The 63,030-nt window shown below is 33.6% G+C and overlaps 5 protein-coding genes across 6 annotated transcripts in view; 1 reads left to right on the forward strand and 4 right to left on the reverse strand.

The window, feature by feature from the left end:
* LOC138137697 (cilia- and flagella-associated protein 100) overlaps positions 1 to 1,276 on the reverse strand; it is a 2,146-nt gene extending 870 nt beyond the window's left edge. Inside the window, exon 1 of the mRNA XM_069057212.1 lies at positions 1 to 1,276. This exon is cut by the window's left edge and continues 75 nt beyond it. Within this exon, the coding sequence (XP_068913313.1) occupies positions 1 to 1,178 (1,178 nt within the window). The 5' untranslated portion in view covers positions 1,179 to 1,276.
* A 16,113-nt stretch (positions 1,277 to 17,389) lies between these two features.
* Arl4 (ADP ribosylation factor-like 4) lies at positions 17,390 to 36,764 on the reverse strand. Its single transcript, XM_069052105.1, has 2 exons — positions 36,565 to 36,764; positions 17,390 to 19,452 (listed from the first exon to the last, which is right to left on the reverse strand). Exon 2 carries the CDS (start codon positions 19,313 to 19,315, stop codon positions 18,701 to 18,703), a length of 615 nt encoding a protein of 204 aa, XP_068908206.1. The 5' UTR covers positions 19,316 to 19,452; positions 36,565 to 36,764; the 3' UTR covers positions 17,390 to 18,700.
* An 8,224-nt stretch (positions 36,765 to 44,988) lies between these two features.
* LOC138141156 (methanethiol oxidase) lies at positions 44,989 to 47,346 on the reverse strand. The gene is made up of 6 exons (XM_069061859.1): positions 47,190 to 47,346; positions 46,935 to 47,086; positions 46,682 to 46,879; positions 45,800 to 46,266; positions 45,193 to 45,744; positions 44,989 to 45,131 (listed from the first exon to the last, which is right to left on the reverse strand). Exons 1-6 carry the CDS (start codon positions 47,200 to 47,202, stop codon positions 45,083 to 45,085), a joined length of 1,431 nt encoding a protein of 476 aa, XP_068917960.1. The 5' UTR covers positions 47,203 to 47,346; the 3' UTR covers positions 44,989 to 45,082.
* Positions 47,347 to 54,509: 7,163 nt separating this feature from the next.
* Vha26 (V-type proton ATPase subunit Vha26) lies at positions 54,510 to 56,559 on the reverse strand. Of its 2 annotated transcripts, XM_069061963.1 has the most exons (5): positions 56,396 to 56,559; positions 56,096 to 56,271; positions 55,872 to 56,040; positions 55,776 to 55,796; positions 54,510 to 55,521 (listed from the first exon to the last, which is right to left on the reverse strand). In XM_069061963.1, exons 1-5 carry the CDS (start codon positions 56,426 to 56,428, stop codon positions 55,219 to 55,221), a joined length of 702 nt encoding a protein of 233 aa, XP_068918064.1. In that variant the 5' UTR covers positions 56,429 to 56,559; the 3' UTR covers positions 54,510 to 55,218. The 2 variants fall into 2 exon arrangements, with proteins under 2 accessions (XP_068918064.1, XP_068918144.1); XM_069062043.1 differs by lacking the exon at positions 55,776 to 55,796 and having other exon boundaries at positions 56,396 to 56,557.
* A 624-nt stretch (positions 56,560 to 57,183) lies between these two features.
* Positions 57,184 to 58,283, forward strand: ix (intersex). Its single transcript, XM_069062118.1, has 5 exons — positions 57,184 to 57,358; positions 57,410 to 57,582; positions 57,638 to 57,699; positions 57,764 to 57,848; positions 57,908 to 58,283. The coding sequence occupies exons 2-5, from the start codon at positions 57,421 to 57,423 to the stop codon at positions 58,118 to 58,120; spliced, it is 522 nt and encodes a 173-aa protein (XP_068918219.1). The 5' UTR covers positions 57,184 to 57,358; positions 57,410 to 57,420; the 3' UTR covers positions 58,121 to 58,283.
* Positions 58,284 to 63,030: the final 4,747 nt, after the last annotated feature.

Raw genomic sequence — 63,030 nt, forward strand, 5'->3', positions numbered from 1 at the left:
GCCATACCCTCTTTCACAGTTTCCAGCGGAACTGCTAATTCTTCGGAGTGTAATAGGGAGTTCAAGTTTTGCAGTTCCATAAACCTAAAAACATCGAGGAGTTGGTTGGGGTCGGTGAAAAAAAGAGCTGGTTCTTTTTGACTAGCGCAGTCTTCTCTAAAGTGGTTAATTAAATCTTCCAAGGAAGATGTTTCGTCTGTAACATTCAATCGGTATTTTCCAAATATTGATGACACTTCTTGAAAAGCCGCAAGGTCCCCTTCTTGCATGTAATAGTAGTCGTATTCTTTCCGCCACGACATTGGACTCACCAAATAAAGAAATCTCTGATACAGTTTTAGGTTTCTCCACTTTTCTTCTGTGCTGTATAGAACAGATTTCAATGCTCCATATTCTCTCGACAGTTGCCTGAATTCCTCATATTTCTCTTGAGCCAAAACAGCTTCGCGGTCAGATTCTTTGAGTAAATTCATCGAGGCGGTGTGGTCGTTATACAAAAATTCCTCAAAAGTGTTCACATAAGTCTGGTAGTTCGCTTTGATTTTGTCGATTTCTTTCTGTTCCAAAATTAGACTCTCGTCAATGAGCATAATATCATCTCCTCTGTATCCAGTGAGAATTTTTGTTTTTAAGACTTCACGAACTGTTTGAATATACTGTCTCAGTCTCAGTTTTTCAGGTATTGGTCTTCCCTCGACTATCGAAAAAAACTCAGGGTCCACATCTTGCACCATTTTAGCACTTGTGACTTCTGGCTGTTTAACATATAATCGATTCAACATGTCGGCTTGCTGTCTAGACTTATAATTGTGTCTTTCGTTATATTTGTATGATAATTCCTTTTTCCTCAATTCGGATTTCCATTCCTTGGTCATTACATTATGAGCCAATTCTTCCAAAACTTTTGGATAGACAAATGGAGACGGTTCGTTGAGTAGATCTCGTTGGTTTTCATCGTTGATGCCACATCCTGCGGTAAAATATCTCGGTTTAATTCTTGGCAGCTTCGTAGGTTCCTTCTTGAATTTCTTGCGTATGTTTTGATTTGGTTTCACATTAAAACGAACTTTCTTGGACAAAGTGTCGAAATTTACTTTGAGGGACGTGCTGTTGAGCGTGGAGTTGTTGAGGGACGAGTTATTGAGGAACGAGTTATTGAGGGACTCGGTACTCGACATCTTACATCTGAAACTATTTCTGATTTCTTTCACCGTCCCGTCATAATAAAAAGTTTTATCAATATGTCGTTGCTATCTGCGGTTGCTATAGAGACAAATTATTTAATCAATACTTCCTTAGCATACACGTAACGTCTCATCTTTTACTCATTTTATTTTTTATCGTCTCATTTAGGAAAATTTAATGCTGTTCTGCAAAAAATACGAACATTTGCACAAGACGAAAAACGTAATTATAAAAGCTCGATTTGTTTAAATTTAGTCCTGCTTCAAAATTGTAAAAGATATATTGTGGCCATTTAGAATTTTTATGTGTCGGTTTCTTTTCGTTGTATTACACGAAGGCAGTTTGAAAAAGTCGTAGCATGATCCATAAGCAAATAAAAGTAATACCAACATTTTTCCATACAATTTCTTTATTGATTTGATGCAGCTATTTCGGCTCTTTATAACGTTTTTCAAAAATCTGTACAAACGATTTCACATTTCCTTCTGCATTTGTAGAAAATGTCGTTCCTTTTCGATTAGAGAATTAAAGAAAATCGAAGGGGGCCACATTTGGATACAAGTACAAGTGGTAACATTTTATGTGGAAGTTTTGCAACGAATATTATTGCTCACATATGACGAGGTGCTGTTGTGGCAAAATAATACTTGTTTTTTGGGCGTTTCAGACGTTTTGTTCGTATTTTTTTATCTAGTTGACTTAGCATGTTTTAAAATTTTAAACATTTGTGCCGCTATTGTTCCTCTTTTCTGTATTACCCTTGGTACTACACCTTAAAATTCTGTAACAAATAATGTTTGAGGCGAAAAAAGCAATTATAGAGCTGGGTCACATTGGTGACTGCCCAAGACGAGGAAGAAAACAGTGGAAGAATTTACGGAAATCGAGATACGAGGGGAGATTTTTATATTACATATCTACCCAGCTATGAAGGAAAAGATTAGGGATAAAAGTAATATTTTATTTTTCAACATATAATCCATTAACAGTTACACATTTATTCCAACGTTTTACCAATAAGGCTGCTATGCCTTCAAACAAAAATTTTGATTAGTCCTCAAAAAATTGTTCCACCACTTCTTTCAGGTATTCATCCGAAGAAAAACGACGTCCCCTTAAGTGCTTTTTTAATTTAGGAAAGAGATAATAGTCACTCGGTGCCAAATCTGGGCTGCAGGGTGGATGTTCCAGCTTTACAAAGCCGCATACGTCGATTACCTCACGGCTTCGCGAGCATTGTGAACTCTGCAATTGTCGGGAAGCAGCATAATCTTTTGATCACAAGTGTGAGGCCTTTTTTGCTGTATGGCAGTTTTCAACTTTCTGATTGTTTCCTTATAGACTTCTTCTGTTATTGTAAAGCCTTTTTTCATGTATTGCATATCCCAAAACACCGTCCCCATTAGCTTTCCTGATGGATTCTGCGTTCTTGTTTTTTTGGTAGTGGAGATGCCTTGTGGACCCAATGCATGGATTCTTGTTTTGTCGGTGGATCCCAGTGATACACCTACAACGTTTCATCACTTGTTACGATTTTCGAAGAAAGCTCTTCGTCGTCAACCAAAACTCCCAAGTTTTCTTGACAAATAGGTTACCGACACAGTTTTTATCCGGGATTAAGCAATTTTGGAATCCAACGTGCTAAGACCTTGTTCGCTGCTAAATCTTCATGCAAATTTTTTAATACTGTAGCTTGCGATATCTCTCTTATCTCTTATCCTTCGATCTGTTAAAACCAAAATCTCAAGTTTCTTGAAGTTTTCGTTGGTTTTTCATTTAACAGGTCTTCCACATCTTGGGTCATCCTAAAGTAATTCCCTACCCCATCGAAATTGTTTGGATCAAAATTGTATCGTAAAATATGACGGCGCGTCTTCCCCATACAAATTAATCATCCTCTGATGAATATTCTTGGGTCCATTTCCTTCTCTCGTCAAGAATTTGGTTACACTTCCATGTTCTACCTAAATTTCACCCATTTTTTTGTTAGTTAAGGCTACACAAAAACGACAAAACTCTTTGGATGTGAACCAAATTTGGTCAGTAAGCATCAAAATGTCACAGCAACTTGACAGAAAAAAATTGCGATTGTCATTTGTTGTCATAGCTAGGTAAACAATATAAAAATCTCCCCTGGTATCAGCCGAAAACGGCAATGAGAAAAATTGTGCGTAATAAGCAGATAGTGATCGACGAACTTCATTTACTAACGGAAAACAATTTTTTTACAATAAATTAGTTTTTACCTATAAAAAGATTTTCGCTGTTGAACATGTTCATAACAATAATTAAAACTACTATTTTTTCTTTTATTTCTTTCATGAAAATGACTTAGAAAATGGAAAAGTTAATTGAATTATATGTACAGGGTGAGCGAAACTCGATGTCCCAGCTCTATTAAAAGAAAAGGAAAGACGATAGAAAAAATCTGAAAAGAGGTTCTTAAATGGGATTGAGTAACGTCATCGAATTTTTTTCCCCAGAAACATACTTATATTTTGGTATATTTAAAAAGAGCTAATTTTTCTGAACAAATTTTGTAAAAAAAAAAATTGCTATCTTGTTTAAATCGTGACGATTGCGAATTTTTGATAATACTTTTTTTACAAATTTGCTTATAATTTTTTGACGGAAAAAGAGCAAATTTTTTTTCTCAAAAATTAGCTCTTTTTAAATATGCCAAAATACTACAGGTATGTTTCTGGGCAAAAAAAAAATCGATGAATAGAGCTGAGATATCGAGTTTCGCTCACCCTGTACATACTTATTTAGGAATTTCAAATTACGCATAGTTAATTATCTTACTGCAAATAGTTAAACAGGGAAATGAAAAATTATTTTCCATTTGAGATAAACTTTATTTTTTCCTTAATAGTAATACATAACTCAACACAAAATTTACACTGATTTATTTGCATAATAAAAATATAACTTCCATAATAAAAAAGTGACAAGTCGAAAATTTGAAATGATATTTCAAATCATTAAAAACGGTTAGGTGTATTGCTTTATGAAAATTACATAATAATACAAATTGAAAAATATTTTTACTAAAGCTGAAATGTTCACGGTGTATGCTGTATGTGATACTTTTAACACAATTGTACACATATGTTTTAACGTATAAATAAATGCAACAAAAAAAGTGATGGTTTACATACGTTCCTTCCCTAAAAATTGGATTAACTAATTTTCGACTGGATCAATAACCTCCCTAATGACAATAATAGGCAACAGATCCACTAATAAAGGAAGCAATGACCGCGCACAGAGCCGTAACCAGCTTATTTTAAGACTGGCTTTTTCCTTATTAGTTTTATTCCTCTGCGTTTATTCCAAAAAGTGAATCCCACTTAAACGTCACTTAATTCTTATTAAAATCGTTATACACCAACGTTCTTGCACTTGAACACATTTCACGCTTCAGCTTCTTTGCTGATATAACCCAGACGAATATCAGTTATCGCCATTATTACACTCACCATCATCATTTTTCTTTTATAGAATAATGTAGACGTCTCATGATATCCACATCTACAAAGAAAACGAATTTAGATAGTATCAATGGTGGTTCTACCCCTCTCAATAAATTTTGTTGGTGGCATAGCGCCATGAAACGTCAAATAAATAACATCTCATCAAAAATTCTTGCTTCATCTTGTTTTATTCCAGAAGTTTAGCCGTTTCGTCAGCTGCCACTTGTACAAGTCCGCTGTGTATTTTAATTTCAATGCGCTATTATTCTGACGTAAACGAATAAAAAGTGGTTTTCTTGTATTGACAAACGACCTACGATAGTGTTATGTAATCCATGTGTTCGTGTCAATTCCATGCAAAGGATAATTTATTTCGTTATCACTTCCTCTGTGATTCAAAGAAAGGTGACGTGAAGTAGAAGGCGCTTTTAATGGAAATATTTACAGCAGATACGAGTACGTGAAGAAATTGTTTGTTCATGGTTTATTCAACTCATTTGATGGATGATCTCTCGGACTGTAATGTGATTATTGCACCAGTTGCAAATGCGAACATATAACAACAAATCGTATTCAACCGACATTTATTTGAAGGCTGCTCCCACAATAAAAGAGGGAATATTTATCATAATCTCGGAAGAATACGAAGAGGAATACAAAGAAGTTTTGTGCAAATGTGAAGTTTGATTGGATTATTACATTTTTCGAGCTCTCATAATCGTTGTTTACCAGATTTTGAAATAGGAATATATGTCAGGGACACTATTTATTTTTTTAATGAAAATCCTTCAGTGAAGACAAAATGTTTTATTTGGTTATCACAGTAGACGATGCCAAGAAAATCAAACGTGCGTTCTATTTTTCAAAGCGACACTTTATCGAGGTCCCCCAAAAGGGGTGTTATTTTTAGATTCTAGTTCGAGGGTTGTTTACTTTGGCTGCTTGCTTGAAGTTTCTAGTCAGAATTTATTTGTCTGCCATTTTTTTTGTACACACTGTGGTTAAAATAATATGATAAAAAAAGTCGCTAGTCGACTGTGGAAGCCAACTGGCGTGGTATATTTTGTGTAACCCTCGGAAATCTCTCGGTTATGAGAGAGTCGAGGGTATTTTTTAAACAAAACAAACAATCCTGTGTGCAGCTCCGGGCGTTACTCTACTTTAAGGTCTCTTAATGCTCCCCTTTCTAATAAAAAATTCACATTTGCAAGATGGTGAGATTAACGTTCACCAACTGGTGACAAGTTTGTAGAGGTCGTGTATCTACACGCATTTTTATTGATCATAAATTCAGATTCAGTTTAAGATTGTGGTAATTGCTTTCAATTTTACGGCCGCCTCTGGAGAAACTCGGTCCCTGGTTTGCAGTTTTCAAGGGAAAACTTGAGAGCAGTTATTAGCGACAATGTAAGTACGTTCTCTTGTCATCTCGTTAGAAATTGTAATAAATGGATTAAAAATGTTCACTTTTAACTTTACGCTCAATTAATCATAATTGTGTCGTTAACTTAATATTCGCCTTAATAGGATTTCGTTTCAGAAAACCCAATTTTTTAATTCACATTTTACTGCAAAGTGATTAATTCGCGAAGGAGCGGAACTCCAATTAAAAAAAAAATTAAGTTCCAATTTTTAGTTTCGACTCAACCTTATTGATTTTATTTACATTAGGTACATATTATGATTCGAAGGATACTCATTTTCCAGTTCATTATTTATTTAGTATTGGGTATTCATTTAACTTTTAAATGTATCCTCAAAGTTGGCGTTGACAGCACCACTAGTCCTCGTAAACGCAAAAAGTGAGGTTAGATTTAAACAGCTGTGTGATTTGTAATCCGTGATACGTTCAAAATCGACTCTTCAACGCCTACTTTGGGGATACATTTAAATAAACATCCCATATAATCGATTCATGATGAATGTGGATAAGGGGTGCCTGTGATTTATTTTTATCATGTTGTATCAACTGTCTCAATTTTATATTGTTTCCTGTCAGAAATATGACATAATTGTTCTGCCATTCAAATTTGTTAATAACGACCAAAACCGTGGCAAAGTTCTTCTTAAATTAGATTTCAAAGACGCCTTTACATCAATCGAACGGGATTGTATTCTAAAAGAAGTCCACGCCACTTCTTTACCCTTATCTTTATCAATGCTATAGAAATCCTTCAACTTTATTTTTCCGTAATCATTTAATTTCTTCTTCTGTTGGAGCCCAGCAAGGAGATCCCTGCGGTTCCATGATTTTTAGTCTTGCCATTAAACCAATTATTTTATCTTTGGATTCTCAACTGAATATTTGGTATTTAGATGATGGAACCTTAGCTGATTACCCAGAAGTAGTTTTATCCGACTTTAAGAAAGTTATCAATTTATCTCGGGAAATTGGCCTTGAATTAAACTTTAACTATTGCGAGATCTTTTGCTGTTCTAGAGACACAGATTTAAAAGTCATAAAGGAATTTCAAAATTTAGCACCAGGTGTTAAAATTTGTGACCGAGGAGGTTTATCTCTTTTAGGCTCTCCAATCTTTGATCAAGGTTTCAAAAACACTGTCGAAAAAACTATAATTACAGTTGAAAATCTTTTAAACAAAGCTGAACTCCTTACCAGACACGTGGCCTATCTTTAATCAAGAACTGTCTTTTCATACCAAAATTTAATTTTTTATTAATAACAACTCCATTTTGGAAATTTTCTAATTATGTTAATTCAATTGATTCTTCTTTAAAGTCTTCTTTAGAGAGAATACTTAATTTACGTTTAACTGATTTACAATGGTGTCAGTCCACTTTACCGATTAGATTTGGTGGGCTGGGAATTCGTCGCATTTCCGATACATATTTGCCTACCTGCTTTCCTATCTTCAATTCATGGTGTTAAAAAGCTTGTTTCTTTATTACTAAATTCAAAGGATAATGAGCTTATTATTCATCATTATGATGAAGCTTTAGCAGTCTGGAATGTAGAAAATGAGAACGAAAGACCAACAATTCGACAATTTCAGAAGAATTAGGATAATATCAATATCAAACGAATAATTGCCAATGACTTAATCTTTAATTCCCTAGAGACTTGGGTCGTTTTAAGGCTTTGCATGCAGAGAATGAGGATCTTGGTTACATGCAATACCTTTTCCTAATATTGGTACTCTTTTAGATAACACTTCCTTCCAAGTTTGTATTGGTTTAAGATTGGTTAAGATGCAATGCGAAAGTTGACGAAATTGGTGTCCACGGTCTAAGTTGTTCAAAAAGCAGTGGTAGATTTTCCAGACACACTGAAATTAATTCTATTATCAACCGGTCTTTGACTTCTATTCATGTTAATTCAGCTCACTCAAGTTTGTAGTGTTTTTAGAGCCATTTCGTTTCTTGTATAATTTTTTTTCATTTGGGTCATGAATAGCAAAGTTATAGGCGTGGGCCGTTTTTTTAAGACAGTTCAAACATCGTCCCATGAATAATAGAAAGTTCTAAAGTAATGTTTGCAAGAAAATTCATAATTTTGGAAAAGGTGGGTTGCTAGATTAAAAAAAATATATGGAAATTTTAAGAAAATGTAATTTCATTTTCTTGCTTTTCTGAACAATAAAAAACAACAAAAAATTGGCGTTAAATGTTTGTTTACTTTTCATGTTATCAATTTATTCGCATCAATTATCTAACAATCAATTTGAAACTCCCATGAGATATTCAAATAAGAACAATAATAGTTTAAATTAACTTTTATATAGAAAGTTTGCATATATGTATTATGTAACATTTTACTAGTACAGTTGCGGAAACGGAATTTCGGGCAGCATTTTTCATTCACTTCAAAATCTCTATAAACCACCTTTTTGTCAACTGTCATCATGATTGACATTCAAAAATTAAACTTTTCTATGTCAGTCAGGCAGTTTTTGAATTTTGAGTGTAATTAAATCATCGCTTTAACTAATCTGTTGCTTACTGGCTATTATGCCATAAATTACAATTTTTGAATGCAAATAAGTCAAAAACATGACAAGAGTAAGAAAATGAGGTTATTAACGTAATAGTATATTATGTATCAAGGTTTATAAACGCCATTTTAGTCACGAGTTTTATTAGGCACCAGCGCAGCATAGCGGGACAACGAACAGATATCAGTTCCTTCCAATTGGCTTATTCAAAACGTGCGCATATTTTTGAAAGCCTGATGTACATCAATAAAAATTAGTTGACGGCATCTGATTAGTTTTAAACACGCTTCGGTAGTTTGACCACGTGTTCACGTTTGGCGAATTTGTGCACGTCAATGAATGCAACATTTTTCTCAGTGTATCAACTATATCACATTCTTATAAGAATTTAATAACAAATGACAACTACGCAACTAACGCCACATCCCCTTTTTTTATTACTATAGTCTTTGCCAAAACCAAATAATCACCAACACTACCCAGAAAATCAACCGGCAACGTTGTATACTTAGATTTGAATGATTTGCTTGGTCTAACATCCTAGTAATATCAAAATTGCCATTATACACTTGAGCTAGATTGACACGATACTAAATTTTACAGAAAATTCTGTACAAATAACAAAGACAGACTATGATCCTGATCGTTCATTGGTCCTGATCGAGGATCTCTCTCATTTTCTAACAAATTTTCTACAAAATTTAGCATCGTGTCAAACTAGCTTTAGTGTAATTTTGTTTTCACCAACATAATGCGTTTGGCACGGTCTATATATCTGTTCGTTGTCCCGAGTTTGTACACGAGTTGCATACTATACTTTTTCTACGACGAAATACAACACGTATTTTCTTTGTTAAACGTGAATTTAAACACAAAATTCGAAATTGATAAACGTCAATTGACAAGTGACGACTAACTTGATTTTGAGTGTCACATGATTTTTGCGATTAAAAAAACTAGAGCTCGTGACTAAAGCGCACAAAGTCATAGTCAAGGTGTATTTAAGAAATCATTTAGCGTTTACGTTATGAAAATGACAATAGTGCCCGAAATTACATTTCCGCAACTGTACCTAAGTAATAATTTTGATGTTACAGCTCATCAATTATAGACCTGAACTGTCAAATTTAAGGTCGATCAAAATTTAGTGATCTAAATTTTGCTGAGAGTGTAAGTACTCACAATCTCGCAACAAAATTTTCATTTATGTCAACGTGAAATAGAGGTTATGAGGCTTTTAAGAATAATTTGTTTGCTCATAGAAGTTATAAATAATTAGGTATAATAGGTGAGCTTTATTTATTGAAAACTAAGGGGGTCATTCACGAAACTCGGTAAGGTTCGATAAGGCGTTGCAAATTCAAAACCATGACAACCGACATTGTTGAAGCATTGTATTTGCCATTTCGTTAACGAATTGCAAATTTGCAAAATTTCGTGAATCACCCCCTTAGTAATTAGATTTAATAGTAAGATAATCAACAGCAAATGGGTGTATTAATTTACTTTTGTATTGTAATTTCAATTTGGTTGTAGGTCGTAAAATTTTATTGGATATTATGAGCGATTAACGGGCACAATGGTTGGGTTTGAAAAGGCTGGAAAGCGGCGCGTGCCGTTTGCCGTACAATGCAAATATACCAAATGTACAATACAACCCTGCTTAAAATATTACCTGCTAGTGGTAAACTAGGATTTATAAGCCCCGCAAGATCTTTAACTTAAAGTACCATAAAATTTTACGACATACAACCAAATTGAAACTAGTATACAGTATGTTGCAATGTTAGCAGGGAGTTTAAAAAGATGACATGATAAGACAAGTGGCTTTGTGTTTGTGTCAGGAGGGACATCACTTTCAACAATTCCTTTAATTGTTAACATTTTACTTTAGATTTGTAGATATGTTTATCTTCTCTTTAAATCACGTTTCTAAACTCAAAATTTATACGACAGAAATGTTGCAAATTCAACTTACGCCACTTGCGGCGTACTTTTACGAATACAAAATGTATCAAAGCTACCTTTTTTTGATTTGATTTGATTTTTTTTTAACATACATATGTTATAACAAGTTATGGTTTAACATGAATAAATTAAATTAAAAGCATTGTAATAATTGTAAACATTTATAGTTGATTAAATTGTTAATGTATGAACACAAACAAGTCCATGAATGTTACAATAAAAAATAGAAGCAAATCAAAATTTAATGAGATGCATCTACCGATTGCACTGTTGACTTTTATCATTTTCAGGATGTATTTTTTTTATAAGAGAGTTGACAGAAAACCATCAACCTAATATTAGTAAATTATGAAATGGCACAGCATAATGTCTAAATTAGTACTTCTAACTTCTAGTTATTACTTATTATACCTACGAAAACACTGTAATTACCAGTAACAATTCAACATTTATTTAAAAAAATATTGCAACAGGCTGTTATTACCGTCGTGATGTAATCTTAAATGTCCACATAAAATAAAATGGCTTGTATAAAATTTCAGTATTACATACAAGAATAACTTTTATGTTTTTATTATCTGTAAAATGTGACCAAAGTTTAAATTACTTTAGAGATTTTAAGCAGATGAAAATCGTTATCAAACAAATCTATAAAATTAAATTTCACTGTTAACCATGAAATAAGTATATTTTGAAACGGATACTTGGTCTATCTAAAGATTTGCAAATACACGGTGTCTCAGCTAAGACTTTCTAGCCTAATATCTCAGTTATTTGCCAACGGATTATTATGAAATTTAAAATACAGATACATATTTTAGACGGTGAATGTTCAATTAGTAATAATAAAATTACCTCAAGTTAAAAAATGTAATTTTAACACATGTTTCCTTTATTGAAAATTAAACATAATTATTAGATTGTTAAACATTAAAAAATAAGTGTCTACATAAACAATTAACTAAATCAATCGTCTGATTCAACGAAAAGATTAGATTTTGTTGTTAAAAATGTAATCTAAATTTTGAAGGTATTTAAGCAATTGATAAAAAGTTGCCAAGCAAAATTTTGTACACCCCTTAAAATCTGTCAGAAGTTGGCGCGCTTTATTAGAAAAGTCAAATTGTGTAAATTTATTGAAAATACCCTAAAAGTAGACTACACTGGTAGAACTTGCAATATTGTTGAAAAAGGAAACAATTTTTGCCTATGGAGAGTGTCGTAAGAATTTCAATGACACAAGTTCGTTTTCTTGTGGAACAGTATCCAAATATAGGCTTTACAAAATTTAAGGTTCAGAAAGTCGTCAATTTTTTGAAGACACAGGAAGCGTACGTGGACTAAATTACCTTGCTAAAATATTTCGATCGTGTTTTAGTCCTTTATGGAAGAATTAAAGCATCCAGGATAATAAATTACGTCCAAATGTTGTCTTTAACTTTGTAAGTGTTTTTAAGGTTAGACAGATAAACGTCAAATAGGTATGTCACCCGCGTTTGTGCGAACAGGGGTGACCAAAATTCGGCGATAGTGCGCGTTTGTTTCATAGGCGTCTACGTTTTTGCATCTGCAGCCACGTTTAACACAGTTTGTTTCTTTTTTCTTGCAAACCAGACGTCTTTCAAGGACGAGTTCCTTCTTACAGCATTTTTTTATTGACGATAAATTTTTTGATGTAAATCTTTTGTGATGATTCAACATTTTAAAAAGGCATGTAAAAATTACGTTTTCAAGACTTGGGTTATTGCATTAATGGGATTTTACTCTTCACCGTCTAAAATATCTGCATTTTAAATTTAACAAAAATCCGTTGATAAATAACCGAAATATCAGGCTCGAAAATCTTAGCTGGGACACTCTGTGTTAAAAAATTGTCATGTGTCTATAAGATGCAATTCATTACTGGAAAAAATTATAATCTTGTAATTGTGCTAAACGAAAGGTAACGTGTGGTTAAACAGGTTTTCTCTCTCTTTTCCAAACGTAGATCGTCTTTTTTACAAATCCTTCAGATGCATAACCTCATTTTGATTACAACTTAATTTGTCGTGATAAATGACAAATTGAAGGTGTCAGTTCACATTATATTATTTCCCTAATCTTTCGACGATTTTCAAGATGGTCTATTGATGGTCGTCCATTTCCAGTCTTCCGTCCTGTACTTCCTGTGTCACTAAATTTCTCACAGCTGATGAAGCTACGCCACACGTTAACGAAAACAAAAGCAGGCACCAAGTCACTTGACCACACATTTTTTAAAATACACTTTATTTGAGAAACAATTGATTTCAAATTTACTGAATGATTTCACTCAAAATAAATTATTTGGAAGTTCGCAGAAAGCTTCTTATTAACTCTTGGCTAAACAATTAAGATTTCTGTAAAATACTTCTGTTGTCACTAATGGGTGTTCCACAAGTTCTTTACCGAAGTTGTAAACGGCGTTGCATTTTCGACTCCTTCAAGTTAAACTAACACGTGTTCAATTGAAAAGTTCATCAAATTGGCTTTGATCTTTGTCGCTGTCTTTGTCTAACCAACTTAATATTTACGATGTTGTTGTCTTTTAAAAAATAAAGTCAAAGCCAACTTGATGAACATTTCAATTGAACACTTGGTATAATGTAACCACGATATTTCATACGCTAGCAGCAATTTAGGAGATTCTAGACTGCAACCACAGTTTGTCAGGTTGTTATCGTACGTAAAAACATTATGTGTTGTGGTTTGAATCTCCAATGTAAACTAATACACTCTAAATTTTATAACATTGATTCTGGTGAAATTGTAAACTGAAGAATGCTTTTATTACGTTCTTTATAGCTAACAGCCAAATATTAAAGTTATTTTGGTGGGCGATAATAAGGTATTATCCCAAAACCGCTTGATTTATGTGGGCAAAGAATGGAATTTCTCATAAAAAATAATCTTGTTATTGAATCTCATATCGTTGATCAAATCCTCATATACAAAAGTATGATTATTTACGTTCATATCTGGATAAGCTCTCTGATTGTCAAAGCAATGAAAAAAATTTTTATGTTCTAAGAATAAATACACCACACTGATTAAAATCTGAAAATATCCACTTCATTAAATTCGACTGTGGAATAATTCAGGGGGCGTGTTAAAAAGTCCCCGTTTCGACTGCCGTTCCCATCGACCCAATAGAATTAGCAAAGCAAAATTTGAGTCAACATGGCCATTCGCTAATTAATGTATCACCATCGGTGGCGTGACATGTCCATGGCCAAGGGTTGGTACGAACCTCGAACCTGGATCAGAGTGCGCTTTGTGCGGGGTATTGATCCGAAGCCAACTGGGTTAGTGTATTTCTACGGGATAGAAACAGAGAGGTTCTCACACACCAACCCCGACCGCGGCAAAGACCTTCGCAATTAACTCGTACGATTCCAAAAATACTACAGTGGGGCTTCCGAGTCGCGTCGGAGGGTGTTCGGGGGTAAACGTGCATATTTAATCAAGCACCCGACTTGATTGTTCATTAATTCAGCACCCTCGATCTAGAAAGTAAATCTGTTTCGTGGTGTCGTCCACCTACGCAACCGCCATTCCAGGTATTAATTTACCGCTGCCATATATAGCCGCCTGATAGGTGGAACAGTAAAAATTAAAATGTGTAATCTCACGGCTTCGCGGCGGTTATTTGCCTTGATCACTCTCCCATCCTACGAATTTCTTTTAACAGGTAAGACAACGAAAGCTGGTCTCTTGCCAGTGATTTTTTAGAACCCACCGCGACATACGAGAGATATTTGAAGATCAACAACTCGGGAACGAAAGCACCACTACAGCCTCTTGTGTCAGTGGCAACTCGTGAAGAAGAATCCCGTTATTTTCTATTCTTCTCATAAGAACTTTTACTTATTTTGAAAAAAAGACAGATTCGACAAAACACCAAATTTAGATCGTTATCAATCTTTTGCAGAATATTCAATAACACAGTAGATATTTACGAAGAAGTTGGCACTAGATGGGAACATTTTTTATTCATTGATTTGGCAAAAATGTTGTTACGGCAATCATCGCTGCTTGTCTAGAGATTAAAAATATGATTGATAAGAGTTATCATCACGTGGCTCTCGAGATTCCTCAAAATTCACATTAAAAAAATTAAAACACGGTTTGTGCTAAGTATTTCGAAAAGGGTTATACGAAAAACTTGAAAATGATTCTAATGAGATTTTATATCGGGTTTTATACAGAGCGCCCAGAAATGTGGTAGCAACTTTTACACAAAGTGTCACAAGATGGCACTTTCGCAAAGCCAAATTTGTTCTTGCAACATTCAATTTTTGAATTTTTTCGAAAGAATATGGTAAGGAGGTTTTCCGAACAATTTTTACCCCCGATTTGTGCACTAAAATTTGTCGAGATGTTGCTCGAAGGGTTCAGTTATGCATTGAGCATAATGGTGGTCAATTTGAACATTTTCAATAAAATTTAAATTTGAATGTTTTACGTTTGACAATTCTTGACATTTATTTATCTCAATTTAGATAGCGGCGTTGCCATGCACAGACTTGCCATGCATAAAAAAGGTCTCTGTAAAAAAGTGTCATCTTGCCGGACCAATCGAAAAACTTGCTACCACATTTCTGAGCGCACTGTACTTAGAGGTGTTGGATTTTCTCATGGGCTGTGACCTTGAAAATATCTACGTGAAGGCGGAGCGGTACACCAGTGAAAAATCTGTACATGAAAACTGAAAACGTCGACTACTTTACATGCAAATGGACCAGAGAGAGACGACACTAACGTAACGAATAACGATGTTTTCCGGTCGGCTCGTTTAAAAGTGTTCGTAGCGCCTACTTGAGACCGATCGATATTCGTCCTTTACGCAGATATGACTCATGGCCCATGAGAAAATCCAACACTTACACCCATATACCTACAAGTTTTCAGAAAGTGGCATTTGCACCTAAGTTGTCCCTTATGTTTTTAAAATCAAAATTATTGCAATTAAAGCTCAGATTTGCTCCCTCATACATTTTCCGTTTAGTCAAGTTGAAATTCAATTTCGGTATTTTAATTTTTTGTTAAAATATGTGATTTTTATCGAATTTTGTTCTGGAAATTTACACTTAAAGTCTATTCCGTTTAAATATGCAGTATAAAATAACATAGGGACTATTTTCCAGTCGTTGATTGGTCAAAATAAGAGAAAAGTTTACACTAAGGCAATGCTCGATTTTTGATAACTACTGTGAAATTTTGATATTTCAGCGATTTTTTGGTTGTTAGTGTCAAACTTATCGAGTTTTTGTATCAAACGCATCGTTAAACTATAATTTTGTTATTAGAATACCACTACCGTAAGTTTCCTTATGACTTTTTTTTGTTAATTTTTTAAATTTAAATTTGCCGCGTTTGTCAGTGTGAAACGTTCTCCATTCGAAGCGACATCTACTCTATTCTTAAGTGGAATGGACTGTAGGCATAAATATATTTTTTTAATGTGAAATTTGACATACTGGAAGTCATCTGTCACATGATATCTTTCGTCAATCATATTTTTAGTCTTTAGGCAATCAACAACGACTGTCGTAGTAATATTTTGCTAAATCAGTGCATGAAAAAAAATTCCTATTCGATGCGAACTTTGTGATGAGCACTGTACAAATGTCAAAAAAAAAAACAAAAATAGAAAGAATATTTAAAAAGTAATAAACCTTTTAATTAATTTCCTAGGTATAAGTAGGTATAAAACTAATTTGAAATAGATATTTGTAGTACGTATTTCAAAAATATAAAATATATAGGTAGATATAGGTATGTAAGTACTATATAAATTATATCGGATGTTTTTTTAAATTTCACCTCGTAGTAGGCGTTGACGAGTCGTTGGTGAACACACCACTCGTGTAAAACGTAAGATTTAAACAGCTGATCAGTGATCCGTAACTTGTATAATGTGTTCACAATCGACTCTTCATACAATATCATATCCACAAAAAAGAGAAAACGAAAATTCTAAAAACGTGCGAGGTTGTTTGAACTATACAAATAGCTAGGAAGAAGAGAGATTTTGTCGAAACAAATATTTATGATCCGGAGGAAAAATCATTGTTTAAATAAATGTCAAAATTGACAGATGACAGTTTATCACATTACGTCACACGTTTACAAAAAAAATATTTTCCATAGCCATCCCACATTCCTTTGTTTGTTTATCATATTGTATATAAATAAATCAAATAAAAATATCTATTCATAAATTACGTTTTTCCAAAAATGTTAGTTGAAATTTTGAGATTTTTATTTCAGAGTTATTTGTTAAAATTACATATTTTTTCTATGGCTGTAATGCAAACTTTGGGAATATAATTTTGATCTTTTAGGTAACTTTATTCTTTAACTACTGTCTGCCATATCTAATTGTCACTGTAGTAGAAGTACTCTGTTTGCTTAAATAATTTAAAGGGAAGTTAAGAGTTCTGTTCACAATTAAGTAATTAAGTACGAATATTTGCCAAACACCTAATCTAAAGTGGCACATTTAACACGAGTCCAATATGAGAAAAAATTTTGAAACCGGGTTGTTTGGCTTACCATCCTCGATGGGCCACCACTGGTACAGAAAGCAAGCTTGCTTCAAGCTTGACATTACGCACCGTGATATAATATCTCGGCTTGAATGCTGGAGCAGATGGTTGGTTCTTGTAAAGCAGCAGGTAGTCAATTATTAAAACTTGTATTCAGACCGTGTTTTGTGCTTGACTAGCTGAAAACGGCTCAACAGGGTGCAGAGGAGAAACACACGGATCGAAATGAAACTTTGCGTTTATAAAACAAATACGGTTTAATAATAATGTTTAGAAATTATATTACATTTAGGTACATATTTACAGATTTACGTTATATAAACATGGCGAGCAACAGGAATAGTAATTCTAGTTATACAATTCTAATAATAATTTAACATTAATAGGATAGTTAACAACAAAATAACATGGGAATAAAGGACCAATAATACACTCATCGCAAAATTTTGGGTAAAGGCCGATATCGAACAATTCGTGGTTTACGTTTGGTCGTCCGATTATTATTACCTCAAACTGAGAATTCAGTACTTCACAGCTGTAAATGGATGGCTCATGTAAATCCAAGTTTTCAGAGTTATTTGATATCGTGTTTTTTGAAAAAATATAATTTTTGACCGTGACCCAAATGCAAAACCACATTCTCAATTTAGTGTAATAATGGAAATGTCTACGATAATGACAACTAAATCTACTTATAAATAAATGAGCACCTTTGGTTCTGGTAATTAAAACTATCTTCGTGAATAGATGTACCCCGAGTTCTTCCGTGAAAGTGTTTACTTATGACGATAACAACAACAAAACTGCGCCAATGCTGTGTTTAAACTTCTTCTTGCCGTTAATTTATTATAATGGACTTGTTATTGTCTACTAATGAACGAGTGGATGAGATGGGTGTCAATTCTATTCAAGAAAATAGTTGTTTATGATCTAGAATTGCACATTTCGACGTAATAAAGCGTATGGGAACCATCTGGGTGTTTTTTCACACTGCTTTCTCATTGTACAATGATATAATACTCATCGTTTCACTTTCAAGCGTGCAAACTATAATTAAGGTAAAACCTTAACAAACTGCAATGGATTCTTGCATAGGAGATTACATATAATAACTATTGTTGATGCAGACACTTCAAAATGGGAGAAATCGTTCTTTTGTGCTTTTGTTACAATACTATGATCTATGCCATCGAAAGAAAACAATATACAAAAATTTCCTATAACATCTCTTGTATTTACACTTTAGAATTTATGTCGTCTTCATAACAAGGGAGATCCAAAAAACTATGCATTTTTAAATTGATATAAAACACTCACTATTCCCAAATAGAGGCAAGCTTCTGGCTTGTACAACAGTGTTTTCAATAAGAATATCACAGAGGGGTTTTTCATGAAACAACAGAGTGGACGTGTCGAAAGTTCTCACTAATCTAATTTTGATACTGCATCGCTATTATTAGAGAAAACACTGCACCGAAAGTCGGATTCTGATATAAATTCACGAAATTAAAAAGAGTATATTGACTACACGAGCACTCACGGCTGCATTTTACCTCGTCTTCTTTTTGGACATTTTGGCGAGTTTCCTTCGTTTTAGAATCATTTCGTAGAGAACTTCCAGTCCTTCTTGCAATCCGTCTCCGGTGATTGCGCAGGCCGGCTGGACGTGCCACAAATGGCCACCGCCACTGCCCAACTCCGTGAGTCCCAGAAGCTTCTCCAGTTCGCGGGGTTCCCGGGCCCCCGGAAGGTCCTGTTTGTTGGCCAGCACCAAAATGGGCACTCCAGAATTCTCCGGAGCTTTAACAGTTCGTATCAGTTCCATTTTGGCCTCTTCCATGCGCTCCACGTCTACACTGTCCAGAACAAACACTATCCCGTCCGTGCACCGCGTGTAGGACTTCCACAACGGACGCAATTTCTCTTGGCCACCCACATCCCAGACAAGGAAGTTGATTCCTTTGGCTTTGCCGATCATTCCTTTCACTTTCTCACAGTTGAATCCTATCGTCGGAACTGTGTTCAGGTACTGGTCGAATTTTAAGCGGTAAAGGGCGGTCGTTTTTCCCGCCGAATCTAATCCTAACATCACCACGTGGAGGGTGCCCTGACCTGATGGCAACGCATCAAGCAGCGATGTGTTTTTGCCCATGTTGGCACCCATTGGAGATTTAAAGAGAGTCAGTCTTGGTGTTACATCGTGTCGTTGCTTTTGTTTTTTCTTCTGCCACTCCCCAACGCCTCGGACAGGGATACTTTCGTCAATTCCATTCTGCAGGATTTAGAACCATCGCGGAGGATCTGCAAGCAAGAATAATCTGTTTGAAATTTATCGTTCGGTCTTTACGATCGCGAGTTAAATCATATTCACAAACTGGCACATTATCATGTTTTTAATGTGCAGCCACACCTTCAGATAGTGTCATGTATAAATTGTTAGCTCAGTGTGACTGATGGCTTTTTTTCTCATAAAACTTTTTATTTTCAACGAAAGAAGGGGATCCACACGTTGAAAATTCCTATTTTCTTTTATTAAACAGATGTTTCCAAATTTATGATGCATCAAACCGGAAAGTGTCACTTTAAAAGCAAACGTTTGCTCAAACAAAATCAGAACAGAAATAAAACAGCATTGTCACGTAAGAGGTGTCTGTTGGAAAATAACTTTTCTTGCGTTGTGTTTTCGCAATTCGATTCAGGTATAAGTCAAAGATTAGTTTCTGGTTCTTGGAGTGTAAACATGCACTCGTGAAGTTATGCAAATGCGATTATGCCATCACGTATAATGTACCGTTTATATAACGAATGTGATTTGATAAGAATAATTACCACGGTATGCTATGGTTTTTAGTCGCAGTCCAGTGATGAGTATACAGTTAACCGAGCTCGTCATGGTAATAGACCAAGAGAGCAGATGATTTCCACGGCGACTTCATTGCGGCAAAATCAATTCTAGCAAATAATTTTACAAGCAATCTCTAACTGAATAACTTTTGAATGAATGCACATCAGATTGCGCGAATTAGTTACAAAAAATAAGTCACGAATTACCGAAATAGATATGGGCGTTTTCACGTATTGTCATCAACTGTGTTTGCAATGGCATGAAGTGCTTAAAAACACAATTGTAATTTAAATTCAGAAGCTTCGCTACATTGACTTGTTGAATTACAGATAGGAACCGGTCACGGCGTGTCAATGTAAAGTTAACTACAAGAACGCTTCTATAAAGTAGATTAGTTTACGATAATATAAAATATAAATGTGCTTAAACGTTGATGAAAAAAAAAATACAATTAAGGAGAAGTTTGTGGTTGAATAGTCCAACTGCCCGATATGTCAAAGAGGTAAAATGTAATCAAAACCAGTGAGTTAACTACCTGGATAGGCTTTTTTGTTTTATTCTACAGCAAACTATACAGGTCGCTAAAAAGTATGGATATAGTTATATCTTTTGAAACGATTTGTCGAGACTGCTTGAGATTTGGTACAGGATTAGGAGCTTTTAAATTCTACTGCAATCTTTTCAGTTTTATACCACAGTTTTTAGATTTGTTTTAATAATAATAAATACGTATCAATTAAAGTTAAATGTAGCATTTTTGAAAAGAGCTTTTTTTCTAAATTCAGTAATTACCATGTGTAATCTTATTCTTTACTAAAATTCGAAAAAAAAATTGGCAAACAAATTCAACTTAAAAAAAGTTGCCTTTGAAAACGTTGCCATTAACGTGGAATCTGTACCACTCCCAACTAATGTCAAGTTCTTGTAAAATTGGCACACTGAAAGTTAACTACAAATTCTAATGACAAAACAAAATGTTTAACATGAAATGAACACTTTTTTTTATTTTATAACAGATGCTCAAAGTGCCCTCCATTAACTTCCTGCCAGTGATGAATACGTTGAACAAAGTTTTGCAACGAAACCATTAAAACATTTGAACCAATATTTCATTTCTTATGCGTTATTCTAATTATTCGATGTTCAATTGATTATAAACTCCATTTTTCTTATGACTTGCACGAAAAATTAATAGAATCAAATCGGGTGATCCAGCTAGTCATTCAGTTGTCTCCACCCGCCCTAGCCATTTGCCGGGAAATATTTTATCTAAATACTGATGCACTTGACGTACAAAATGAGGTGGTACTCTGTCTTATTGTTTCGATTGGGAATATTTGTTTACGTGCGGCAAGAACCTGTTGCTGCAAAAGTTCTAGATATCTTTCAGATGTCAAATTTCCATTAATAACCGATAATAGCACAGACAAACAACTCTTTGTAAACGTTGAATATGAACCTGCTCCACACAATGTGGATTTTTGTCTGACCAATATTATATAGTTATGGCGGTTAACATGTCTACTTAAGCAGAAAGTTGACGCATCAGAAAATAGCACACGGTTGAAGAATCTGACGTTCTGCTTAATACTGTGCAATATTGTTTCGCAAAATTTAATTCTGCGATCGAACTGATCTTCGCTTAATTTTTGCAGTACCTAACTAAATTTGTAGGGCTGATATTTTTCGAGTTTCATTATTTTTTTAACTCATGTTGTTCAAAGCCAATTGCCGAACCGAAATTTTTGGATTTTCAACTGCATCTAACACACAATTGGGTGAATTTTTGTAGTTTATAAACAATTGCTGGCCGTCCAGATTTTGGACTTTAACAGTTTCAATTTCATCAAATCTTTAGAAAGCTTTTAAGAGATCTGCAACTTCAGCACTGTTCCATTTTCTATCCCCATTATGCGTATGCGATCATTTTAACATTTTAGCAATAGTTAATTGCTTTAAAAGGATAGTACAATTTTAATGGACCAATGACAACAGTTTTGTTTTTTTTTAAATTGGGCTTGTTTTTAATAAATATGTACTATGTATCTATATTGTTAAGTTTTAATGAAAAATAAGATATGTGTGTGCTAATTATTCAAAAATACAAAGTTTGACCTATACCAGTATTTAAAAAATCAAGTCATCCATATACATACAGGGTTATTCAAGATGACGATTGACGAGCCTGACCATGTAAAGATGCAACCCAAAATACAATTTATAAAGCTATCTCGATCTTTATTACATTATCCTAATGCACATAAAACATTGATAGCTTTTAACGTCAGCCTAATGAATGTCAAGTTTTGACAGAAACATACCTCTCTCAACAAAGTATGATTTAATTAACAATAATAAGCAATTAATATCACAAGAGTAAGGGGTAAGTAGGATCGTATCAGTTCTGTCATCGTTCGAAAACATTTTCAAATACTAAATACGAACGAAAAATGCAATGTCAGATATACCGTTCAAACTAATGGAATACCTACTTGACTCCTGATTTAATTTTTAAATACCAAAACACAATGAATGCTTTGTAAAATGTATTTTGGGTCGCATTTTTACCTAGTCACCAGTCAGGCTCGTCATCTTAGGTGAATAATCCAGTAAATCAAAAATAATCAAATATCAAGAAATTCCGAGTAACCGTTTTGAAAATTTAACTGTTTTCACACTTTTTGGCGATTTGTATATCTAATTTGTAGAAAGTCGCTTCACTTTACAACACCAGTTAACATTCATTCATTTCAATAGGTTAGCTGCCAGCCTAACCACCGAAACATAATTTGTATAAAAAAATGAATAGCAAAACTGTAACTATTGTTATATTATTATTATTCATACAGAAAATTGTGGCACACAATGGTTATCAACGTATAGGTAACAATGAAGTGTAATTTTCATTTAATCCTCTAATATGATACACCTGCACGCTTGCGAGAATTTTGTTATTTAGCAAGGTTCAAGTGACAATGGAAATCGTTTCACCCTGAAAATTATTTGATAAATTAATTGAAAAATGCCGTGCTTCATTCGACATTATGTACCGTCGCGAGCAAAAAATTCTGGTCGTCAATGTCATTTCAAAATTTGGTTAGATTGTCACAAATTAAAAAAAAATCCCTGCCTGATTGTGACCACGTCAACAAAGTGTCAAAACAATTTCAATTATTATTTAAAAAAATGACAAAATACCACATGATGATAGGTTATGAAGACCTTTACAACCGTTTTACAAAAGAACATTTTCCATCGCACAAAGCATGATTTTCACGACCAGTTTTTTTTTCTCGCGACAATACTTATTGTACAGTGAAGTAATATAATAATTTATCTACTTTGAGTTACAAATAGGCTCATAATTATACCGAAAACAGTTTAATAATGAAGCATATTATTAAACTCTTTTTGGCAATTTTTAGCTTTTGTTATACATATTGGTAACAGCAGCCGTTTGATGTCAGGCGTCAAGGTAACGAATGAAGCTACGAAGTAAATTTAGTAAATATAACCTTACATTTTTGTGAAAAATGTCTATTATCAACCCACGCGAAACCCAGCCGAAATTTCAGGGATTAGTAAAGCAAAGTAGATAAAATAGTATATTATACTCGTTTAATAAGACGTATTATCACATTCGTTCCATTAAAGCACTTCTCGCTACGCTCGTCGTGCTTTAAACACACTCATGTCATAATAAAGCGTCTTATTAAACTCGTATACTAATATACAACTATGTATTAGGATATTAAGATTACCATATTAGCTTTAAGTTAGTCAAAATCAAATTTAGAATAAATTCTTTGGATGCACCATGATAATTGTACAAGATTTGAAAACCAACATAGGTAGATATGAAATTTATACTCTTTAAAATAAACTTTTTTTTACACATTGATCTTTTTTTGATCGAATATTTTTTTTAACATTTTTCTAACCCCTAATTTGACACTTCGCTCATATGATAATCATCAACTGAAACGAAAAAGCGAGTGAAAATGTTTTTGTGCGGTAAAAACTTTATAGTTTTTTGAAGAAAGAACGATCGCTGTTCTAACAGGTAGAGTTCTGTTAGCGGCTGAAGGGACATTTGGTGAGGGAAACTTGCGCAGTCCAAATATCCAACCAATAGCAACCACTCTTTTTTACTAATAAAGTTGTCTCTGCTAATAATGGAACGAACGAACGAAATAGCGTTGCTGCACATCCCCACCTAATGTCCTTTCACGAGGCGACTGGAGTCTACTAACAGTTTTTACTGTTTTTCATTCGAGTAATTTTTTTCCGTGCTTCGTTATCAATGGATGTGTAAACACATGAGCGGGTATGAATTTGAGGGTTCAAATTATATTTAATTTTAACTTTGTTTGGAAGAATTCGCGGAAAAATTGATAAATAAAAAAATGTTTATTTTAACGAGTGCTATTGGTGGTTTTTATTACGTGGACTTCCATAACACCCGGTATAGAAATGCTGACAAAAAATGCCACACGAATTAATTTTGGGTTGAAGATGTGCTCAAGATCTTGAAATTACTGATAACTAGTGGTAACGCAATGAAACTTGCCATTCTCTAAAATATTAACATAAGAAAACTTTTCCTTTTTGAATAACAGTTCAAAGGGACTACCTTAACATTATTGTTTAAGTGTATTCTTCCCATTTTATTCTACTTTACCACTGTTATCCATGTTCAAAAAAACATGCGAAATGCATGTAGGTAAGTTTTTTATTTATAATTTTGTTTTGACCACCATGGTCATTCTCATTAGCAACACAACAGATAACATACCAAACATAAAATAGAAAGGTGTAATTAAAAATACATATGTATGTATTAGGTAAACAATTTAAAATATTACCCTTTATTTAAAGACATTTTTCATATCAATTTGCTGCTTCATGTTGATTACAGTTTTTCTTTTGTTACTATTGTGACATTCATTAAATCATTTGTGGTCAAATTGCAAAGTGGCTACACCACTTATGCGAATTTACATGTAAAGGACACACTTCTTAAACCCTCGACAGTTTCTATGAGTCACTGAGAAAGTTAAAGATAAATGTTCTTCCATATGAAATTCAACGATCAAACATTTTAGAAACAATATTTTTTTTATAGTCTGACGTGTGCAAATGACACGATTGGAAATTCAAAACGAACTATGGTGGCGGGAGAGAAGAGGGCCATAACAAATCATTGTATTATAAAGCCATACCTTCAACAAAAAGAGGTTTCTGATTTTAACCCAACAGTGGAGAAACAGCATTTTGCATTGTTAAAATGAAAACCTAATTAAATCTGATTGGTTAACTATCTGGGCATTAGAGATGTTCCACCTTAGCGGAATCTGACTCAGACAGGTATGGGAAGCGATTTTCAATTTTGGTTATTGTTTAGTTTTTACCTGTTTTCAGTTTGTCTATTTTTCTTTGTGTTTTTTATAAATTTGATTAAATTGCTCCAGTTCTTTTAGTTGCTGCATTTCGTTTCAAGTCTTCAAAACATTTTTAGTTCAATGATTAAAAAGGAAAACATAACCTAACTATATTTTGTAACTAGATTTTGACGTGGGTACAATCTAGTGAAAATTTTTTATACCCAAGTACAGTCAAAACAAGCATTTTATATAAAATTTAATTTTAACAGTCCAGGAGTTTTTTGAATTTACTATATGTACAGTTGCGGAAATAAAATTTCGGGCAGTATTGTCAATGTTATAACATAACATCTAAAACAACCTTTACATTTGGAGCCTTTAAGGGGCTCGTCGAACAAAAAAACGTTGTATTCAACTCGTTCGTGTGTCAATTGGGCTCTTTTGACACTCGTTGGCCTTTAAAACGCTCGTTTCACTCGCCTTTTAAACTGGCCCACTCGTGCCAAAAAAAACCCAATTTACACAAGAACTCGTCAAATAAACTACTATTTTCTATTAGAGTGTGGAAAACCAACATACGAGTACATACATATCTGAATACTAATTTGAGTTAGGAAAACTGGAATATTTCCTAACAAGGGCGAAAACAATATTTCAACTCGAAAAGTTCAATTTTGATCGTTTCCTGAGATACGAAACTTGAAATCTGTCAAAGATAACATCAAAATTTACAACTATGTAATTAATATTATTTTAAGACTTTGCTTCAACTAATACGAAAAACGTTGTTCAATATTGGTGTGAACTGTTACTTTTCAGGTATTCGGCCTGTTTTGCATATTCTTCAATATCAAACGATTCACTTGTATCAGACATTTTAATAGAATTTCCGTAAATTTACTCGAGCGAACAACTTAAACGCCTTCACAAATTTTATTTTTTTATAAACAAAATTGCTTCCCTACAATAACGAAAGTAGAACAATCATGATTCCGCTTTTTAATTTACAAATAATTAATAGGATCTTAAAAATATCCCAACTTAATTTGTTTTCCAAACTCCAGTAGAAAAAATTATGTGTGCAATACGTAGCAAATTCTTTTTTTTTCGTTTTTTCTTGCACGGCATCCATAAAAAATCCCATGCCAAATACGGAAAAAATCACATTTCCTAACTTATTGTACAAATAGCTATTTCTTATGTTTACGATTTATAATGTTCAAGATTATAATTGCAGATTAAAAATAAAGCAAATGACGCATCGCAAAGTTTTATTACATTTAATGCATAAAAAATTATATACGGTGTGATCAAGATGACTGAGTGTGTTGATAACAATGAAATTTGGCAAATTTGAAATTTACCATCAAAAGTTCATTTTTGTAATCGCATAAACATAACCGGCATAACCAAAAATGTTTTTAATGTCATCTCTAGTTAAAAAATCCGGTCAGTGCCAATTACGAGACAAAAAACACCAGTACTTTTCAATTGTTTCATTGCCAACAGACTCATTGTTGATCACGCTGTACTATCATAAGCATTTTTTTTTTTGGAAAATGTAAAACATTTATTTCCACAAATGTTTAGTAGTCGACCAACAATCTCAACCCTTCTTCTACATTTAATTGCATCAAATTGTGGCTTTTATACTCTACACCTTCTTGCACCTGTTTCTTAATTTTTACTGTTCATGGCTCTAGACATTTTGTGGTTGAAAAATCTTTGCGGTTGCCTTAAAATACGGCATAAAACTGTGGCCGACAATTTAATATTGAACAACCCACTGGAAAATTTTTTGTACCTTTGAAATATGGGAATTCCAGGCTGGGTTGCTTCTCAGAATATACCTGCATTTACGAAGGGTAATGGACACGAATCAACTTCTTGTGCGTACTGATGCGGTTCAGATAAATCAAAAGGTTGATGGCTGTGCTGTGCGTTCAGTCTACTCAGCGATATTAACGTCTAGTCGAAATTAATGTTATCATCACAAAGGGTGCAAATGGACCTTGTTCCTTTGACTGTCTTATTGACAAAGCTGCAGAAGGCCATTATTGTCCCTTGGCTTTATCGCTGTTTATCCAACGCGCCACTATAAATATTAAAGGCAAACATCTAGCAACCGATATCGACTAGAGTCGCTTATTCAATGACTTAGCATCGTCAGGATGTGGGTCGATCGGTATTGTTAACTGTTCGACGTTCGTCGCGGAAGGAATAATTAATAAAAAAAAAGGCGTGAACGACAATATTATACGAACAAGTCAACGAAAGGATATGCATCAAGGTGAAAACGAGATTACGATAATATTATGTGTTGGTTGATACAGGTGTCTGGTGTACTGAAAATGGCTCGTGCTCTTGGTAACCGTTTCTATAAATAAAATGTCAGAAAGTACAGCAACCTGTATCTTGCAGCTAACCACTAATGGTCAGCTGTATTTTCAATGAGCAGATCGCAATGGGAGATTAGTTATAGTTGAGCGACTGACCAACCTACGAACGTTATGACGACTGTTAATTCGTGACGTGTCTCCTAATTGCTTGATTTGAGAAACGGGGAATTATTACCGCATTAGAAATGCCACTCGAAATTACAATGTTTACGTAACCCACGTAATTTGTGCTTGAATGTTCAAGGTGGCTTCTTTGGTCAATTCATTGGTAACGGCTTTCGAATACAAACCATTGTGTGACTACAGTGCAGAATTGAATCGACATTGAACCGTTAGTTACGTCTTATTGTTAAAAAGGTTGCATTTATATTTGATATTACGGAATATGGTTCTTCGTAGGTGTCAAAACTACTTAACAGAACAGATAAACCAGGTACTTGCCTTAGAAACAATTGTTCTACTATTCTGTTGCACACTCATTTTATTCTTCTTCCCGTGGAGGCACATATTTTAAACAAATGAAAACTGAATACGATTAAACTTTTATGGTTGTTTAAATGGATAAGAAAGAAAAACGGTGATATTAAGAAGAAAATTCTTGTATTAATGTAGCTTTCTGGCAAAAACCAGCGTCAATGGTTAATTCTCTCGTGTTTTTCTTTGACGTAAATTCTCCACTATTTACTATTCACCTTAAAAATACACCAATATATCGGGTGTTCACTTAAATTTATCCTCAAAGTTGGCGTTGAAGAGTCGATTGCAGGATTACAGTTACAGAACAGATCATGGACCAGCTGTTTAAATTAATATAACCTCACTTTTTGCGTTGTTTGTATTTTTAGTGTGCAGACACTGCAGACTGACGAGTGGTGCATTCACAATCGACTCTTCAACGCCAACTTTGAGGATCAATTTAAATGAACACCGATACATGTTTTGAGTAACAGGTGATAATGAAAACGTTTAAAAAATTTATGAGAAAAAAATTAAACACAACCCACTTTTCCGGACAATTAAAGTTTATTATTGTTTCACCCAATATTCAAAATACAAAGGAGCAATCACATTTTATGTTTATTAATAACTTGTTAAAACCTTATACTTACGTCGACTTTTTAAATTTTTATCACAGAGAGGTGAGAAGTTATTTCAAGCTCAAGGCATGATTTGCACATATGCGTTTCTAGATTACTTGCGTACTTTTCTGCAGGCATGAAACTAGTCTTAGAAAAACAGAAATTATAAAACAGCTATATGTACATATTTGTAAAGGAATCCTATACATATGTGATTGTTTCATCAATAATTAGGTACATCTTAACAAAAAAAAGTAACTCTAATTTCCATAAACAATACATTGGTTTACATTCAAATTAACGTGCCTACTGTGTGTTTGACACCGTTTCACTAAAAATAAAATTCACACACAATTAATTAAGTATTCCAGATGATTCTGACCTGATAAATTTGTTTTTGACAATACCAGTTACTTTAAAAGAAAAAAAAATGTTTTGTTTGATCACATATCAACAAACTAATTAAATTTATGGTAAAGGTACAAAAGTACATATTTTTCTTTTGGTTTTCCTTTTTTGTCAATTGTATTTCACTATTTCTCAAAACTATTTCCTATCTTTATTAAATGTCAAAGTGACGTAAATATGAAATAGTTTTGAGAAATAGTGAAATAAAATTGACAAAAGAGGAAAACCAAAAGAAAGACAGTGTAAGGTCTTTTAAGTAACGAACCTTTTTGTTACAACGATTTCTGGTTACATGTGCATACTGCCAAAACGAATCATATCAGATGTCTAAATAAAAATCTGGTGAAGAGTGGCTTTGTCACAAATTATTATATATTTCCCGTTGTTGTAGGATGTAGCTTATGAATTGCAACTGCTGCCAAGTTTAAGGATGAACTGGAGTAACATTGAAAAACGGCGAAAATTGCTCAAAATTGGTACTAGAGTCCTTCTATCCATGCTAAAGTATTGTGCCAAATTTAAAAAAAATTGATCGGGGAATTTTAAAGTTATTACCTTTTAAAGTTTCGGGATATTTTACATGCATTCTTATGAGAAATCGATCAATGCTCGTATATAAATTGATAAACAACATATTTCAAAATGGCCAATTTTTCTTAAATTTTTCACACATGAAGTATCGATATCGTAGAATTTTCTAATCAATTTACAAAAAAAGTTGGTCGATGATTTTCCATGTAATCGCTAATTATGTATATGTGGAAAAACACGGTTTTTGAGGTTATGTACCTGTTTTAATTTCAATAAAAAGTGAACAAAATGGATATAATTGACGTTGGTATGCAATATTACACTCATATCGCACGTTTTACTACAGTTACGTTAAGAACTTTAATGAAAATTGAATTCAATGTGCTTCTGTTTACTTTTACGTAGTCTTAGTCAAAAGATTTTAAATCACATGTATGTAATTATCTCAATATCAAGAAAATAAACACAAAATTTACTTGCAACTGATTCGTTTCCAAAAATTAAAAACTTTTTTTTCAAATATTGATTCCTCGTAATAAACGTTTCATAGCATTATAAGAATTCCGCAACTTTTTCCTGAGATTGTTACTCCAGTTCATCCTTAACTCCAATTTGTGATTATGATTTACATTTTCATAAAAAATATATTTTCAAAGTTAAGCGATATCCAATGCTACAAAATGGTTTATTCTACCGTACCAAAGGCATTTATGAGATTTATTTCTCTTACAATGGTCTGTTTGAGACGTAACTAAACGTAACAAAAATTATGCCGGCCAATGAAATGAAATTTTCCAAAACACTCAACACCGATCATCAGATATGTATTTATCTAGACACTCGATACAGTCGAGTCACCCTTGGAGATGTCCGTGATGAATCTGCACCGATAATTGTCAAATAAAATTAAAACAGAAGAAAAAATGGAGGAAGTGATAACTTTTAAGTTAGGTTTTATTATTAAAAATTAGTAGAAGTTCAAAAGAAACCTATCAGGAGGACATTTATTTCATTACATTATAGCAACATATATTGCATAAACAACTGTTAGAAAACTTGAATGCACGAAGCAAGTTGTTTGTTGACGTTTCATGTAAACGTGTGGAGTCGTGGTGCAAATTACAACGAAATGTCTACCAAGAATCTAGCGAGAATATACATTAATCTCAAAGAATTAGTTGTAAAAACTGCACTTTTATATTTAAAAAATTGAGTAGATTACATTTTTTGTAACTAGAATTAATTGTGTTAAAGTCTTCTATATAGTCACGTAACTTTAGATGCCACAATTAAATACGTCAGTGAGAGAAGATATGCGGTTTCATCTCCAAGGCTGACTCGATTACAAATTTTCTTGATCATACTAAATAAACTGAAAATGACTGACAGCGATTAGTAAATCAAAACTGAAAATAGGAGCAGACAGAAACATTTATTATACTTTCACCCTTTTTTGTTTACATGTTGCAGATAATAACGAAACGTAAATCATTGTGGACATTTCACACCTTAGGCGGAGTGGCAAAATAAATAAAAAAAACTCTCACGGTCAACTTTCCAATAAAAATTAAATCAGCTGATAATGGTGTTTGTCTAAGTTAAGAAAATGATCCGCTTCTTTCCACGGCGTTAAAACCCTGGAACGGTACCCGGGGTACTGGAGTACCCCACGATTTTTTTAAAGTTGTGTTACGTTTTAATTAATGGCAGCAGCTATTTGTAACTCCTCATATTTTTACTACATAAACTAACTTAAATTTATAACGAATAGTTGTCATCCTAGCAGGTGTTGTTTTTTTTTCTCAGGCATTCTGGGGTACATATGTACCCCAGGGTACCAAAATAAGAGTGGTATAAAATTGTTGAACATTAGGACATTTGTGCTAAATTTCATTTTTATGGTAGCACATTTCAATGTATAGCTAACCAATTTGTATTATTTAGCATGGCTAATTTTTCTAATGATAATAATCGCGAAAGAAAAAGAAGCGCTAGACTTTTCGAATTTTTATAATTTGCTTGACACCGTTGAAATTTGATCCATATGGTGCTTTTTTCTAATCCTAATACACCAAGAAAGGAAGAGTTCCCAAATACATAGAAGGTCTTCCCTAAAAAAATTTCGATAGATCTAATCACACTCACATGACTGCGAGTCTTGAAACGTCGAATTTGCCGTCTCACCTTCGCGAAATTATCAGACGAATTCTAAAACTGAACTACCTGAGGAAGCCCCAAATTCTGCTCAACAATCCTCTGTTTGGTGTACACTTTGTCCCAGGACCAAAACCGAAAAACTGGAACTCGGTGCACCACCAGCAATCAGTTTAACTGTATACAACACCACAAAAAGGTGTGCCCAAATTACTGATTTTTTCAAATTATATACATATAATTTTTGTTGTTGTGTTAATTAAGGATGATATTTAACTCTCCCTTGTTAAATATTTTAATAAATCTAATTTCAGTTGGAAAATATATTTTTTTTAATTGGGGTACATTTGTACCCCAGGGTACCGTTTATGGAGTTTTTTTGATGGGTACCGTTCCAGGGTTAAATTAAATGATGCCAGTTTTACAAAAAAAATGATTTAAGCGTGACGAAAACAGTATCAAACATTTTGTGAAACATTAGAGAGAAATGTGGTTTATATTTAACATGTAATCCTCGCAAAATTCATAAGCTTGCCAAAAAATACTTTCAACAAGAGGTTAAACCCCAGAGATGAAGGTTTTATTCGTCATGTGAAATTAGAGTTCCACTTCTTATTCTGACAACAGGGTAAATCGTTCCAAAATTAAGCTGTAAACATTTTCGCAAAAACGAAATTCCAATTCGGTTTATCACGATTATGTTTCATTTCGACACTTGTTGATACAGATTGCCAATCACAACATTATTGTCATTTTATAAACGGATTTATCAACACTCTGACGCGTTAACATAAACACTTCGAATAAACGCATTTATTATTTCCACAGTCTCGGTAAAATTTGATTTCTATCTGGTGGAGCACATTCAGTGTGAACTTTAAGACTTTGCTCATATTTATATTTAGGCTGCATAAGAAACTAACAAAGCGTAAACTCGGAGAGCAGAACTACTCGCCACGTCCTTAGAATGATTCAGTGAAGGATAAAAATTATTAGTGTGTTCTGAATCAAATTGTAGTTTTTGTGGTGTTAACGTTAATAACAATTTATTAAACTCAAAGGCAAAAGAAATCACGGTCATGTTGGACGAGACAAACACTGAAATAAATACAAAAAATTTCCCCTTTTTATGGAAATGAGTCAAAATTGGTCCTTGAATGTAGAAATTGTATACAATTAAATTTTTACACTTGTTTGGGTAAAAAGCGCAGACTTATTAAAAGCAAAAGTCGATGAATATAAATATTTTTAGGAATAAATAATTACGCAGACTTGTGTTAGAATAAAACACTCCAATTTACTTTTACTGTCCGTGGGAGCACACCTTTCCTACGAATCTCTTAATTGGTACATTAGTGAAATGGTGAAATTATCATTCACAATCCTTAATGAATTATACTTAATTGATATCACAATAATTGATTTCTCTTTTTGCTCGCCCCGTATTTACTAATCGTGCAGATGTTGCAAAGTATGTATTAATTTTCAAACAATTTGGAGTAATTTCAAGGTGGAGTGTCGCTTGAGTGAACACCACAAGCTGATTTACTATTTAAGCATTTCCCCAATAAGGAGTCACCGCTGATGGAATAGAGAAACACCGTTAAGTTTGTTTTCATTTCAAAATTTATGAAGGTCCTGTTAAACAGGTGTATCATTAAATTTATCGACGTGCAGGTAAAAAAGGAATCGAGAATATACCTGACAAGAAGTGGCAGAGCTTTTTTTAAGTCGAGGCAACGCAAACCTAGATAGTTAACGGCACGCTTGGCGAAAGAAAAATCGCTTTAGGTATTTTGTAGCGAAACAAATTACACGTATCAACTGTAGTCCGTGTTTTATCTGAAAGCTGATGCAGAGAAAGAAAATATTTTGTTTTTATTTAGCAATTCTTCTTCTTATTTTCTGAGGCAAGCAAGCAGGTCTCGCCGGTTTGTCTTCGCGACAAACACAAATTATCCAGGCAAAAGAGGTTTTAGTCGCGTGTAAATATTGGTTGGGAAAATTTGAGGATTTATCACTCTCATTTTCAAGGTTTACCAAGTAAATCGAATTCCATCAATCCGCGGAATATCCCCGGGCGTATCCAAAAATCGGTACTAATTGCAAACATGTCGAGTGACAATTTTATTCGCAATCGCCGAACAGTCCATTAAAAACGCACGGACTCGAATGGTACAAAACCAGATTTACTAGGCCAAAACTGAAGACCTACACGATTGCACATTGCACAGATACAGTACAGATGATGATAATTATTACGAAAGCAATTGTGTAGATACATGATTCTTTATTACAGTGTGTATTAAATAATAGCTTTTTGACGTCCCAATTATTCATAAAAACAGCGCTCATGCAACGTACTTTACATAATTCACTTGTGGGACCTAATGTCTTGTCCTAGATATTGTGGGAATTTACGTTACAGGATTGTTCAGGAATTTAATTGATTGTTACGACACCTTCTTCTTCTATTTAAGAACTGGTTGGAATGCGTTAAACGAATGTTGTTCGTCTTTTGCCGGGAGGCGTCTTCTTGGCCTTATAAACTATTTAATCATCGCGTTTCTTAGATTTAGCAGCCAACAATAATAGTGAATACCTAGAACCACTACCAACTAGAATGATCGAAAATGTGTTATTCGGTTAGACGTCAAGGTATCGAAGCTGATTCACTCAGATAACGGCTTATCAAAGCGGTATCGACTAAATTCATAACAATAAAAAAAATCCTTGCGACTTCCGTCATTCGATCCATCATGCTTTCGCACAATTTCGGCAATGGCGAGGAGAGGAAGCTGTAGTAGATACCTTCCAGCGATCGTATAGAAAGTCTGTTTCAATTGTCGGTAATTACAAGAACACATCTAGTTCATTCACGAACTTCCACCCATATATTGCAGTTTTGAAATGTCAGTTTTCTTGTAAACGAGATGCACTTGCGTTTCGATTTCTACTAAATATCCGACTTTCTTAGCGACAGGCTACAATGAAACAAACGGTCCGGTTGATCTCTTGACGATTACAAAAGTGGAGCAACAGTCGATTTGCAAATAGAAAAGTTCATGCGAGTTTCTCGATGATAATATATTCGGCTTGGTTCTAAACGAGTGGCGTTTTTTATTTGCGGCAAATCCGGGGTTGCATTTTTGCTCGTTCCATCTGAAGAGGAAGGGTTCGTTAAATTTACAAGAGTCGTTGGCTCGTGAACAATTAAAATGCTTTGCACGCGCTCTCGCTTAGTTGCGTCGTGTTACATCATGTTTAACATTTTAATTGAAGTTGTACTGGGCACTTATCATGAACAGATGGAAGGGCTTCAACTAAATCCTCGTTAAAACACGTCGAAATTATTTTCGCTTTATTCGTCATTTCCAAAGACGAAAATCCGACGCGAAAAACGAGAACACATCAGTTTCAATTATGTTGTTCTTGTCTTCGCTCGCTGGCAGATTCAGGATGAGCCAAAAGTGAAATCGTGGAGTTACCAAATTTGGAATGACTAATTTAACTAGATTTCATTATATTTTCGCCTTATTGATTACTCCAACAGGATGTGAGACACGGCTAAAAAATTTACCCGAAATGTCGAAGAGTTCGCAAAATCTGACTTGGCACATAATCTCGTCGATTATATTGATAATGAAATTGTATAACACTGTAAACGTCTTAACAACAGACGATAGACAGGCTTATCAGTATCACATAACTTCAAGTGTACATTTTTCGGTATTAGTTAATCCTCATGTCGGTAGTCAAAATACAGAACTGCTCACACAGATGGACTCTATTCACGTTATTCAAAGAGCTTGGATCTTGAGGAAGAATATTTTAAAGCTATCCGGTAAATCATATACATATGTAATCCTATCTAAAACGTCGCCTGTCCGAGCTAATTAACTCTTAATATGAGTTCACTACCATATTTCGCATTACAATAAATTATTTAAATTATGCAAGGTTAATGGGTTATAACCACAAGCAACAAACAAAACTTCAACGTTATCTGAATTAAATGCGGAAAGGTTTTTCAAATGGAAAGGGTACGCCTGCAGGAATAAATTCATTATTTGCGTTGGGGTACACTAATAGGGATCAAATTGCACTGAAGTATTGATCTTAACTTTCATGAAGGTGAATACAAACACAAATTTCATTGATCATTTTTGCACAAAATGCGCAACTTCGTGATTTCGTCCAAATATTGGTGAAATTACATCCAATTCCTCAAAGTATGTAGAAGTAAACGAACACTCTATTTACAAGAAAAAATACCGTATAAAAATAAAATAGATATTTGGGGAAGAATGATGATAATAATTAAAACAAACATAGCGGTACCTTGTGTGGGCTACAAGTTCTATTTTTATTTACATAACTGCAACAATAGTTAATTATCCAACAATACAGCCGTGGTAAGCATGATCGATAAGAAGTCTACGCAATTTTATATTTATTTAATTCTCCTTTTCCAATTTATACCCTAGGTTTATTGTTTCGTAAAAAAGCGATCACCACGTTTAATGCGAGTCTCTTTATCAGTGCTACAGTTTAAATTTCGATTTGTTGTTTACTCTTCAACCGAAAAATAACAAAAAATATGACATACTGACCTTTGAAAGTATTACTCCTGATAAAGAATAAATTTGTTTGGTGCCACTTTATTTTAAATAAGTTGCCGCCAATTGGTGTTTACTGTTTTTAAGAGGTCACTATTAAAGGTCAGTAATTATTTAAATAACGCACGCACCTCTAACTACTACTACACACACCAAACATCCTTGCTCGACTGACTGATCTGAAGCTGATTAGACTCGGTTGGTTCGGTGGTGTGCAGCAGTGTTTCTCTACTGTCAGGTTTAAATTTGGTTCAGCCGACGAACAATGATGGCGCCACTAATCGAAACAAGTGAGAGTAAAGGTTCGAGCGTTGGCTAAACAAAAAACTGCAAATAGTGTTCTCGTCAAACTAGATTACATGCTCCGCATAAACTCTTTGACACTTTGACTCTATGATACTGGACGATAGAATTTATGGACGCTGCATAGATTTATTCGACGAGGAGTAGTCTACATGATGAGGTAGGTACTAATAAAGATTACTCAAAAATGTATGCAGCAAGCCTCATTTTAAAAATTAATTAGAGCAATGCAACCTTCTGTAACCTCGTATTGTATACAGGGTGTGTTAGGGTGAGATTATCAGGGAAAATGTGGTCGAAAATTTTTATACCGTTTTTGGATCTAAATTAAACGGTTTTCTGAAAATAAAATTGTTCCCTGCTGTTTTGGGACTGCACTGCTGAAATATTGCTTTGTGCACGAAAAAATCTTATATGTTTTGACGTAAAAATGATTGCTTGGTAACGAATAACGATTCGAAATTTACTACTGTCAAAGTTTACATTTTATTTTGATCTATCTTTTATCCGTCGCCTGCGAAGATTAGGTAGATACAATCGTTTACAATGCCCGAATATTCTGTTGAGGAGTACGCAGATATGTATTTTGGGGCATATGCGAGTTGTCTCCCATGCTTCAAGTGAAGGCATTAGGATTACGACTACACTAATTGTAGTTGGATGCATTAAAATAAATGACAGATAATTTTTAAGTAGGTACGATTCCGCCATGTTGTACCGTGCGATCCACTGAATTTGTTATTAAACTATTAAAGTTGGCGGTGGAACTGTCAAGGCATGTCTAGTTTTGAACCATCGCGACAAACGTCACATTTAATGACAATTGTAAAACAGAAAATGTCGAATTAAGGATTCGAGGGGAGAAAAATTACAATGGTAATGTTTATTTTATTAAACAACTAGCTTTTACCCGCGGCTTCGCCCGCAAATTTCAGAATGTTTTAAAATTATGTTTCTACTTTCATGTATTGTGATAAACGCAGTAATTTCAATATGAAGTTTGTCTTTTTAGGAAGAATAATTAAAACTTTACTGTAGACTACTTTTTTCTTCGACTATATAAACAAAAAGATCAATACGATAAGAAACTAACACTATGATCACTTACCAATTCATGAAAATACGCCAACATAACACTTTTATTTTCAGTTGTAACCTTATTTAGATCCTCCTATTATTTGATTGTCTCGTTTTGATTTTTCCGGTATTAAGCTATTTGAAGCTTGTTCTGCTTCATTTAAGACATCTTCCGGTAAAACACAATCATTCAAACACATTTTGCGAAATTGCTACTTTTATAAACAACCAAATGTAACTATGACACCTGAACATATCATGCAAACGCGATTTCCAACTTTTTGTGCTTAACAGGCTTAAAAATGATAATAGGGGTTGCTTTTTGTGGGTGTCAAGCGGCGAAGGTGACGATATACTCAGAGGATGAAATAGGGGTGAAGCGGCGAAGGTGAGGGTATTTCCAACTCGAAAAAACTGTCTTTTTTCTTAACAGGGTTGAAAATGGTAGTAGGTGTTGGTTTTTTTAAAATTAAAGTAGACAGTAATTTTCTTCTTGTTTTGAAGATCAAGTGTACAAAATTTCATCAAGATCGGAGTAAAACTGTAGATTTGCATACAAAATATACAAACAAATAGACATTCAGTTTTATATACCAGGTAATTCAGATTGGTATTCGCGCCCCTATATCTTTTTTATTTTAAGAAAAAAGTATAGCAAACCATATACAGAGTGATTCATCTTTTACCGCCGGTGGCAAAGTGACCCTTAAGAATCCAGAAAAATGTATAAAATTTACAGAGTTCATTTGTCGAAAAATTTACTTTTGACCGGTATAATTTATTAAAAAAAAAATTTTTATTGAGCAGAAATTTATAAAAAACTGTTTTTCAAAAAAAAATTATGTTCAAATTTTTTCATCAGAATGTGGCTAATGGCGTATAAAATCAATATCTGCAATCCGTTTCGAAAAATGTTTGATAGTTTTTGAATTAAATCGATTTTAATGGAAAAGTTGCTTTTATTGATGGTTGTTGGCTTTTAGTGTTGTAAATTTTCTCTAACAATGACTACCTTGTAAAACTGACCTGCTTAGGCGAATTTCTTCGATTTTACAAAGGACCCCCTGCTGTGGCAATAAAAATCCTCTAATAAATCTTATTGTTAAGATATTTGGACATTATGTCGTAAATCATGAAGCAAATACAACTTTGAATATCAAAATGCGTTTATTTCAATAATACCATACGCTAAAATTAATTTAACATGGTAAAATTGTGTGAAAATACCTGAGTGTGTATATGCTACAAGGTTGAATAAATTAAACAATTAATAATTGAGAAAATGGCAAAATTTGACCTAATTAACTTATAAATTTCATTTTTTGATATGTGCCTTATGGATAATAAATTAGGTCTGCAAAATATGAAAGTGAAATCATAATTTTTAAGGTCAATTTTGCCACCGGCGGTAAAAGATGAATCACCCTGTATATTTGTAAATCGCTTATGAAACTACAATAGATTACGTTGTCAAATCTTCTCTATGATGACATGTGTCAAAGTTAAGACAGTCAACTTTTTTTTTTAATAGTACACTATACATTTCTTAGCCTTGTAAAGCTTTTTTTTCTGCATTTGAATGTGTAAAAAAAGTTGACATTAACATCAGAAAAAAATCGAGAAAAAAAATATGATTTAATTTATTCGAAAGTGTTATTTTCTAAAAAGAGCTGAAAATGTTCACCATTTTGTCCTAAGCACAAACAGGCCCGTCATTTAACTCCACTGATTTTTTAACATGATTTGATTGTTATCGATTTATCGTTTTAGATATTTAAATAAGTGTATCGATTCAAAAAGACCTACCTACGGCTTCAGTTCCACCGCCAAATTTAATAACAAATCCAATGGATCGCTTGATATAAAAAACACACAATATAGGATTTTACTGTTTCAATTACGATCACGACATTGCCATTTCTTTTAATTTCGCGGGTTTGGTTTGATAATCATTATGGTACCTAGAAGTATTAGGTATAAATAAAGCTCGGATTATATGCACTAAAAAATGAAGAAAATATGCGCATATACAGGCTATCCCAAAAATGGCGGACTAACGATGCACTACGGTGTAGAAGAGATTACCGTAAACGTCAGAAAAATGTTTAAAAAAATTCTATTGGACTTATTTGTTGATTTGGCGGCCTTTGAAAGTGGCACTTAACAGGTCAATTACTTTGAAATATATGTATGAAATTGTCATGACAGCTACGTCTAATCGTACATATTATTACAAAATACAAGATCACTCATTACCAATATCTAGTCCTGCATAATAGAGAATTTAGAAGCTTTGGAAATCGAAAAAAATATTTTTTATTATACCTGAATCATAATCCCGGTTTTTGACACTAAAATGCGTGCGAAAAAGGGCCCTTAAAACACTAAAGCTTTAAGGGTCGCTTAGGTAACAACAAATTCACCTATATTTTCAACAATGGTAAATACACAATTTATAATAGCAACGAAACAACAACAATTGACCATTTCTATATCAACGATTAATGACACAGATTACTTCGGAAAAGGTATTTCAATTTAATTTTTTTGTTATAATTTATAATTTTCAGATTATGATACACGTTTATAAGGGCCTTTAAAGCACTTGCGACGTTAAAAGCACTCCGCTACGCGTCGTGCTCTTAAACTCGTCTCGCGTGCTTTAAAGGCTTCCTTATAAACTTGTATCATAATATACTATTAAATCCACTACGGTAACAATGCAAGGTAATGATGTACGAATATATCTTAGTTTACATTGTACATATTATCGTTAATAATGATAATAAAAATAATAAATTTTTTTGTCGGAAACATTTTTTCCATATTTTTTCATGTACATTTAAACATCCTCGATAAGGTAGTAAGTAGTTTGTACACCAATTTTGGGACACCCTGTATATGCACACTTTTTAACTAAAAATGCACTTAAATATGCAAAAATATGCATAAACATTCTATAATTATGCTCTATTACTATTATAAAAAAAGACATTTCACAGAATTAATCTATTTATTCAAAATTTATTAATATACAGTGAGCGGCAAAAGTATGGAATAAATTCATTAAAAATTAAACAAACTTTACTTTAAAAAAAATCTTTGGACGGGTCAATTTTAGTTTATAAAAATACCTATTTTAAAACCAAGTAAAAACAAGTCAAAAACTGTGTTATAATTATAAAAAGTGCTTAAAATTAAGGAATTAAATGTTTGAATTGCCATTCCCCAGTTTGTTGACAATAAACAAGTCTATGAAGAAATTCCTTGTGTTTTAGTTTTATCTAGTCTTATCCCCGCACCCAATCAAAATTAAAATTTCTACAATCTATACGTTGTGTTTCTGTTAAATGAGCCATTTTCGAAAACGTTTTGTAAAACAAATAACACAAACGATTGAAACTGAAACTATTTGACTGTTTGATTTATACAGGGTCTATCAAAACTGGCGGACCAAAATAATACGGTGAAATCATCATCTTGTGAGAATAATAGGAAAAATATTTTTTTAAATGTATCCTCATTGGATTTTAAAATAAGAACGTTGTTAATTGACCAATCGCGTGTAGATATAAAATTACCTTAAAAAATTATATTAGTAACTATCGAAACAAATTTGATTGTTGCAAAGACATAATACATAATTGAATATTATGTCATAATAAATTATTTCTGACAATTACAAAAGTCATTAAAAACGCTTAATGTTTACTTCTTCAGAATATTTTTATATGGACAGTGTGATGACACTGATGAGAGTGCCACAGTTGCTGCTCAGAAGTACGCAGTTCATTTTCCCAATAGGGAACATCCTAGCAGAAATACTATAACCTAAAAACGTCCGCCATTGCACAAACAATGCGGATACCCAAATATGCATATGCAACATTTGAAATGCATTACAAATAAAGCAAGAAAACTAATTTATAGGTAACTTAACATCAACAACAGGATTGGTTAGTTTAAATTACTTCTTTCCTAATCACTATTTAAGATAGATTTTTTTTAACATTTTTCCTATTATTCCCAGAAGATGATGAATTCACCGTATTATTTTGGTCCGCCAGTTCTTATAGACCCTGTAAACTTGATTTTTTGACTTGTTTTTGTTCGTTATAAAATTTATTTTTTTCCTGATGTAAGATAACAAATTTTTTATTCTGTCGTTTAGACAATTAAAAGGGATATCAGAATAAAAAAAAATAGGGGGTTTCTATTAAAAAAAATGCCGATGATGTCATCACTCGAAAACAAATGATTCCTTGGAATTTTGTTTGGGATTAAAATATGTACCTACATATAAACTAAAATTGACCCGTCCAAAGATTTAAATTATTTTTTGTAATTTTAATGAATTTATTCCATACTTTTGACAAAAAAAATCTGGAAAATTGGAGATATATGCACTAATATGCATTTTTCCCAAAATATGCTCAAGGTGCTTAAAATATGCAAAATATGCATTTTCAAAATGACGTAATTTCATTCAAAATTTGTTAATACGCCCAGAAAATCCAAAATTTTGTCTATATACGTCATAGAAACAAATATGCAATTTGCATAGAATCCGAGCTTTAATTATAAACATACCAGCCTCATACGAAAATATCGCTTTTGTAAATGTGTGATTTGGTTTTTCACATCTTATACAGGTCATTATAAATGCTTGTCTCATCGCACCAGGCGTTGGTGACGTAGTAGAATGTGCCCAAAGCCTCATAACATGAGTGAAGACTAGTATCGCCGGTAGGTGGCGCTCCTGGCGGTAGTGGAAATTTGTCTACTATAGTATATTTTTTCCTGGTATTTACAAAATTTACGAAATTCTGCAACGAAATGCGACCTCCCTATCTTATTGGTTAGTGGAATAGTGTAACCAATAGGACGATCGCATTTCGTTGCAGGATTCTGTAAATGGCGCGCGCAACCGCCTACCAGGAAAAAATATTCATACTATAGTTTGTCTAACGTTGCGAGGCTGACGGACATCCAAGATTTGTGTACGCCAACTGAGATGGGACAATCATTTATAATGATCCTGTACAATTATACGAATTAAACACACTAGCAGACAAAAAAATAACACTTCAACATAATCAAAGGTGTACTTTCCCATCTTAATCTTTACTATAAAGTTTATCATTTTGTAAAAATTGTTTTTTGTTGAAGGTAAAATAAATTAGATTATTTTTTGAACTTTGTACGTACTCGTATGTACTACCCCTTATCTTACGTACGATATGCTAGAAAATGAGATAATAAAATATCTGCAAACAATAGTGTGTAAATTAGTAAAATATTTTATATATTGCAACTCAGATATTAAATTAAATTGTGCAAACAAGCAATCTGTTAAAAATTATTAGAACGTAATGATGATTAAATTATTTTGAAAAAGAAATTCTACAAAAAACAATAGTTATTTCTTTTTTGTATCACAAGGCCAGAAACTGCACGTTTGCGAGCATGAGTACGGATTGCTCTACGAGTCGCAGTCGAGTATTGCAAGTACGAATGCTCGCAAAATAGTTTCTGGATGTGTGATACACAAAATTTTTTGTGCCGACTTTTGTGTTGGCAACACTTAAACATTTAAAATGTAAAATCAACATCGCTCTTGTTTCCTGACATTTTTTAAATTTAATTAATTTGTTTTTTTTTTACATTTTCCTGAAACATTTGGTGTAGTGGATACACCAGCCCATATTCAAGAAGTGGCTCAAAACAATCAAAACACTTAAAACGTAATTTTAATCAATTAATTTTAGTTAAATATTGCTTCTTTGTAGTTTGTACATTATTGTAAATAGAAAAACATTTTTAACGAGCCATGCACAGAATTAACATTGACGCTTGACAGAATTCTGATAACACATGCCAACCGAAACCAATGAGAACTCAAAATCCCTACGTTTTGCTGGACTAGGCCGGCAACGCATGTGTTTTTGGACGATTTCGAAATCTACAAACTACCGAATTCCGGCCGGAGGCACGAAATAGTATACAGGGTGTTTTCGAAGTTGAGGTGTTCCTTTTAACATGTGATAGTATGCGTTGTTCTAAAGAGTTTTAGCCAAAATCACCTTAGTAAAATGTGTACGACAATGAAGATACAATAAATTAATTTTTTTGAAATTTTTGAAACCGGGCCTGCTCAAATTTGCGCTGATTTGTTAGAAATTAGAATTGACAAAAAAAAAATCAAATGAGCATGGACGTTAATCAAAAATACTGTCAGAGTTGTCATCTAATTAGTCGGAATGGCTTTATCATTACGAAAATAATGAGCTCACAGATATGTTGCTGTATGTATGGGCAACGTTATCACGTTATCAGAATGCAGCTGCGGCGTCCAGAGAGTACGCAGAGCGATTTCCAGAAAGACACCATCTTGGGCCACGTCAGTTATTAATCTAGTACAGCGGAGAAATAGACAGGATCGGACTCTAAATTTTAGAAAACAATAAAAATATACAATCAATTATCTCCGTTAATACAAACATTTTACTAAGAAGATTTAGGCTAAAATTCTTAAGAATAAGGTATAGTATCTCGTGTTACAAGGAACACCTCAACTTCGAAAACACCCTGTATTATGATACAAGTTTATAAGGAAGCCTTTAAAGCAGGCGCGACGAGTTTAAGAGCACGACGCGTAGCGGAGTGCTTTTAACGTTGCAAGTGCTTTAAAGGTTCTTATAAAACGTGTATCATACACTATTTTTTTTATACCTGCACTACAATCTGAAAATTATAACAAAAAAAGTAAATTGAAATACCTTTTCCGAAGTAATCGGTCATTAGTCGTTGATGTAGAAATGGTCAATTGTTGTTGTTTCGTTGCTATTATAAATTGTGTGCAAATATCTATTTACCATTGTTCAAAATATAGGTGAATTTGTTGTTACCTAAGCGACTTTAAAGCTTTAGTGTTTTAAGGGGCCGATTTTGCACACATTTTAGTGTCAAAAACAGAGATTATGATTCAGGTATAATTAAAAATAAATTGTGTAATATTAAAATTAAAATGGCCAACAATTTGTGACTTTTAGATATATTTCACGTATATAAGATATGTAAATGCCTCGATAATTTGAGAGGTTATTTAACAAAATTACATGACATTACATTTTTAGTCTTGCGCAAGCCAGATGTCGGACGTGCAATCCCCTCCTGGATATCTGTAACAGAAGGGCACCCATCATATTCAACGTTTGAAGGTTCAAACAAAAAAGTACGAACCTCATTTCGTGAGCCAAAAGAGGTCCGTCTGGTTCTTTTCCGAAATCAACTAAGAAATTTTCGTCCAATTTCATACCACCTTTTTCAGTGTCAATATCAATTTTGACTATAGTCGCCCCATGTTCGACAGTTTCTGGGTAAAACTGACGATCCCAAGGTGAAAACAAACTCGAGCTTATGTACAAGCGTTTTCCGTCGAGTGACAATTGCATCATCTGAGGGCCACCGAAAATGCGTCTTCCTTTTACGTAAACAGGATCTGGTTGTTCCTTTAGTTCCAGGTCTTCCAAGACTTTGATCTTCGAGTCTTTCAAGATTTTGCCACCCAGGAATAATTGTCCTGTCAGTTTAGGATGGGCAGGGTCAGTTATATCGTACTGTCTGACATCGCCATGAAGCCAGTTGTTTAGGTAAAGATATTTGTCGTCCAACGAAATTACGATATCAGTGATCATTCCATTGATATAATCTGAATCCCACCCTGATACCTTCTTAGGTAATATGTCGATAACTTTATCCACCGCCCAGGTACCATCACCCTTCAGGTAAAATCTAGGAAAAGAAATTAACTGATGAAGAAATATGTGACATTTGTTTATAGTGCAACCTGTATATGTTGGAATTTACACCACAACCTACAAAACCTTGTGGTTGTTTTGGATCGTGCAAGAATCGAATTTCTAACGGGGTAACTCCATCCAGACCTAAATTCACAGTTTGAATGAGCTCTCGTTTGGACCAAGAAAAGAAATTGAGAGAGCGTCCGTAGATTTTGGGGTCCAGAGGGTCAGAAGGGTCAAATCCACGTTTGAATATTTTAGGAGCTCCCCATTCCGATGATACCATTGCGTCGAAATATGGTTGATACCAAAAATCGTAATTAAAAACTCCCCCTTTGTTTTTGACCCAGTTTCCCTTCACTTCAAAGGTTTTACCATCCAACAGTATAAAATCACATTTTCCATTTCCTTCAGTGTCGCCCATTGTCGATATCATTACCTCTCCACTTGCCAAACAATGAGCTGTATGCGGAGTAGAGCAATTGAAACGATGCATTTCTTCAGCTTCGACCACCTGATAATAAAATAATAAATTACAATATTGAAAATTGAATATTTTAATTGATTACAGCAAATAGAATCTGTTTGGTTGTTTGGTCTTTGACCCACTTCAACACGACCTAAGGTCTTACATCTCAAAGTATGTAGGTACTTAAATTGTTTTTACAAACAATTTTGATCCATTGAACTTGAATGTTAACAATATATGTAAATAAAAGACATTTTTTCAGTGAACAATATGTTGCCAAAAACAAATTTTCTTGGAAAATAAATATGAGAAATGTTAAGAAGACCCATGTGTACGTTGGTGCAAGCAGATAAGCTATTTTCCCTTATCTATTATTTATGATATGTACATGTTTTTGAATTCTAAGAATTAGGTACACATTACATAATTTTTTTCTTGCAGTATTGTACATTTCTGTTACCTTGTGCATAGTGGGAGCTCGAGGATTCTTGCCGGTGTCAACAATATAGATTCGATCTGAATTCAAAGCCGGCAGAATTAACTTGTCTCGCACTGGAACTTCGCAACATCCTTTGGTGACATGACAGCTGGAGCAAACATTCCAACCGCTGTGATGCAATTCATCGTTAAGTCTTCCAGTTTTCAGTCTGTGAATGACCTAACAAAGAATAATCAGTAAGTATGAAAATTAAAAAAAAAAAATGTGTAATAACCTGACAGTAAGTAGGTGATAATGGGTTGACGTCAACAGTTGCTAAGAGGTCGGTCTTTTCGGGGGTTTGATTGGGTTGAATACACACCACATAGAGTAACTCTTCCCTTGGGCCATTTTTCATGGCATCCAAGGGGGTAGCAAATCCTGGACCTGATAATTGAAATAATCACCAATAAATAATTGGTAAATATTTGACCTCGGGAGCAAGGTCAGGTTCAGATTTATTATCATAATAGAGAGAGTCAGTACTTACCAGTTGACGGCATGTTGAAGACTGACTTTATACGAATGTTTTAAATGTAAATCGAGCATTAAAATGATACTCAGGAGCTCAGGAACAAACAAATCACGAATGGATAAGATATGTTCGTGTGTAGTTTATAATGTAAATACTTATTCGATGTTTTTTTGGTACGTCAGTATATAAATGAATATGACGAAGATGAAGATAGAATGATAACGGGGGCAAGGAACAAGACTAAAATAAACTGTATTTCGAAATTTGCGAATCAAACTGTAATAATTTTTAAAACGATAGCAAGTTTTTGATAATATGAAGATAATAACTTATTAATATAATATCTTTTGTTTTTACTGTTACATATTTTGTGTTAAATGATTAAATACCTGTGTGACCTTCCATCTGACGTAATTGTTAATAAAAATTAACTTTTTCTGAATTACTTATAAGCACCTCCAAATTTCACATTATCTTTTGTTATATTTTTTGAATCAATTGTTCTTGAAGTTTCCTTTACACTATTGCATAATAGTTATTTTTATATTATGTGCGTGAAGTGAGTGTTTTGTGCATGAAAAGGTCTTTTTTACGCGGATATGCAGGTCGAGGCAGTAAAAGTCTTTGAATGCACAAAAAACATCTTCACGCACGAAATACATATGCAATATTTTTTCTATATGTAATTGCTTTCAGAACTAAATTTTAAAATTCAAATTTTCGAAGGAAATGTGAAGTATCAACGCAATGACCATGTTGCTAGGTAACTAATAAAAAACAGAAAAAGTTGTGTAATGTTTCTAACTATAGTTACTATAGTAGTATAGTAGGTACTAACAATGTAAAAAAAATGCACGTAAGAAAATGACCCACTTCACACGTCGATAACTATGCGTGAATATGTATCAATTTTTTGAATCAATTATAGAAAAAATAACTATTCAATATACGATTAGTAAACTAGTCTCAATTACTAACAAGTAACTATGGTAGCAAGTAAATATGTATGTAAATAAAAATTGTAATACCTGTTCACGTTGGGAAGAACAGCTGTGGTGCAAATGACTGATCTATTACTATGACAACTCATATGAAAGTTAATGCCAAATGTGTGCGATTTGCACCACTAATGTTCAATCCAACGTGAACAAGTATGTATAGTATGATGAAAAAGTCTTTGGATCGCGATAGCCATGAAGTGTAAAAACCATCTATAGAAATATTTACTTCTACTGCCCGTAGTTTTTATGCGTACTTGAAAGTAGCACTAATCTCTCACGGAACTCATTTAAACATAAACGAGGCGAATAAACCCAATTACATAAGATATCTTGTTAATTCCACGGCAACCATAATCCAAAGACTTTTTGATCATACGATACCTATTACCATTAAGTAAAAACGTTATAAAATAATTTTTAAAAATCATAAAAACAACAACTTGGTAACGTAGATTAAAGGAGTTGTTTTTGCGAAATAAGAAACTTGAATTTACTTAATTAATTTATTCTTATTATCTGTAGGTATAGTTTGTCCAGCGAGAGATTGGTTCACATAAAAGTCACTAAATTCTACTTAGAGGGAGTAGTACAGTTAATTTCAAAATTATAGAGTACACCTAATTTTCTACAGTGTAAAATGCACTTACATTTTTTGTCAAAGATCAATGTCATTTTTGACAAACAAAATGTCTAATCTAACCGAATACGCGAAAGTGGTCATTCTTTCCAAATTAGAAGAAGGGTGGTCGATCCGGAGGTTAGCCCAATATTATAACATCGCGAAGAGCACCGTGTAGAGGATAAAACAGACAATATAATGGTGCTCTACAATATCAGCGACATTTATGTTGTCAAACTTACCTAACTTATATAAAAATATGACGGCCAGGCATCTTCACATGTGGAAAAAACTGTAATAAATCGACTTCTTGATTTTTGAGATGTACTCGATAATTTTGAAATTAACTGTACCTAGCGCATGTAAAATTTGAAATATATGCTTTAAGCAGTAACATTTTTGCCATGAAATTATGCTCTAATTAATGTATTCTAGTGCATTTTGTAGTGTTGGGTTAATTTAATACAATTTAAAATCTCCCAATCTCTCGCTGGACGAAGTTTACTTACTTTATCAGATGAAACCTTTTGCTAAAGGTCGAAGGACATTTGCAATCTATCGTCTGAATTATTACAACAGATAGTCACCATATCTAGCCAGAATGTAATTAACGACAGTGTATGACGAATTGAAGAGTATCGTAGATGTAGTTGAATTTCATACTCTAACAGGAACAATTATTTGTGAAATGTGTAGGGAAATGTCGCTATGATGGCACCCCAGGTGCCAACATTGGCGCTATTTATTTGAATTTATCCAATTTGACACTTACTGGTGGTGCTATAAACCACAGTGGTAATGCTGTAATACATAGTTGTGTGCCAGTAGAGTTCATTTAGCCGTTACAGATTGACGTTGAAATTATTTGCGAGTACAAAAGTTTTTCCTTATCTTTTATAGTGTTGAAACTTTAACTGGAATAAAATTCATAACATGAGCGATTTTTGTAAAAAATCCCGCAACAGGTCGATTGTTGTTTTTCCTGGCCTACATTTTGGTGCATATGGTTTTTGCATATCTCCTCCCGGAAGAACACAACCATCCCTAACTTTTTTTTTAAATGTAAGGGTATACCAAGTGACACCTCGTTTGAAAGGCCACTTCGCAAGGAATACAACGCACTATTTGTTTCCTGAGTATTTTCAAAGCCTACGTGCTAAAAAATAAAAAGCAATTTTACAAGTTAAAATCTTTTTAATGCAACAAATATTCAAAATGAGCACCGTTTCTTTCTTGGCAAATTGCAAATCGATAGTAACATGCATCCCTTACGTTTTGTAACATTTCCGGTGAGATTTGCCTAATTTCATGCCTAATACGTTGCTTAGGGTTATCAATACTGTTCAGTTTTAGGCATGAAATGAGGCAAATTGCACCGGAAATGTTACAAAACGTAAGGAATGCATGTTACTACTTATTTGCAATTTGCTAAGAAAGAAACGGTATCCATTTTGAACATTTTTTGCATTAAGTAGTCTTCAACTTATAAAATGGGTTTTTATTTTTTAGCATGTAGGCTTTGAAAATATTCAGGAAAAAAATAGCACATTGTATTCCCTGCTGAATAGCCTTTCAAACGAGGTGTCACTTGGCATACCCTTCTATTTGAAAAAAAAAAGTTAGAGGTGGTTGCGAACTTCCGGAAGCAGATATGCAAAAACCATATATGCCAAAATGTGGGCAAGGAGAAACAAAAATCGACCTGTTTCGGGTTTTTTACAAAAAAATACCTATGCCCAAAAAATGTTCGTTAAGGTTTTCGAAAAAAAAAAAATTTCAAATTTAATGTGATAATATCATTCATATGACATACAGTTGTACCCAACAACAAATAATATTGCTGTATTGTACAGTCGCGGCCATTGACAACAAAGACACTTTGACAATGCCAAAATTTTGGCTTTGTAAATGAGATTAAAAGTGAAGTTTCTCAAAATGTCATTCAAACATCATAAATCAGAGGTGTAGAACATAAAATTTATTGCAAAAATAATTCTTGAAATAATAAATTAAAGAAAACAACGAAACGGTAGTAATTAATATTTTATTTGAGCGCCATCGGCATCAACGGCATCTCCGCATCTCTCATCTTTTGAAGGGGTCTTGGCATCGACAGTTCATGTCGGGGCTCCTGCTTGGCCAATTCAATGTCGGCACATTGTTCACTTGAAAAAAAATCTCTAATAATATGAGCCATATGAATTGTCGTGTTGGAAAGTGAAATCATTGCCAAAAACTTAAGTTACTGACGGTAACATAGCGTTTTGAAGAATATCCGGTATACCACCGCCGTTAGTCTGTCGTCGATAACTATCATATATTTAATACTATACACACCCCAAGTCCTCGTAAGGTCCATGTCGTAAACTTATCCAGCCTCAAACATTTATCGAGAATCTTCCACTGCGATTGATTTGACGAACGTATTGGTCTGCAAATCGTTCCCTAATTGGTCGATAGGTACCTATACACGAACACGTCCATTGCTGCATGACTGGAAAGTCTTTTCATCCGAGACAATTATATTTGCCCAAAAGTTATCGTCATTTATTTAAGTATTGATGGCCAAAACGCTAAAACGGTCTTTCCCTTTTGTTTGCAACAGTCAAAACAATATTGTTAGCCACAGATCGAATTCCCAAGTTCAGTTTGTCTTATCCTTTTGCGCCCCGTTTTTGTTGAGTCTGGAAAATTTGTAGCAATTTTGGCTCGTATTAAAGTGGCAAAGGGATTTTCTCTAAGGAAGTTGACTAACAACGCATCATCATTACCCTGTGATACCTTCTTCCTTCCCGTGCCTTGCTTTTTTCCGATGGTCCCAGTTTGTGCAAATTTACGTTTTGCCAATAACACAGTGTTTTTATCTACATTAATTTCTCTCGCTATGGCCCTTATAATCACACCGTCCCTCAGTCTGGTGATGATAACACTTTTTGCAAATCAAATAATTGCGGCATTTCAAAAGTTACGCACGACTCTGATCTAATATGTCAAAAACTGACAGTGACTTTATAGTCTTTGATGAAAACCCTGTTTACGCTAATCAAATTTCGGAATTTATACAGAGTGTTTAAATCTTTCCTGTCCGAGATTTCAAAGGCCGCGACTGTACCTACATTTTGTAGATTTACTATTGCGGGCAAAAAAAGTGGGACATCACCGTCATTGTCTTGACTTTTAATATGAAATAACCCTTATCTGATTCTAACCCTACTTTGAATTGATTGACGTTGTCATTAAGTAGGTACGGTCGATGGACAAATAAAACTGGGACACTTAAAATTTAATCTATGTAAATCAGACCATTGAATTGTCAATATATTTGTCAGTGTCTATATAATATGTCATACCAAAGTTAACCTATTTGTGATAAAGCCGTAATTAAACGATGCAAATTTGTAAATTTTGACTTATGTGATTGTCATTTTTGTCCCAGTTTTATTTGTCCATCGACTGTACCTATTGTAGGTTGTAGGGAATGATTGTAAGTAAAGTTGACTCAAGTTGCAAAAAACCACTTTGCCTTTTGCAACAGCTATTTTATGCCATTAGTAAATTGAAATTACTTTAAAACTGTACTTATATGGAAAATATTCAATGCAAACTATGATTTTCTGGTTCCTTTGTGCCTTTATCTGATTCAAAAATATGAAAAAAATGCTGTTGCAAATGACAAGTGGTTTTTTGCAACTTGCGTCAACTTTACTTAAGCACGTAGTGGATATTAATTTAATGCGAAGTCCCAATCAAAATCTACCTCTATCAAAAGAAGAGGGCATTTGGAAAAGGAAAATAGGAGTATAAAATAAATTTTTAAAGTGTCAGCTAGAATAGTGTCAAAAAAATGACAATAAATCTTGAACTACATCGAATTTTTCAAAACTGACAGAAATTTGATGTCCCACTTTTTTTGCCCGCAATAGTACACGGAACTGAAACATCGTAATTTTCTTCCGGCATTTCTACAAATTTTTTCAAAATGAATTGTTTTATTTATGTCGTTTCTATAGCGACGCAGCGACATGTCAGCCGAATTTATTTTTATCGACAGCGAAGGAAATTTTACGTGTTCATTTTATAGGTATAGTGTTCCCATTTATAATTTGGTTTTACTACCAGCCCTGTTGTCAGGGAGTTAAATACCCCGACAATAGGCAACTACCGCTATAAATCCTAGGACTGTAAAAGAAGGTCTCTTCTCTGTTGTCTGACCAGGCTACAATATCTTCACGTCTATTGCCAAAACCACAACCCCAGCCCCTAATAATTACAATTGCACTGCCATAAAACCAAATTATAAATGGGAAAACTATACCTAATTACAAATTTTCGGTTGCACACAAAATGTTGTGTACACCATGGCTGCGAAATCCTTTGACGACCTTGAGATTGTCTTGCCTCGGCCTAAACGACCTCGGCATCAATTTTTCTCTCGGTACGTCAAAGAACGATTTCGCATCCTTGATATACAAATAACTATTCTTTGGGATTATGTAGGTAAGTATTTGTCATTTTTTGTAGATTTCTCCTTTTTTCTCTGGGGAGCGAGTTCTGGGACACCTGTATAGCTACACATTTAGAATTTATTCAGTGATGAAAAGGAAACGAAAACATAGTACGGTTGCGGTTAATAAAATCTGAGCAACGATTTGACACTCCGTGACTTTTCCATTAAATTTGGTAAATCAGGCTTTCACCTCATTATCTTAGAGACGCATGCACAAATACCACGTATTAATTCACACCTTCCGTGAACAATAAATAACATGTTTATTGTTTATTGCAGAAACATAAGAACATTGTAAGAGAATGTAACAAAAAAAAACTACCTACCTATATAAAAACTAATATTTTGTAGCAGCCCCATTTTTTCCGGATTGATGCTACTAAAACCTCAGTATAGTTTCGAGTTAATTCGTTCCACTCTTTTTGAATTCTATTCCATATATCATTGAAGTTTTCTTTATCATTAAACCTCACACAATTTCAATGGGGTTCAAGTCCGGACTGCGCGAAGACCAAGACAGAACTCGTATTCCTTGCTGCTCCATCCAATATGAGATAATTCTAGGTGTATGAATAGGACAATTGTAGTGCTGATAAATAAAATTACTTTGGGGGAAGACCGCATTCACTGATGGTAGAATGATATTTTCCATGATATGAAGATAGACCTCTACGTTATTTCTGCCTATTATACAGAAAAGCTCCTGGCTATGTTGAACCTGACTACTACCCTCCTTTCTGACCAACCCTCTTCCAGTAATGTAACAACCCTTAATTTTTCTGCAAGAGATAAATGTGGCGTTTTTTTCCGTTGACGTTTACAACATGACAGTTTTCCAGGTGACTACCCGCACTTGAGCAACAATCTAAGTCATATTTACAGTAGGAAAATGTACTGCTCAGATGACAAAATGAGATTAGAACTAAGAGATCTTATTTGCACAAAATAAAAACTATCAATTTGGTAGGTACCTACATTTTTATGAATCGCCTCTTTGATGCAGATAATTAATAATAACGTGACTGGATATAGCAAGGCCAATCATCATTGCGCACAATATTTTATCTGTGATGATCGCGTGTTCAATGTTTTTCTTGATATAAAATTTAATAATATACGCAACTAATGCAATTAAATTTGGAAGATGCTTGTGAAAACTTCAGTTTTAAGAACAAGGAATGTAACTGGCGTAAAATAAAACATCGCAGTTAAAATTAATATCTTGTGTAATATACCTATAACAATATAACAACCTAACCCTTGGTAACGATGCTTTTTGTAAATAGTTCCACCAAACAATTATTCTGTCAGTATAAGCACCCTAGATAAGCACGATCTTTTTGAAGGCAAATTCCTCTCATCGTTCACTACTAGTATTTTCTTAATTATGCTTTCGTTTAATAAAATTACCTTGATGTTGAAAAAAAAGACGATACTGAAAAGTAAACATTATTGTAGCCGCCTGTATCTATCATTTGTTTGTGACTTAATTAATTTTATTTATGAATTGGCATCTAAACATGCATACCAACGAATTACTTCATCTCCTATTAAATATTTACATTTATTAATCATTAGTGATACCTACAGAAAGCGAATTAAATAACAAAACAAGATTCAGCTTAAGCTGCAACATAAAATGTTCTGAAGCATTTTTTATATGTTTTTATTTTTAACATCCAGCTATTTACACGGGAGGTTGTAAAATTCTAATTACATGACTTTACCAACCACCACAACTCTGAAGCTAAATTTTAACTACACAAAGAATGGAATACATTTTTATAATAGTTCTCTATAAACTGAATACAATAAAGTTCCAACACACAATTTAATTTACAATTATTATGATGGCGCATTTAATTTATAATGCGTGGAATTAAAATTACATGAAATGAAGAGAATTGTCTCCTTAATTTAATCTGTGAATTTACGGTTGACATTACGTCCAAACAATGCTGTACGGATTTCTGGAACAAGCTGCTGGGCAATCAATTCTAAACGAGCTTCCAGGGTGTTGTTGATCTTAATTTTTCCTTTCTGAGCATATAACTCGACGCCCCCAGTAGTTTCAGATGGAAGATGAGTTTCATCATCAATTTTAAGATGTACATCTTTTCCAGTGCCATCTCTGTATTTTGTTGCAACCACTGGGAGGATGCCTTGTACTATTGTCCTGTCCTGCGATCGGACTCTCACTATAATAGTATTCTCAAACAACTACAAACAGAAAAAAACTTTAATATCTGGTCAATCCCAATTGGAAAACTATTCTATACTAGACTAAGCTAACTTATAACTAATTTATTATTCAGATGTTAATATCATCAGATGTCCAGGCTTCATGCTGGGTTAACTGTAATACCTAACTATAACCTAACTAAAATAATAATCATATGCTAGAGTAGTATGCGACAGATTTTTAAAGACAACTAAAATTTCCTAGACAAGAAAAGAAGATTTTAATGTGATACCTTGTCACTGATTCCCAAGTACTAAAAAAACGAAAGTGAAATGAAATAAAAATAAAAGTAGGAATGCATTCTCTTAGCTTAAGGTAAGATTAATACCTGGTAAAGACTTTGAAGGATGAGAGCCTCCAGGAGTTGTGAATACTTGGCTTGATCATGTGTAATTTCTCCAAGACGTTTGCGAGAGTCATCCAACACACTGTGAACATGATCTTCACGCACTTTCAACACTTTTAGACGTGCCTGATTGAGCATGTTCGATGATTGACTGAAATGTATCACATGACATTATTACAACTCACACTATAATATAATTTACATACATTTTCTTCTGCAATTCAACTTGCTTTTCCTTCTTTTCATAATATTCCATGATCTTCAACCTTTGTTGTTGGACAAGACGGCCTTTTTCAATGTTGAATTCTTCTTCCGCTTTAGCGTCAATTTCTTCGGCTTTTTCATTGGCTTCTTGTTCAATGAAAGCCATCATATGCTTGATCTACATATTAAGTAGTATTAGTAGCAGCAATGAAATATTAGTGCATTTTAAAATAAATAAGTTACAATATTAACATATTTAACATGACAGTGACCGTAATTTTTTATTCTATTTAATTACTTACCTGCTTTTGTACATCAACATCGCTTAACGCCATGGCTGTGGGTTGTTAATAATCTTTCAAAACGAAAAAATACCCTTTTAATTGGCGACACTACACCGACAACGCCTATTACATTGAATTCAGCAACGACAGCTCGTGACAGCCTGATTGATCATATGATTTTGACCTTATGAGTCTCAAATTCACGACTAGGTAATTCAATTTAACAATTAAAAAGAAAAGAATACTTCAACATAGGTGCCTTAGATCTTAAATATCATTTAATTTTTTTATATAATAAAATTTGTCGAATAAAACGTGCTAAATATTAATTATTTGATAAAAGATGCTGATTTGATGTCCATCTACAGGTTTCTATCTCAACTATTATAAAACAGAAATCATTTAATCATTAGTTGAATTTTAAATCTTTTACCAAGATATTATTTTTTGAATTCGCTTAAGAATTGATGGATACTTAATGAAAAAAAAAACGGTCATCCCTATTTTATATTAGGGACTTGGATGTCACTTGTGTCAAAATGTGAACTAGAGGTTATGAGACCTTTAATAATAATTTCTTTGCTCATAGAAGAGTTTTCCAGCGTCAGTCCAAGACGTTATTAATGATTAGGTATGAAAGAGATATTAATTCACCATCATCGCAAATAACTAAAGATTTGTCAAAATTTAAGATTTTTATTTGTTTTAAATTTCCGTCACAAATAAGTATTTTAAATTTCCATTGGACAATTGGTGTGGTGAGTGGTGTAGTGTAGGGTGTGGGTGTACCTAGTAACCACTAGTGCCAACCTAACGCCAACAACGGTAGTAATGGTACTTTAGCGTTATCTCTGACATTAGTCAGCTGTTAAATGTTTATGTGATCAATGATTGTTTTTTAATTTTTCATTGTCCCTATTCATTGATCCATTGCCCCTATTCAGTGATTGTTTAAATTATTTAACACTAAGTTTAAAAAAGGTATTAAGAAAAAGAATCTTTTGAATATATTTTTTTATTATTATCAATTAGTTTTGTTGAAAATGAATGTTGTGGGAATGGGCATGATTCCTCAACCTAATCCACCGCCACAGCAACAACAACAGCAACAGCAGCAGCAACAACAGCAACAACAACCACCACCACCTTTAGATAATATTTCAAAAATAAAAACTCTCGTTGGGCCTTTAAGAGATTCTCTCTCTGTAAGTTTAGATTATACATTCTAATATACATGTTTGTTAAGTGTTTTAATTTTAGAATACCATAAAAACTGCAGCACAAACTTTAAATCAGAACAGCCAAGTAGATGCAGGTTCATGGTAAGTTTAAGCTGAAGAGTTTTTAGGTTTAATAAAATGTAATTATGATTTCTTTGAATTTTAGGAAAGGTGTAGATGTTCCGATACCACGTTTTGATAAGGTTTTAGAAGAATTTTACTCAATATGTGATCAAATTGAGTTACATTTGGTAAGGAATAGTTATTATTCCAAGTTGCAAATTTTTGTTATAAAATTATGCAATTTTAGAAAACTTCCATCAAATGTCTTAGTCAAGCTGAGAGTAGTAATCGATATTTACATATACCTGTTGCTCCTCACAGAAGTGAAAATCTGGGAATGAATGAGAATATGCTGACATATCCACAGTTTCTTGCCACGGCCAGTGCTCAAGTGGCATATGCAAAAGAAATACATGACACATTAATTGCAGCAGCGCAGAATATTTCACCTTCTGATTGATGTTTTCAACATTTTTAAAAATCAAATTCTTATAAGGAGAAACTTTGTACAATTGTTTAAATAATTTACATGTAATTTATTTCATCATGTTTAATTGAGTTTTTTGTTTGATAATTGTAATTATTACATATAATTACTTAAATAAAGTCAAAACGAAACATGACAGGGCGGAGCTTAGGATGCGCGCTCTCCAATTTAGCGCTGGCAGGGGTGTATCATTCAATCGTTAGTTTAGGGGCAAAAACTTAACCAAAACACAAGGTACGTTTTGTTGGGACATAACCGGAATCGGTTTATGGTGGAACGACCGTTTTATTGGTGCACAAAACCGACTCCGACGAAACTTTTCATTCCGTTAAAACTACATAGAATGGTCGGTTTGAATGTTAGAAAGTGGGGATTTTATGACAAAACTGTCAAAAATTTTAAGCCGTTTTGTTGGTGGGATGCATTCCGTTCAGTCTGGATGACCCAACAAAACGCACCTACAATTTTCTTCATCTGATGAAAGAAATTGTACACCAAGGTCATCTACTTTTGTTGTAGAACCTCTAATAGAATAATGAAAACTATTCAGAACATTCCCCTAACATCCTGTGTAGCGTAAATAACAGAAATAGTATATTTCAAACCAAGGTAAGAAAGTGGTTTCTTGCAGACCGCAGGCAAAGATTATAAACCGAGTCGTAGACGAGGTTTGTAAGTGCCTAAGGTCTGCAAGGACACTTTCTTAACAAGGTTTGAATACAATTTTTTTCCCTACCGGCACAACTTTGTTGAAAAAAGTCAAAAAAGATGGTTATATTCGTGATTAAAACGAAAATTTTGAGAATTGTGTTATTTGTTTAATTAACTTGTCATCGCATTTGAAGATTTGAGGTTTGTTCGAAAATTTGATATAAACAGGGTCAAGTAATCTACCTACCTAGCTTATCTGTTTATTTTCCAGATTATATGATTGACCTACCGACTTACTTCATTGAATTGGCTTTCATTTATCAATAACTTATTTCACTTTTGACACTTTTGACATTTGTATTTTGGTACAGTTTTACCTTAAACATTTCAATATTAACTTTCTTACCTTAGCGAGAAAGTTGAATTTTCTCACCTCAAATGAGGTATCCACAGCCTACATTTCTAACCGGTAGGGAGAAAAATATTTTTTTATTTTTGACTCCGTCACTGTCAGACGTAAGCTGGATTCAACCGTTCTACTGTCGCGAGCAATAAATTTTGGTCGTCAATGTCATTTCAAAATTTGGTTAGATTGCAAGGAGGTTAAAGTAAGAGGAGGGAAAGCGCCCTATGCTGGTAATGCATTGAAAGTGATGCCAAATGCCAATCGTTCCTTCTCCAGCAACCTTTTATGACCGCGAACGTCCTTGAACGGCCCACCGGGTATCGCATCGCTTTGACGCCAGTGGCGTTCCTTTAACCCCCGCAACAAGGTGTTAAGCGTTTTTATGTTACAACAAATGCTCCAGTGCGCCCCGTCATGTACTTATAGTTTTTTCTGAATTATAAATTTACTTCTTTTATTTTTGTTAATTTTTTTCATGTACTTTATGTTACAAATTACAATAAATGCATCTGTGCGCCCCGTCTTTTCTACGCCACTGGTACCATCCCCACCAACCACCCTTGTTTAGCAACCTTTTATGGTTCTGCACGATTTGCTGGGGGTGGCATCACTTTTTCAAACTTGCTTTCCCTCCTCTTACTTTAACCTCCTTGTTAGATTGTCACAAATTTAAACAATTTCCCTGCCTGATTATGCCCACGTCAAAAAATTTAGAAAAAAATGACAATGTCATACAACATGATGATAGGTTATGAAATTTACGATTGCTTTACAATGAAGCATTTTCGATTGCGTCAAAGAAAGACCTTGATGACCAAATTTTATTGCTCGCGACTGTACATTCGTGATGTCATGTTTCGTTTTGACTTTACCTCTAACTACTGAATGATTTATTTTCAATAAAACTTTATACCTACAATACTTAGACCCGCTTGCGTAAAGCTTAACAACGCATAAAGTCGAAAATCCGCCCATTTGATTGGCTGATTCAAATCCAACGTTAAATATCCCCCAATCAGATCGCTTGACAGTATGTTAACTTTAACAACGAATTGAGAACGCTTTATACAACCGGGCCTTAAAGTTTTTAGAATGTACAGTCGCGAGCAATAAATTTTGGTCGTCAATGTCATTCTTTGATGCAATGGAAAATGCTCCATTTTAAAACGGTCATAAATATCATAACCTATCATCATGTTGAATGGCATTTTTTCCTCATTTTTGTTTACGCTTTGTTGACATGGGCATAATCAGACAGGGATTTTTTTTTAATTTGTGACAATCTAACCAGATTTTGAAATGACATTGACGGCCAATAGTTATTTATTTAACGAGTTCCTGTGTAAATTGGGCCAGATTAAAACACGAGTGAAACGAGCGTTTTAAAGGCCCACGAGTGCCAAAAAAAGTTCAGTTTACACAAGAACGAGTTGAATACAACGTTTTTTTGTTTGACGACCCCCTTAAAGGCCCCAAATCGCTTAAAATCTTTAAAATTACGTTGACGTTTCGTTTTGACAAGTTGACATTTATCAAAATCCGTTCACATAGGAGAAAATTCTCAAATTCTGACAGTGTCGAACAAAAAAAAAATTATTGCTCGCGACAGTACCTACTTTGTATATTATTATGAAGTTAATGATTAATGGAATTAAAATACTGTGACATTCATAAGTAATTAAGAGAAAATAAATGTTTCATTTTTACATAAAGGCTTTATTTTTTAATGAAACGGTAACATAAAAAAGAAAATGTGATAAATGAAGATTTATGCTTTTATGCTTAGATTTTATCAATCCTATTTCGTTTTGATAAAATTACAATTTACAATAATGTTCTTTTTTTAATATCTTTAACAATAATGAGCTCAGCTATACAGGCTGATTCATCTTTTACCGCCGGTGGCAAAATTGACCTTAAAAATTATGATTTCCCTTTCATATTTTGCAGACCTAATTTATTATCCATAAGGCCCATAATATCAAAAAATGGAATTTATAAGTTAATTAGGTCAAATTTTGCCATTTTCTCAATTATTAATTGTTTAATTTATTCAACTTTGTAGCATATGCACACTCAGTTATTTTCACACAATTTTACCATGTTAAATTAATTTTAGCGTATGGTATTATTGAAATAAACGCATTTTGATATTCAAATTTGTATTTGCTTCATGATTTACGACATAATGTCCAAATATCTTAACAATAAGATTTATTAGAGGATTTTTACTGCCACAGCAGGGGGTCCTTTGTAAAATCGAAGAAATTCGTCTAAGCGGGTCAGTTTTACAAGGTAGTCATTGTTGGAGAAAATTTACAACACTAAAAGCCAACAACCATCAATAAAAGCAACTTTTCCATTAAAATCGATTTAATTCAAAAACTATCAAACATTTTTCGAAACGGATTGCAGATATTGATTTTACACGCCATTAGCCACATTCTGATACAAAAATTTGAACATAATTTTTTTTTGAAAAACAGTTTTTTATAAATATCTGCTCAATAAAAAAAAATTTTTGAAATAAATTATACCGGTCGAAAGTAAATTTTTCGACAAATCAACTCTGTAAATTTTATAAATTTTTCTCAATTCTTAAGGGTCATTTTGCCACCGGCGGTAAAAGATGAATCACCCTGTATGGTTCAGTCAAACATAAACTACCTGGCGCCCTCTGCCCTGTTTCTAAATGCAGAGCCAGTTTACGAAGTTTTTAATCGTAGTTCAAAACCACCACGCAATATGCTTTATGTATAAATCTGTTGTTTGTGGCTACATGGAGTTTAAATCAGCGGCCAACACTTCAGGTAACCTTGAAGAACTTATTGTAGGTACGCCCAAAATAATGTAACAAGAACAAGACAAGACAACGGATGAGTACGAAGAACGAGAATGAACGGACCTTGGAACAAACCATCTGTTTACGCTGTAGTGAGTGGATAGGTACCTACCTACTCCGAGGTAGAGTACTCAGTGTACCTTCGTACTCACGTGCTTATGTTTGTTATTGTTTTATTAATAATTCGCTATTTTACCCCAGACCAAAGACCATCCCTTAAACATCTCTTTGTTTACGTTTACTATCGGCTTTTTTACTCATTAATTTAACCTTTTAACAATAGAGTTTGCAATTATAACGTAGGAATATTGGATGACTACACTGACAAGGACGCGCACTCAAAGGGATTTTTCTTAAACGTTGGAAGCTATCCTGGTTGGCAAAGTCATATCATTTGGATATACATATTTTCTAGTGTATTTTATTGGAATATACTTACCTATTGCTAGTTTTGCTAGTTAAATGTTTTAGAAACTAAATACAGAACTGTTACAGCCCAAAAATGTTTCAAGACAATTTTTTGGAGTGTTAAAAATTTAACATTTACAAAGTAACTTGATTATGAAAATTACAGGCAACGTCTGCGTTATTTGAATACCAATTTAGAATGTTCATTATGGTAATAAACGGTGACAAGAAATTACAAACAATTTTTCGGTTGAAGATAGACTGCAAATGTGTTTTGAAAGGAAGTAAGAAGTAAGTTCCTTTTGTGCCTTAATAATAATCAAAATTACTAACCCCCAATTTCATAATCAGCCTAAAGTTACTTTAACATTAAAGTTTACCATTTACCATAGAAACATATTGTTGCAACAATCCATTAAAGTCACTTTAAGCTAAAGTCGACTTTAAGTTTATTATGAAACTGGCCCTAAATCAGATAAACAAATTGTTACTTAATAAAAAATATACCTAAAATGAATGAACTGTTAGTTTTCTTAATCTCAGAAATGACAATTTACAAAAATCTGTAAAACAATT

This window comes from Tenebrio molitor, chromosome 1, assembly GCF_963966145.1.
Source record: "Tenebrio molitor chromosome 1, icTenMoli1.1, whole genome shotgun sequence".
Taxonomy (NCBI): domain Eukaryota; kingdom Metazoa; phylum Arthropoda; class Insecta; order Coleoptera; family Tenebrionidae; genus Tenebrio; species Tenebrio molitor.

Excerpts from the sequence above, each read along its gene's own strand:
- Arl4 (XM_069052105.1), bottom strand. The coding sequence starts at position 19,315 with ATGGGTGCCAACATGGGCAAAAACACATCGCTGCTTGATGCGTTGCCA.
- LOC138141156 (XM_069061859.1), bottom strand. Across the intron at positions 46,880-46,934 it reads TATCACCTACTTACTGTCAG|GTCATTCACAGACTGAAAAC; the intron begins GTTATTACACAT and ends ATTCTTTGTTAG. Across the intron at positions 45,132-45,192 it reads CTTTTGGCTCACGAAATGAG|ATATCCAGGAGGGGATTGCA; the intron begins GTTCGTACTTTT and ends CTTCTGTTACAG.
- Vha26 (XM_069061963.1), bottom strand. The coding sequence starts at position 56,428 with ATGGCGTTAAGCGATGTTGATGTACAAAAGCAG. Across the intron at positions 55,797-55,871 it reads TCCTTCAAAGTCTTTACCAG|TACTTGGGAATCAGTGACAA; the intron begins GTATTAATCTTA and ends TCGTTTTTTTAG. Across the intron at positions 55,522-55,775 it reads ACTTGGGAATCAGTGACAAG|TTGTTTGAGAATACTATTAT; the intron begins GTATCACATTAA and ends TTCTGTTTGTAG.
- ix (XM_069062118.1), top strand. The coding sequence starts at position 57,421 with ATGAATGTTGTGGGAATGGGCATGATTCCTCAACCTAATCCACCGCCA. Across the intron at positions 57,700-57,763 it reads CAAGTAGATGCAGGTTCATG|GAAAGGTGTAGATGTTCCGA; the intron begins GTAAGTTTAAGC and ends TTTGAATTTTAG. Across the intron at positions 57,849-57,907 it reads ATCAAATTGAGTTACATTTG|AAAACTTCCATCAAATGTCT; the intron begins GTAAGGAATAGT and ends ATGCAATTTTAG.